Source organism: Microcebus murinus, chromosome 7, assembly GCF_040939455.1.
Source record: "Microcebus murinus isolate Inina chromosome 7, M.murinus_Inina_mat1.0, whole genome shotgun sequence".
In the NCBI taxonomy this organism is placed as follows: Eukaryota; Metazoa; Chordata; class Mammalia; order Primates; family Cheirogaleidae; genus Microcebus; species Microcebus murinus.
This window is the reverse complement of record NC_134110.1, coordinates 77,621,750-77,693,838: the sequence shown is the minus strand read 5'-3', so window position 1 is coordinate 77,693,838 and position 72,089 is coordinate 77,621,750. Positions and strand designations below refer to the sequence as shown.

Here is a 72,089-nt window from a genome sequence, read left to right as displayed (position 1 = left end):
ATGCTGCTGGTGGCTCTCTAATTCAGGGGTCCCAGGGGTGGCCTCACTCCCACAGCTCCACTAGGCATTGCCCTGGTAGGGACTTTCTGTAATGGCTCCATCCCAGAGGTGGGTTTCTTCCTGGGCCTGAAAGCTATTTGAGATATCCTTTGAAATATACATGGAAGCCACCATGACCCCATACCCTGCATACTCTATGCACCTGCAGAATTAACACCATGTGGAAGCCACCAAGGCTTACTGTTTGTGCCTTCCAGAGTGGCAGCATTAGCCACACCTGGGGCTGCTTGAGCCATGGCTGGAGACACCAGGGCAGCCAGGATGTAGGGAGCAGCATCCTGAGGTGGCCCTGGATAGCAAGCCTGTGGAGAGTGCCCTTGGCATGTTTCCCAAAATCATTCTGCCCTCCTAGGTCTCTGGATCTTTTTCTTACTATCCTGACACAGAGTACCTGATTCCCTTTTATCCACACTAATCTCTTTAGCAAGCAGTTTCTGGGCCACACCTTTGGCACTCTCTCCCAAATACATTTTTTTGCTCTTAACATGATCAGACTACATATTTTCCAAATGTTTCTGTGCTGCTTCCCTTTTAATTGTAAATTCAGTCTTTAAATTATTCCTTTGCTCCCAAATCTAAGGACAAGTTGCCAAAAGTAACCACATAGTTCCTTTAATATTTTGCTTAGAAATTTCTTCTTCCAGACACCCTATTCATAGCCCTTAATTTCTGTCTTCCATAAAGCTCTAAAGCATGGACACAATGCCCTGAAGTTGCTTGTAACTATATAACAAGGATATATTTTACTCCAGTTCCCAATAAGTTCCTCATTTCCATCTGAGATCTCATCAGAATGGCCTTTACTGCCTGTATTTCTATCAGCATTCTGGTCAAGACTACTTAATTAAGCTTCAAGACATTCCAGCTCATCTTCTGAGCCCTCACCAGAATCATCCATAATCCTTCATTTACAGTAATACATGCTTTTTCTAGTCTGCTCCTTCAAACTCTTCCAACCATCATTCATTACCCAGTTCCACAGCCACTTTCACATTTTTGGGTGTCATTATGGCAATACCTCATTCCTTGGTACCATTTTTTTTGTCTTAGTCTGTTTTGTGTTGCTATAACAGAATACTTGAGATTGGGTAATTTATAAAGAAAATAGGTTTACTTAGCTCACAGTACTATAAGCTGGGAAGTTCAAGGGCATGGTGCTGGCTTTTGGTGAGGGCTTTGGTACTGCATGATAACATGGCAGAAGGTCAAAGGGGAAATGGGTATGTTTGAAAAAGGGGAAAACATGAGAAACATCCTCACTTTATAACCATCTGCTCTTGCAGGAATTAATCCATTCCTGTGAAAACTAATCCAGCCTCATATGAGCAAGGACTCACTCACTAACACAAGAATGACACCAAGCTACCTACCCACAAGCTCAGACCCAAAGGCCTCCCATTAGACCCCACCCTTAAAGATTCCACCTCTTAGCAATGCCACACTCAGAATTAAAGTTCCAACATGAGTTTTGGTGAGAACACTTAAACCATAGCAACCCCACCCTCTCCTGGCCTATGAAGTAATGAATTAATGGCCTATGAAGAAATTCTCTTTAATCTTATGATGATTTACTTCTATGCAATGAGTCATTTTTCTCTTTTTGTTTTCAAAATTCTCTCTTTGTCTTTAACTTTTGAGAATTTGGTTATAATGTAACTCAGTGAAGATCTCTTTATGGTTAATCTATTTGGGGTTCTTTAGGCTTCCTGGATCTGGGTGTTCATTTTCCTTTCCAGATATGGAATTTTTCTGTCATTATTTATTTAAATAAGCTTTCCTCCTGTTTCTTTTTCTCTGCTCTTTCTGGAATTTCAGTAATTGTATATTGGTTCACTTGATGATGTCCCTTAAGTTCCATAGGCTTTCTTTAATTTTTAAAATTCTTTTCTATTTTTATTTTTCTGAATAGATAATTTCAAATGATGTGCCTTCAAGCTCACTGATTCTTTCTTTTGTTGATTGAATTTGCTGTTGAAGTTCTGCATGGAGTTTTTCAGTACAGTCATTGTGTTTTTCAGCTCTAGAATTTCTGTTTGATTCATTTCTTGTGGTTTCTCTTTGTTGAACTTCTCATTTTTCTCATATGTTGTTTTTCTTATTTCATTTAACTGTTTCTCTGTATTTTCACTGAGCTTCTTTAAGATAATTATTTTGAATTTTTTGTTAGTCAATTTATAGACCTCCATTTTCTTAGGGTCATTTACTGGTAATTTATTTTGTTTCTTTAGTGCTGTCATGTTTCCTTGATTATTCATGATCCTCAGGGAGTTGCATTGGTATATGCACTTTTAAAGGAGTAGGCACCTTTACAGACTGACTTTGACAGGGAAAGCCCTTTACCAGTAAGCTCATCCAGAGAAAGAAATAGCCAAATCTTTAGCATATGTTTCCTATTTTTTTCTGATTTGAAAACAAAATTGTATCAGTTCTTCAGTATTCATACCCTCTATTATTTTTAAGCAGCGAAGTTAGGTAATTTAAAATCAGGTGTTGTCATCAACCTTTTCTATAAAGGGGAAGATAGTAAATATTTTCAGCTTTTTAGATTGTATGATCTCTGTTGAAAATCCTCAACTCTGCTGTTTTATTACCAAAACAATCATAGATAACATGTAAATGAATGGACATGGCTGTGTTCCAATAAAACTTTATTTATTAATACTAATAGTCTAATTTCATATAGTTTTCTGATGTCACAAAATATTATTCTTTTTTTGATTTTTAAAAATCATTTTAAAATGTAAATGTTCTTCCCCACTTTGTGGGCCCAACAAAAAGAGACAGCTGGCTAGATTTGGTTCACAGGCTTTAGTTTGCCAATTTTTGGTTTAAATAATAATAAAAAGAGGATTCAATTTCCCTGTATAGTTAATCAAATCAATTCATCCTAATCATTCTTATATCAGTGAATTGCTGTGTCAGGGAAAGGATATTTATTTGAATTTTCTCAGTGGTTTTCTTTACTGCTATTCGATGGTAGGGCATTATTTCATTTAGGGTGCCTGAGTAAGAAACAGTGGCAAGGAAAACATGAGGAAAAGAAACAATTTTTTGAAGTACCGTCTGTCCACTCTACAACTTGGTGATCTGAAATCAGTTCAAGATTATGTCAGTGTCGAATCTATCTAAGACTTCAGGAAAGGAAATACTAAGACTAATGAAAAGCAAGTATTTCTGCCTAAAAACACAAAACATATTTTATGTTTGAAAACTGGTATGTTTATCCTGGTATATTCATAATCAGAGATAAGAACAAACCTCAGGTACTTATACAAGCTCTGCAGAAAATATAGATGTCATGCCTACTTTCTGTGAAGAAACGATAAACAAACTTAATGGAGAAGATACATAAGTGCTGCTAAGGGAGAGGAAAAAAAATGGTGGAGGGACACATTTCCACAGGTAAAGAGACAAGAAGATGATGCTTAACTGGCTTAACTGATGCAGAAAGAAAGGAGCTGACTTTCTCCTTGGCTGTGTATTGCATTAGTATCATTAGAAATGAGTGGGTTAATAAAATGTGGCATATGTATACCATGGAATACTACTCAACTACAAAAACAATGGTGACTAGCATCTCTTATATTATGCCCGATAGAGATTGAGCCCATTCTTCAAAGTGAGGTATCAAAATAATGGAAAACAAACACCACATGTACTCACCATCAAATTGGTACTAATTGATCAACACTAAGGTGCTCACATGGTAGTAATATTCACTGGGTGCTGGTCAGGTGGGGAGGGTTGGGGAGCAGTAAAGCGACAAGTGATGGAAGTGGAGCACACTGTATGGGGCAAAGACACGCTTGTAGCCCTGGCTTGGACGAGGAAAACGCATTACATGTAACCGAAATGTGTGTACCTCCATACTATCCTGAATTAAAAAAAAAAAAGAAATACTTATTAAAATGCTGAAGTACCACCAGAGCATGACTATAAAATAATTTCCCATATTTCATGAGACATTGTATGAAATGGAAATTCAGGATAAGAATATAATCTCTTCATTCATTTATTCATAGATTTTTTTTGTGGCTGGAGAGGAATGAATGAGAGAGTAAGAAAGTTAAAATCATAATTATTTATTTCATCATTGGGACCCCTAATTTTTTTTTGTCAATTAGAAATGTGTTTTCAGTCCTACTCACTCACTGGAACTCCCAAGGAGCACATGTTTCTCTCAGTTTGGAGAAGGAAACTTTTCATTCTAAAATATCCATGTGCCTGTCAATACAGGAGTGGATTAATAAAATGTGGTATATGTATACCATGAAGTTCTACTCAGCCACAAAAAACAATGGTGAACTAGCACCTCTTATATTATCCTGGATGGAGCTAGAGGCCATTCTACTAAGTGAAATATCACCAGAATGGAAAAACAAGCACCACATGTACTCACCATCCAATTGGTACTAACTGATCAACACTTGAGTGCACATGTGGTAGTAACATTCATCAGGTGTTGGGCAGGTGGGAGGGGGAGGAGGGGATGGGTATATTCATACCTAATGGATGTGGTGCGCACTGTCTGGGGGATGGACATGCTTGTAGCTCTGACGTAGGCAGGGCAAAGGCAATATATGTAACCTAAACATTTTGTGGCCCCGTAATATTCTGAAATGAAAAAAAAAATCTCTTCTGAGAATTTAATTTCAATAATTTTCCTGGTTCCAGTGGGGACACATGTTTGAGTTAGATAATTTGTCATTCTGCTGCTAAGTCAATGAAGAATTTGTCCACTGGAATGATAGGACCATGTTCTAGTGAGGACCTTGTAAACATTCTCATGAGAAACATACATTTTGTGTGAAAAACCAGCAGACAGCCCCTTGAAACATTTCTTTGGTCTCATGGAAAGATTGCCATTATTCCAATCTCCACAAATCAGAGAAGGGCAAGCTGTACCAAACATTTCTTCTCATGTGAGCTCAATCTTTTGTTGTGATTTTACTCAGTAGGAGGTAAGACATGAAAACATGGAGAGATACAAGTTATTTTGGAACATCCAGCAGAGTCTGAGATGCTGTTTGCCAAGTACAAGGTTTATATTTTATTTCTGAATGTTTACTTGTTTCTTGTATATAAAGCCTCCAACCTTTAATGTTGAATTTGGAAGTCATGTAAACAGTTCAGATTTCTCCTCTGCCATTTCAGATGTTCACTTCTGAAGAATTACTGAGGGTGTATTTCCTGTGTGCATCGTAGGGGTTTCTGTCTCATCTTCCTTCTCCTTGAACTAGAATATTAATGACCTCCTGTTCTTGTCTTTTTGACCAAGTCCTACATCCTTTTCAGGAGAGTCTTTGTGGGCCACATGACATTAACACTATTGTGCACAAACTTTGACAGGAGTCAAAGAAGAAAGATCTCCCTTCATGGAAAGTATCCTGTTTGGTGCCCAAAATGACACATGCTGGTCCACAGTGATGCAAACATACTGGTTTGTGTCAGCTCTGTTTTTACTAGATCTGAAACACTGGGAAATTCACCAAATCTCTTTCAATTTTTTCACCTGGACAATGAGGTTAATTGAACTACATTGAAGTCAGGATAGGGTTGATTTTGCTCTAGTAACAAACATGTCCAAAATTTCAGTTGTATAAAAGAACAAAGGTTTTCACATGTCCATCATGGGATTGGCAGGGGATCTTGGATCACTTAAGGACTCAGACTCAGTGCTTTGCCAAACGCTGTCCAAAGCAACCAATGTATGCTACCAGTATTCAGTTGCAAACCTCCTCCTAAGACTTCAAGTTCATTTAGTACATCATATGCTTCCAATTTATTTCCAGTAAGGATTAACTGAATGTTTTCCCACTGAAAAACACAGATTGCCATCCTAGAGGCCTCCAATTAACAGTTTCCTCACCAGCCACTGCTTGGTTCCTAAACCAATGCCATATATTTTAGTTTGGTGTAGCACCCTATATCTATGTATACTAATTTCTATATCCATTGGGTTAGTATGGATTCTAGCAAATAACGTCCATGGAAATTAATGGCTTAAAATAGCAAAAGGCATTTCTCACTGAGGACACGTTCCATCAAGTGTTAGTTGGGTGTTTACTCATCTCATCCCTCAAGGATCCAAGCTAAACAAAGTGTAGCCACCATGCCAAACACGGTTGGCTGCTGTACCAAACAGTAAAGGAAACTGTAGAGGGTCTCATATCAGCAGGTAAATATACAGCCTGGGAGCATCATATGTCCCTTTACTCAGAACTCAATGGCAAAAAAAGTCACATATCCCTGCTAAAGGGACTTTGTTCCCAGACAGGAGCAACTTGCAAAAATTTTATAAAGAGGGCTGATGACTATTACAAGCTAGATAAACTTTGTGTCCTTTTCAGTCATTAAAATACACAATAATGTTCTTACTGTGATTCAAAGAAATCTTTGAGTGACAATCCTGGGCATAATGCAATCATTATGCATGCATAAAACAGTTTAACGTTTACAGAAATATCCCCAGATCTGTAAAGGCTGTGCAAAATTCAGCGCCTATAAATGAATATCTAACAACAACTATAATAGAAAGTATACAAACTCTGTTTGCATTTAGTTTACACCTCCCTAGCTACTCACTCCCTTTTTTCCAGGGTTTCTCTGGGACATACGTAGTCAATTCCAGTAAGGACTGAACTCAGGGTTGGAAAAGAGCACAGGACTCTTAATTGGTTCTCAGCCAGTGTATTGACTACACTGACAGCAGTGAATTGTCAGCAGCTGATTTTCCACTTACCTCTGGTTCCCAGCAGTTCTGGGGGAATTGCTGAGGAAGCAGTCATGAACAGAGGCATTCTTGTTTGGAGATGATGTATGGTATTTTAAGCACACCGATTGATGTTCAACCTGGAACCACTGTAGCTTGACTGTGCAGAAATTTCTAAGCCTATACATTGATGCAAAAGATGGTTAGTACAATAGGCAGCCAGGAATACTCTCCAGTTTTGTCATCAATTTGTCATTGACTTGTAGGGAGTATGAGGAATGTCAAATTCTGTGGTCAAATATGCAAATGATTAGAGTTATTAGACTTCAGATAAAAAAGGAAAAATTTTTCCCAACCTGTAGCCCACGGCCTACAGGCAGAGTAACCAGATAATCACTTTCAACAGGACAAAGGACAGCTTCATAATATAGGGAGAGGAGTGACTAGGCTGATGGAGGAGTGACCCCATGTGTCCCCATGACTACTAGATGTGACCTTTTTTGTGGGGTCTGCTTAGACAATCTAACAAGTTCCTGACTTTTAAGATCATATCTTGCAGAAGTTTAATCTTCTAAACTTGAAATTTTTTGCAGTCATCTTTGACAGCCTGGCTTTGCAGCCTTTCAGCCATTGGACCTTAGGCAATGATTTAACCTTTCTGTGTCTCAGTTTCCTCATATAGGAACACATGACGACATGCAAAGCACTTAGTCCATAGTAAGCACCTAAACCATGTTAGCTTGAGGGTTCAGAACTTATCAGTTTCTGAGCGATACAATTGTATGCACAGCAATATCATTTTTAAGTTGTGACTGACAGAAAGATTCTCAAAGTAGTTAATCAATTTAAAGATGTTCTTGGAACAGATAATATGTAAGCATTTTCCCCTACTCTTCCAGAGCTTTCTGCAAAGGTTTGACTTTCAAAAGTCTTGGTATACTTCTGTGCTCTGAAACTCAGAAGGTTTGTTCATTAAGATCTGAGTTCAGAATTCTCTGTATCTTGGTGTCTTCTGAAACATGGAAGTCGTGTTTCAAATACTTGTTTCAACCTCTTCTTCTCAACCTTCTTTGGGAGGAAAAAATTTTCCATTACTGAAGAATTTCTTTCAACATGAACACAACTATTCACAAAAAAAGCCTTCAAATTGATGCAGAATGTTATCTTAGATCACTTTCCAGCACTTATAAAGCCGTTCCATTATTATATTGGACATAGCTCTCATTCCAAAGTGTATTCAGTTGTTCTATACCCTGGAAAATACCCACATAATTCTAGGGAGAAAAGATAAGGCTGGAAAGAAGAGCAATTTGAAGTTAAAATCAAATAAATTATTTTATTTAGAATTTGGAAAAGATATATGAGAATTCTATGTAGGGTTGGTATATGGGATATAGACTTGGCAGCTGTGATCACAGTGGCATGAACAAGATGGAAGTTGTTTTCCTTGCACGTTCACGTCTAAGCCACATAGTAGTCTCCTTCCATAAAGTCAGGAGGGGCCCCAGTCCCCTTCATCTCCCTGCTCCTCCATCCCTAGGATATTGCCCTCTTTCCCCATGGTATACAATGGTTCATCCCCGAGTCCGAGTTCTGGAGAGCAGGAAAGGGGTAAAACAGAAAGGGAGGTCAGTCACTCCCTTACTTTTAATGGGACAACCCCTTTAGGTAACCTGAGCTACTCTTCCTCTCACACATCTTATTAGCCAGAATTCTCAGAGTGGTTAAGTAATCACACATGGCTACACAGGAGCCAACGAATGTCTTCAGTGTTGGTAGCCATGTACCCAACCAAAAATCAGTGTCAACGGTAGGAGAGAAAATGGGAAGAATAAACATCAGAAGAGAACAAATAGCCTCTGCCTCAGTAGGGGACAGAATTCCAGGTGGTAGCTCTATACACATCTGAGACCTGCACTATTTTTATAAATTATCCTAGGCTTGCAGATATATATGTATTTTGAATTAGGTAGATGAAAGTTATTCCTGATGTTCAGTGCAATTTTCATCTGAGGAATTACCTAATCTGTCTGTGCCTGAATCCCCACAATTGCAAAGTGGGAGCAACAAAATCAGCTCAAAAGTATTTGTTGGCTTGATGAATCTTAGATCAGAGGTTAAAAATCAATGAAACATTTTTAAAAACCAGCTCAGTGTTATTCTAAAAAAAAAAGTTGAGTTTTTTTCATGGATTATTATTGCCAGTGATTAAAACGTGAAAGTTTTATTTTCCAACAACTGTAACCCTTAGAGAGAGGTGGCTATTTTATATTTTTAAGTCAGATTTCAGATTTAAGAGGACTATTTATTTCTCAAACTCAGGTGATCCCTCTCAAGCTAAAATGACCATGTTGTATCACAGTTTATATGGGGGAGGTAAAAGAAATTTTGCTAGGAAAGTTGGGACTGGTTTAAAAAATGATAATGAAAGTGGAGCCAGAAAATCTTAAAGCCTTGACACCAGAACTAAATGGATAAGCAACCTTGAAATCTCCCTTCCTTCATTCAACATGTATTTATTGAACATCTAGACTAGAAACTGAATATGCAAGAATAATAAAGACAGGCAAGATCCAGTTCTCAACATTTTTGCATGCTTCTGGGGAGACAGGCAATAAACAAGCAAAGAAAACATGTAATAACATAGTGGTAAATGATAGAAAATAAATAGTATATTCTGATGGCGAATAACAGGGCATCTGCTTTATAATGTGGTCAGGTAAAGAGTTTCTGAATGGGTGACATTTAAGCAGAGACCAGAGGGAGAAACACCAGACACCAGACATGGAAAGAGAAGGGTGCAGGGAATTCCAGACAGAGAGAACAGAGCTCTGGGGCACAGGATATGTGGGCACGTTCAGCATAAATAGCAAGGTTAATAATAAAAATGAACATACTTATTTGCAGGACGGTTTGAAAAGTGTCATGGTTTAGAACCATTACTTAGGCTTCCTCATGTTCATTGTTGCTTCCATCATTTTTTATTAATTAAATAATATAAATTAAAAACCAAACAATACAAGGTTGGGCTCGGTGGCTCACACCTGTAATCCTAGCACTCTGGGAGGCTGAGGCAGAAGGATTGCTTGAGCCCAGGAGTTTGAGGTTGCTGTGAGCTAGGCTGACGCCACGGCACTCACTCTAGCCTGGGCAACAAAGCGAGACACTGTCTCAAAAGAAAAAACAAACAAACAAAAAAACAATACAAAGCATTAAAGTTTGATGACCAAGAGAGAATATATACAAGCAGAAGCCCCCTAGAATAAAGTCTTTCAGAAATATATGGAACTAATTACCGAAATGCAAAGAGCAAAAAATACTGGAACGTGATTAGTGTTAAGTGTATTTAGGAAATCCTGGACGTGGCCAGTTTTTAATTGAGTGCTCCCAAAACAGATCCCACTTTAATTTTGTGGACACACTGTCTCTCCCATATTTAGCTGGAGACGTGTTTACTTTATAATTGGAAGAGTCATCCGTTCCCAGTGTTGCTGGATGTAAAGCAGCTTTGTTTTCTCCACCCCGAGTACAGGGCTCTTTTCCAACTCGAATCCCCAAGGAGCCACGTGAATCTGTATCTGGAAATCCCATCACACCGAGCACATTGCTGTGGCCTCAGCCCTTCCGCGCTTTCAATGCATCCCCTTACCGAACAGATGCTTCAGATACGGTTTGGAACCTTCACCCTCCCTTTTGTGGGCTGACCCGAGCCTCAAATATTGAGGAAAGCATGTTGAAAATTATATCAAGAGGGTTTGCATTCTCGAACTGACTCAATAACTTCCCAAATTGCCAAATCACCTTTCACCCTGAAACTCTTGAAAGGAAAGCCTATAAGATTTGGTGATTACATTTGTTTTTTTTTTTTTTTTTTTAAGATGTTCCATTAATAGCTCTTTCGTGCCCTTTAATGATGATCTGCCAAAGACCTGCATACAGTTTGGAATAGAACACCTGGGCTCGGAGGCTACAGCCCACAGGTAAGCACTTGGCGTATTCATGCATGCCGGCTGTGTACAGCTCCGTGCGCGGTGAACTTCATGGTGTCAGAACATGATGAAAAGTGACAAGGCCTGGCAATGGCCTTGGCAGAGAAACTCTTCTCGGAAAAAGTTGCCTGTCTTTTCCTAATGAGGAATTCCCTAAAAGTGAAGCTGAAAGTTTCCTGTGTTGGAAAGGGTAATACAATAAGCTTTGGAGAAAATTGGACAAATGCAGAGGTTTATACAAAGCAAATGTGACTTTTGGCTAGAATGAGATATCTCTAGGAAACATGGTGGCCGTGTCATATCAGATTGACTGATGTGAAACATGTGGGCTAGGTGAGGAATGGTGCCAAAAATTTCCTAGAGTACTTACGGAGGGGCACAGCTCAACTGCTTGTCTCCCAGCCGGTTCCTGCAGATACACTTGTGAGGTATATACTCGCAGGCAGAGTGCTTCACCAAGCACGGCTGTTTTCCTGTCTTCCTTTGCTCATGGCTATGTTTAGCTCTTAATCAGGAAGAGGCTGAATATCTTTGAGAAAATCTAATAGATTTATTTGTATGTCCCTATTAGCAGGGGCTGGAGTCATAGATAAGGTGACCACAAATTACGTAATTAATTTTCCACCAACTTTTTCCATAGACTTCCAAATCTATTTTATGTCCTAGATTTATTCACCTCCCCTGCCATTCTGTTTTTAGATCTTCTGTCTAATCATCACGACATAGTAGCAGGAGCACTAAACTTGGAATCAGAAAACTAGCTGTGTGTGATTTGGGGCATGTTGCTTCACTTTCAACAGCCATAATATTCTATTCTATAAAATGAGAATTATAACACGTGCCTCCCTCTCAAGGATGTGATGAGCATCAAGTGGATATGTTTTTGAAAGCATTTTTTTTTTTAATTTTAAAGGGGTCAACAACTGTTGCCTCTAATTTATTCGTCTTATTTTGACTTGGGGGAAGAGGGTTGGTTCTAAACGGTGAATTTCTTGGATGATAGTAGAGATTTAGAAATGAAACACCAAAGGCATCATTGTTTCAAATTTCTCTAATTGGTGGGACAAGATAGATATTTAGGAGGGTATCCTATATGTCTTGGATGTGCATATCACCTGATTTTGTTAAAATGCAGATTCTGATTCAGTAGATTTGGGTGGGTCCTGAGATTTCTACATTTCTAAAAGCTCCCAGGTGATGTCCATACTGCTGATCCATGGACTCCAAATTGAGTTGCAATGGATGGAGGAGATTGGGATAAAGGAAAGAGGTAACACAGGTGAAGAGAGTGATGAAGACTGAGGCTTCCTGTCTGTTGTTCCTTCATTTTGATACCATGCTGGTGAAGTGACTACATATAAGAGTAGCTTTGTAAGAATTCGTGCTAATACTACACCTGGCCATGGTTATTTGGTCTTAATTCAGCATCTTTCTTGAGGAGTAAATTTAGTGCAAGAGATACACAGAAGAAATTGTGACTTAACTCAGAACATGCCAACCCTGCCCATGATTTGCTACATATGTGGTAGGAAACTAGGAACATTCAGTTTGGAAAAGAAGTAGTCTGTGTTCTGCCAACTGGGAAGTGATCCAACAATGACAAAAATCATTAGCTTCTGTGACCTTAGCTGTATTTAAAGGGTATTCCCTGGGGTCCCCTAGTATAACATGCCTTGATTGGACATCGTGAACTGGCATTCTTATCATTCACATTTAGAACCAAATGACTTCCTTCTGGCATTTTCACAGCGATTTGGTAGTCTGCCATGATATTATGTATTGTTCAGGATAATTTCCCATGTAACTGGGTCCATTTTCCTGATTTATAGCTGTTTGTAAAAGTTGGCTCTAAAAAGGGGTAGAAAAGTCAAGAAGAAAATAACTCTATAATAAACTACTGCAAACAAAGAGCAGATTGGTGAAATTCTTGAAATCCTGTTATAATTCTAGAAAGGTATAGGATTATGATATACAGTTCTTGGTGACTCAGTTCTAATGTGCAACTGTTACTCATTTTTGTTTTTTTGTTTTTTGGGTTTTTTTTTTTTAGATACAGTGGTGTCTTGGATATTTATTAGCTATCAAAATAACCACCCCTGAAAATGTGCTGTTGTGACTTGTAACAAAGCTACACAGGCATAAATTTTGTCCAGGTACAATTATCTAAGATTTGCTGCTTACCAAATCACTCCACTTGGATTACCAGAATCTTGATTAAAATGATCTATAGAGGAACATACAGTGAAATATCTAATCACAACAATAACTAATGGGATCCTTTAGCTCAATATTTTATATTAAAATGAGAAAATCAGAAAAGAACTTACTTTGGTGAGTTAATCTCAACTACATAGTGAGAACTCTACCCTGGTTCTATCTTTTGCTTATTATAGAGTATAAAAAATCATTACCGTGGAAATTATAAGCAAACAGAAATACTTAATCGTTTGGTTCTTACATTAATTTCCTATGTCCTTTAAAAGGAATTCTTGAGGCTCTTAGCTGAGTGTAATGTGCCACCTATATCCACTCTGGTAGTTGTTGTTGGTGCCCAAACCTGTTTCATGTTCAACATCAGCCTTTATTACCTTCCACGTATAGGATTTTTAAACAGAGCGAATTCTTAGTCTCTCAGTTTGTAATTGCTTAAAAAGTCTAGTGCAGAGTCTTCATCAGGTATATTTCTATAGTTTTTGTTTTTCTTTATTCTTAACTGCACTGAACTTAAAGGGGTGCCCTAGGCCTCCAAACTGCAGTTGGAGGCCAACATTTGTTTGCTGCTGGGAACGGCCACCACCTGCCTGTGCTTCATCTGAATCCAGGGGACTTTGCTGCCACTCTGAATGTGGTGAAAAGAGCAACTTCCAAATTGGTTACAAGTTGAAATAGGCCTCTTTGATTCTGCTGCAATATAAAAGACTCTGGATAAACCCATTCAGCCTCTCTCTTGACTTACATATGAAATGCCGCTTTCATTTCAAGAGGAAAAAGGTTGATTTTGATTTAGTTCTCTTCTTACTAGAGATCATCTGGAGTTAATAAACATTTTATATGATGTCTGTAGAATAAACAATCTGGACAACAAAAATCTTTTTTTATAAAAATAAAACTAGTTTTCTGATACGTAAGTAATTAATATTCATTTAAGGGAAAATTTAAAATACAGAAAATTATTTTGAAGTCCTCCCCAAATCCTATCAACCCAGGGATAATCATAGTTAACATTTGTTTTGTGAACACTCTCTATACATATTACTTTTTTCATATTCTTGGGCAAGTTATTCATTCTTTCACTGTGTCTTTCCCTCATCTATAAAATGAGAATACAAATAGTACCTATTTATCGCCTAAGATTGTTTTGAGATTTAGATGAGTTAAATCTAAATCTCATTTAAAACATGTAACTTAGTACCTGACAATAGTTAATAAAAAGTCATTAATATTTTAAGCACTACATGTACATATTTACAACTAGTAGGTATATTATTTACAAAAATGGAATAAAACTATACATGTTACCTTGTAACTTTACTCAGTAATATGTTGATGTCATGTTTCTACATTAGTAAATATAGACCTACATCATTATTTTAAATTGTGGCATAATATTCTATTATACAAATGTAGTCAGTTAAAATTTATGGATTTTCCTTGATCTTCCTGTTGCATATTTGCATATTTCCTTAAACTAAGTTCCTCAAAAGAGGAATAGTAAGTCAAGCAATACAAAATCTTTGAGTATAAGTGTTTTTAATACCTCAGCTTAAGAAAGTGACTAAATAAGGCAATTTAATAGCCATTTGATAGGCAAATGAAAGAAACATGGTGTTTGGCTGTATATGTTAGTGGTTATGAGGACTGGCTTTGTGGAAGTTTACTTGATTCAAATTCAAGAACCACTACTTACTAGTTGTGGTAAGTCATTGTGTGACCTTGAACAAGTTCTTAATCACTCCGTGCCTCTATTGCCCTATCTGTAAAATGGGAATTTTCTTTAAAGGTCCTACTTTCTAGGGTATAGTGAAAACTAAATAGAATTATGCAAACAATGCTCTAAGAATAGTCCCTAGCTTATAGTAAAAGCTCAATAAATATTACTTAACATTATTTTTACATAGGCAAAGTGAAATAAAACAGAGAATAATTGTCTACTGAAATTGAATTTTATGTAACTTAGAAGTGATATAAATATTCACAACTTTCCCCCAAAGAACTATTAAAATACATTAGAAATATATGCTGATATAGAACCACCACAGGAAGTTCTTTAATTAGCTGTGCAAGAGAGGACGAAAACATCTGAACTTGACAGCCTTAAGTGCTACTACTTGCCAGAGTATTGTGAATTCTGTCAAGTTATTTGCACTTAATTGCTTTATATCCTAAGGCACTAGCACAAAGAGATCTTTCCTTTGCTCTACCTAATGTTTGGTAATAGACAGAGAAGAGAATAATATAATGATGTATCACCTATCGTGATTTTTAAAATTCGTTGTGAGAAATGCGTGGTTAGGTTATGCCGCTGTGTGAACATCACAGAGCATGCTTACAAGGACCTAGATGGTACCGCCTACTGCACACCTGGGCTGCATGGTGGAGCCTATTGCTCCAATGAAACATGTTACTGTAGTGAATACAGCAGGCAAGTGTAACCCAACGGTAAGTATTTGTGTTTCTAAAAATATCTACACACAGAAAAGTTACAAATACTGCATAAAAGCACTGGATAGAGCAGCTTACGGAACCACCTTCCTATATGTGGTTCGGTGCGGTTCAAAATGTTGTTATGAGGTGCAGGACTGTATTTTTAAAACCTTGAAAAGTACCAGCTTATTCCATATTGCTCTATAAAGTGATTTATTTCATCGCCAGACTTTACCCTATTAATAAGATGTAGTGTTACCAAGGAATGCAGTTCAGGTAAGATGTAGATGTAGATTTTATTTAAATTCATTTAAAAAATACAAAATATATTTTGATATTTGGTTCAGCCTTCTTTGGACTCTCTCAGTTAATGTCTTTCATTAATCATGTTGACTATTAAAAAAAAAGAAAAGGCAGAATTCGACCGTTATGCATACGTGGCTTTACCAGATAAACATCATTTGGTACAAACAGGAAAGACCCATGCGGAATGGCTTAGGGTTTCTACTTTACCAAAAAATGCCAGATGTCTTTTAACACAGGAAGATTTTCTCATGGACTTTTTATAGCCCTGACCTTGCTGAACATGTTTGGTCACAGTTGGCGAGACTGCCAGCAAAGCAAGTAAGAGACAATTGTGAGCATAAAGTCCCTGGCTCATCTCAGGCTGGGGGTAAGGGCCGGGCTGCGTACCAGGTGTGGTGGCTCCACGCTGCAGTCCCAGTTGCAATCCTAAGGGGAATGTTGATTTAAGTTGTCTTACAGATATTCAGGCTGGGTGGGGTCTAAAATGTTGTCAATAATTACCGCATAGAAATAATGTGGGGTTTTTTTTCACTATATTCAGATCGTTTTGACTGAAAATAGCCAAAGGTGCTTTAATTTAGACATTTGCTGACTGTAGAATAATCTGACTAAAAGTGATCTCACCTGTCTACCTGTTGAATCTGCGAAACGGCTACCAATCAGCAGGAAAGCTATGCGGATCCCTGACAGTTCCACAGGAATTCTTGATTCAATGAGCTACAAAGACAGTTCCCCCAAACACGCAGAGCTGAAAGGAATTTCCTTCTGTGCTTTTCTTACTATCCTCTGTGTCCTCCCACCCAGATGTTTTTGCATTCACATCAACACTTCAAATATCTAAACCCAACACGAATGAGTTAAGATAAGTACAGAGTGTGTGTTTGGAAATGGTCTCAGAACTGCTCTCATCTATCCTCCTTGTTCAGCAGGACATAAATCTTAATTATATTACCAACTCATAGGCTCGCCCATCTGTCTTTCATGATTTCTAAATGAGAAAATCCCTGGCTTTCCTGTGGAATCGTTTTAGGCATAATCTCTGGGTTATGCATGTGACTTACCGGAGAAACAGAGAAGCAGACAGATTTCCTGTTTACAGTTTAACATTCCAGACCTAACTGTTTCACAAGGAAAGAAGGGAAAGTTAACTGTGACAACCTGTCATAATGGCATGCCATTGTTCTTCGTTGTCTGTGAAATTTCAAGGAAAAGAATTTACCTTGACTAACATTTGGAAAAGTTACCTGTTTGTTTTCCAACTCAGCTTAGAAGGGCCCTCTGTGTGCAGGATACCGTGGGGCCAGAATTGGTAAAATGGCACTCATTCCTGCATTCATCTATTCAGCAAACATTTACAAAGCCTCTTCTACAAATCAAACAATGTGGGATGGTATTTTTTTTTAATTTAAAAATTTTAAATTTCTTCAACTGAGCTCTTGTTCTAGGATTAGAGATCTAAATAAACTGTTATGTTGTGGTGCTAGCATAGAAGAGGGTGATAGCATAGAAGAGTTATTAAATGCATCTCCTTCAACTCAGGTCAGAGAAGTCAGCATGGAATTTTTGTCTCTTGAAGGATGGTTAAGAATCTATTGGATTGGAATAAGGGTGGGAATATGAAGGGAAAAAATATAAAATGCATTTCTCTGTCCACATAGAACCTTCTGGAAGTGTTGAAAAGCAGGCAGCTATTAAATAGAAAAGTTCATGAACATAGTAAGATTGCAATATTAAATAGACAGTTACATTAGATACAACAATATAAAATTTGGAACTAATTGGAGTTTCAAAGACCACCCAGGTTAGCCCCTCCTTTTCAAGAGAGATAAACTGGGGCTATGCAAAGGTGCATGAGCTACAGCAGGTCTCCTGGGTGGGTGTAATAGAACTAGGATCTAAGCCTGTGACTTCAGATGCTGAACAATACTCTATTTAACAGCCTCTTACCTAATCTGTTCCCCTTTTTTAGTGAAACAAATCAAGACTGTGTAATATATTTGACTTTATCCACTCTATTTTTTTCTGATAAATTCAGGAACCTGATAAACAGAAAAGCCTCTATAATAATTATCTGAAGCTCTCTTGCACAAAAAAAGCCCTGCCCTAAAAACCTATATGTTGAATCTAAGGACCCATATTTATGTGTGCTTAGAAACATAGACATAATAATGACAACAATATCTTGGTAATAATAATGCTTTACACTTTACAAAGTGCTTTCACATGCATCATATTTTTTTTCCTTCCACACTAACTGTGTAGGTTGCCTATTATGGCCCCATTGTACAAATAGGAAATTGCCAAGTTAGAGTTTGTGACTTAATGTCATACACGAAATAAATGACAAAGCCAGGGCTCAAATCTACGTTTCCTCACTACACTTGTGGTGTTCTTCCTTTTATACTGCCATTGCCTCTGTAACACATGGTATGTGCTACAGATGCCCTGTACCTTCCCATATCAGCCTGGTCTTTAATTAATACTTGCTGTGACCTAGCACTTTCCTGGAAACTTTCATGGATACAAAGCAGTTTAGGTAGTTGTGGTCCCACCTTCAACAGCATATGGTCAAGCTGAGGGAAATAGAACTAAAACAAACGAAATAGGGCATAATATAAGATAGGTTTTAATAAAAATCTAAATTCATGCTGGCTTTAAGGGCAGTAAACATTCTCTAGACCCCAAATTACATTAGGAAATAAAAGTCTACTAATGATTTATTTGGAAACTCCCAAACTGAACTCTGTTTTCAATTTATGCTACATTATTTAATTTATTTAATGCAATTTACATGCATTAATGATGCATTAATAATTTGAAAAACATGTAATTATAGAAGGTCAAGAATAATAGTACTATCATGCCAAATGTCAGGTTGTGCAAAAAAATATGTTTATTTTTAATTACAACAAGAGAATGATACTATTTGGTTTTCTTAATGGATATGATACAGCTTTGTCACAGATCTGGTTTTTAAAACCCTTTCACTGTAGAAGCATCGGTGTTTGGTGCCACTAGGATATTCACTCTGTACCACCAGGCCAATTAAAACGATTTCACAACAGTTAAATCTCGAAGATACTGCTTAAATCTTGCAGATACTGCCAAAATTCCAACCCAGATAACAGACCTGAAAACTTAACATTCCATAACCAATTTTTTTCTTTAATAGATTGCAAAATGTGGGAAATGCTATTTTAAAAAATTAGTTTCATACTACATTTTTTGAGTAATTTAAACTTACTTTCTAAATTCTACTGAAAGATGATTGATATTTTGCAAAGGTTTAGTATTATTTTATAACTTTGTTTTTCTTGTTGATTCACATTTTGCTATTTTTAAACTTTAAACTTTTTTCCATATGCGTTGTCATGAATAATAACCAATTGTGTTGCCTCCTGTGGAAATACCAAAGATAAGAGGTAAACAGTTACTTCCCTAACAAAGGACTTTATTACATCTGAATTGCTTTTAAGGTAGTATTTTTACTATCTCCTATTATTTAATTTCAAGTTAGGAACCTTTGGTATGCATGATTTTGGTGACTTTTCACTCTATTTTAATTGATAACAACATGATAATGGACTACATTAAATTTCTAACTTTGGAAGACTTTGGCACAGTGGTTCTTAAACTGGCCACATGATGGAATCATCCCTGAAGTTAAAAAAAAAAAATAGTGTTAAAGAGAGTAATTGGGAGGTCATTTGGCTGAGACATATCTAGTGCACTGGGTTCCTACTTAAGCAAACCAAAACACAACTCAGTGTAAACAGTAAAATGCAACTTAAGCTTAACCAATCAGAACTGCCAACTAACCTCTAACTAAAGAATCTACTAATCAGAAACCACTAACTAACCTCTTATTAGAAACTTTATCAATCAGAAACTGTCAGCTAACCTAGACCTAGAGACTTTCCACTTTAACCAATCAAATATTTTCTTTGTCTTCCAGAAGCATCTTATGAAAGTTTTGCCCTAGTGCTTCCTTGGTGGAGCCCAAACCACTTGTGGTTTGGTGCTGCCCGATTTAGGAATTGCTGTTTGCTTAAATAAAATCTTGATATGCCTAAGTTTAACAATAGTGATGCAAGGGTCTCACCTATCATCCACGGGTTATAATTCAATGGGTCTGGGGTGCACCCTTTTTTTTTTTTTTTTTTTGAGACAGAGTCTCATTTGTTGCCCAGGCTAGAGTGAGTGCCGTGGCATCAGCCTAGCTCACAGCAACCTCAAACTCCTGGCCTCAAGCAATCCTCCTGCCTCAGCCTCCCGAGTAGCTGGGACTACAGGCATGTGCCACCATGCCCAGCTAATTTTTTCTATATATATTAGTTGGCCAATTAATTTCTTTCTATTTATAGTAGAGACGAGGTCTCGCTCTTGCTCAGGCTGGTTTCGAACTCCTGACCTTGAGCAATCCGCCCGTCTCAGCCTCCCAGAGAGCTAGGATTACAGGCGTGAGCCACCGCGCCCGGCTGGGGTGCACTCTTGTTACTCATGTATTTAAAAACTTCCAGGTGATTCTAATGTGCATCCATGCTTAGAGAGGTGCAACCTGAATGAGAAGAAATCATCCTAAAAACTAAACAGAAGTGACTTTTTAAGAAATTATAAAGTTAATCTTTAGTCAAACATTAGAAATGTTATGGCCAGCATGAAACTAATACTCTCATTAATAAAATCCAAGTACTGTGCCATTTCTAGGTGGTGGTGTGCTAATAAGTATTCAAAATCAGCACCTTAAGAAACAAAACTCTGTTTGCTTGTTTTTGTCCATTTCCCTGGTAAAATTGCTCCCATCATAGCTGATTTCAAGCTATTAATGAATTCAGCTGTGAATCCAGATCATTAACAACTGGCTTGCCAAATTTCTGAAAATTTAAAATTAGCTCTTAAGAACCAATTTTAGCCAGCTCCAGTGCACCACAGCTTCTAAGAGAATTAAATCTGGTATGCTAATCACTATCTGATTAACATCAGTTATTTTTACTTTTGAGATAAAGTGTATTTATTTAGGCCTTATTTAGGTTAAAATAGATAATCATCATTCTCCATTTAAAAAAATTTTATTTTTTTTTTCTACTACATGTGTATATTGTATAGTGGTGAAGTCTGGACTTTTAGTATACCCATCATCTTGATAGCTTATATTGTAACCAGTAGGTAATATTTCATTGTTCACCCCCTTCCACCCTTCTCTACCCCTCCAGTTTCCAATGTTCATTGTACCACTCTGTGTGTCATTGCATAGACTATAGCTTAGCTCCTGCTTATAATGAAAACATGCAGCATTTATTATTCTGTTCCTGAATTATGTCACTTAAGATAATGACCTCCAGTTCTATCCATGTTGCTTCAAAAGACATGATTTCATTCTTTCTTATGGCTAATACTCCATGGAATGTATACCACATTTTCTTTATCCACTCATTTGTTGATGGGCACTTAGGTTGATTCCATATCTTTGCAATTGTGAATTGAGCTGTGATAAACATATGAGTATGGATATCTTTTAGATATAATGATTTCTTTTCCTATGGGTAGATACCTAATAGTAGGATTGCAGGATTGAATGGTAGACTTACTTTTAGTTTATTAGGAAATCTCCATACTGATTTCCATAGTGATTGTACTAATTTACATTCCCAACCAACAATGTATAAGTGCTGCATTTCACTGCATCCATGATAACATGTCTTGTTTTTTTGACTTTGACATTTTAATAATGACCATTCTAATTGGGGTAAGATGGTAATCTCATTGTGGTTTTAATTTGCATTTCTCTAATGATTAGTGATGTTAAGCATTTTTTCATATGCTTAATGGCCATTTGTAAATCTTTTATTGAAAATGCCAGCACATTTCCTTAGTCTACGTTGTATTGGGTTAATTGGTTTTTCCTTGTTGACTTGTTGGAGTTCCTTGTACATTCTGGATATTAGTCCCCTGTTGGATGTATAGTTTGTGAATATTTTCTTCCATTCTGTATATTGTCTGTTCACTATGTTGATAATTTCTTTTGCTCTGCAGAAGCTTTGAAGTTTAATTAAGTTCTATCTGTTTATTTTGGGATTTTGCCTATTCTTTTGAGGTGTTAGTCATGAATTCTGTACCTAGACCAATGTCCAGAAGAGTTTTCCCTAGGTTTTCTTCTAGTATTTTTATAGGTTCAGGTCCTATATTTAAGTATTTAATCCATCTTGAGTTGATTTTTATATATGCTCAGAGATTGGGATCCAATTTCATTCTTCAGCATATAGCTATCAAATTTTTTCAGCACCATTTATTGAAAAGGGTGTCCTTTCCCAGTGTATGTTCTTGTCAACTTTTTCAAATATCAATTGGCTATAGGTATATAACTTTATTTCTAGGTTATCTATTTTGTTCCATTGATCTATTTTTATAACAGTACCATATTGTTTTGGTTACTACAGTCTTGTAGTATAATTAGAAGTCAGGCAATAAGATGCCTCCAGCTTCGTTCTTTTTGCTCAAGATTGCTTTTACCACCTTTATTAAATGCATTTTTAGTTATTTTTCTCCTGCTATTATAAATGGGATTTCCCTCTTAATTTGATTCTTGGCTAGATCATTGTTGGTATATAGAAATGCGACTGATTTCTGTATGTTGATTTTGTATCCTGAAACTTTATTGAGTTCATTTATCAAATCTAAGTGTTTTGGGGTGGAGTCTTTGGTGTTTTCTAGCTATAAGATCATATTGGAAAACAGAGAAAACTTGACTTCTTCTCTTCCAATTTGGATGCCTTTTATTTTTTTCTCTTGCCTGATTGTTCTAGTGAGGCCTTCCAGTACTATGTTGAATAAAAGTGATGACAGTGGTCATTCTTGTCTTTTTTGTTATTAGGAGGAATGTTTCAACTTTCCCCCATTAAGTATGATGTTGGCTATGGGTTTGTGTATATGGTCTTTATTATTTTAAGGTATATTCCTTCCATGCTTAGTTTGTTAAGGATTTTTATCATGAAGGGATATTAAATTTTATTGAATGCCTTTTCTGCATCTATTGAGATGATCATATAGTTTTTGTCCTTAGCTCTTTTTATGTGATGTATCACATTTATTGATTTGCTTACATTGAATCATCCTTGCATCCCTGGTATACCCACTTGATCATGGTATATTATCTTTTTAATGTGCTCTGCATTCAATTTGCTAGCACTTTCTTGAGGATTTTTGTGTGTATGTTCATTAGGGTTATTGGTCTATAGTTTTCTTTTTTGGTTGTGTCTTTGCCTGGTTTTCATATCAGTGTGATACTGTCTCATAGCATGAATTAAGGAGAATTCTCTCTTCCTTGATTTTTCCAGAACAGTTTCAGGATTGGTATTATTTCTTCTTTGTACATTTGTTAGAATTTGGCTGTGAGTCCAGCTTTTTTTATTTAGCAAGGTTCAATCTTGCTACTTGTTATAGATCTGCTCAGGAGTTCTATTTCTCTCTGGTTTAATCTTAAAGGGTTTTATGTTTCTAAGAAGTATCTATTTCCTCTAGAATTTCTAGTTTGTGAGTGTATAGTTGTTCATAATAGTCTCTGATGATCTCTTTTATTTCTGTGGTATCAGTTGTAATGTCTCCATTTTCATTTCTGATTTTGTTTATTTAGGGTCTTCCCTCTTCTTGGTTAGTCTAACCAGAGGTTTATCAATTTGGTTTATCTTTTTGAAGATCCAACTTTTCATTTCATAGATTCTTTTTTTTTTTTTTTAGTCTCTGTTTCATTTAGTTGTGCTCTGATATTTGTTATTTCTTTTCTTCTGCTAAGTTTGGGTTTGGTTTGTTCGTGTTTTTCTAGTTCCTTGAGGTGTGACATTAGGTTGCTAAGTTGTGATCTTTCTACTTTTTTGATGTAGGCATTTAATGCTATAAACTTCCTTCTTAGTACTGCTTTTGCTGTATAACACATATTTGGGTATGTTGTATTTCCATTTTCATTTATTTCGAAAAAATTTTTAATTTTCATCTTTATTTGTAGAGCCAATGATTGTTCAGGTGCGTGTTATTTAATTTCCATGTATTTCCATTGCTTCTAAAGTTCCACTTTGTGTTGATTTCTAGTATTATTCCATTGTGATCTGAGAAGGTACTTTATATAATTTTGATTTTTAAAAAATTATTAAGACTTATCTTATAGCCTAATATGTGATTTATCTTTGAGAATGTTCCATGTTCTGGTGGAAAACAAATGTATATTCTGTAGTTGTTGGGTAGAATGTTCTATAAATATCTGTTAAGTCCATTTGGTCTAAAGTTTAATTTAAGTCCAGTGTTTCTTTGATGATATTCTGTCTTGATGATTTGTCTAGTGCTATGAGTGGGGTGTTGAAGTCTCCCATTATTATTATATTACTGTGTCTCTCTTTCTTTAAGTTGACTTGAATTCCAGCCAAGCCAATTTTAGGCCCCAGTGGTTACAACAGTGGGCTGAGTGTGCCTGTCTTCAGGCCCCAGAGCAGCTTATGCAAGAACCAGTGTTAGTGGGTACTAGAGAGCCAATTCTTGGTTCTCCAGGTGGCTTGCTCAAAAGGTAATAGTGGAAAGAATAGGCTGGGTGTGTGGGCAGGTGCTCAGGCCCCTGGGCAGCTGGAGTGTTGGAGGTGATGGCCATAGTCATGATGGAGCAAGCCACTGAGATCAAAAAGGTTGCCATTGCTGGTAGCTGCAGTGGGTTGGGCAGCTAGTTTGTGGTTCTATGGCAGCCCATAGCAGGGCTATCAGTATGGTCCTAGACATGCTTAGGAGAGTTTGATCTTCCCTGTGCCTCCATGACTGGGTGGTAGCTGTAGCCACGTCATCCCAAACTGAGCCCAAGAATGGGGCACAGCCCAATGTTAAACTCTTAAAATGATACCAGCTATGGGCCTGAAACTAGAAAAGACAGGGCCCCACTCAGGTAAGGAGCATGGACAAGAAGCTGTGGGGATGGTGGTCCACTCATATCTTAGTCTCACAGCAGGCCATTGCAAGGTTATGGGAATCATCCTAGGTATGCATATGAATGCCTGGTTTCCATGTCCCTACTTGGCCAGGTGGCAGCTGCTGTCACGTCAGCCTACATTTGGCCCTAGGGCAGAGCACAACCCAATATTAAACTCTCAAATTGTGCCGCAAGCCTGTGAGCAGGGAGGGTGAAGCACCTCTTAGGCAAGTGGCATGGACAAGAAGCTGTTGGGAGTGTGAAGCCTTGGGGATTTCCTGCTTACTATTTCCTTACATCCAGAAACTTCTGACTCTCAGCCAGTAAATCCCCAGCTGGGAAAGCTGCCTCAAATCCTCTCCTTACTTTAAGTGCTTCCCATCATTTCTCTAGTGAATCTTAGCTTTCTGCCCTACACAATCTGCTCAAAATGTGAGTAGATACTTACTATTCTGATGCCTCTTTGGGGAGGCACATACTACCTGTGTCTAGTCAGCTATCTTGATCTCTCCCTTCTTTTCTTTATCAATTAGCTATGGTCTATCAATTTTGTTAATCTTTTCAAAGAACTAATTTTCATTTCATCCATCCTTTGTATTATTATTTTTGTTTCAATTTCATTTAGTTCTGCTCTGATCTTTGCTATTTCCTTTCTTCTGCTTGCTTTGGGTTTGGTTTGTTCTTGTTTTTCTGGTTTCTTGAGGTGTGATGTTAGCTTGTTAAGTTTTTATCTTTATGACTTTTTGATGTAGACATTTAGTGCTATAATCTTCCCTCTTAGTACTTCTTTTGCTGTATCCTAGAGATTTTATTAAGTTGTGTAAATATTATCATTTCATTTTGAAAAAATTTTAAATTTCCATCTTGATTTCATCGCTGATCTAAAAGCATTGAGGAGCAAGTTGTTTAATTTCTGTGTATTATATCACTTTGAGAGTTCTTCTTGTAGTCGATTTGCAGTTTTATTCCACTGTGGTCTAAAAAGGTACTTGATATGATTTCTTTTTGTAAAATTTATTGTGACTGTTTTTCTGGCTGCACATGTGGTCTATTTTGGAAATTGTTCCATGTGCTGATGAGAAGAAGGTATATTATGAAATTTTGGGGTAGAATGTTCTGTAAATATCTGTTAGATCCATTTTTTTCTAGAGTTCAGTTTAAGGCTAAAGTTTTCTCATTGATTTTCTCCATTGATAATCCATATAGTGCTGACACATAGACATATAGACATTACACTTTGCTTTGTTTTTATTCTTCCCTCTCTACAGTCAGTTGAAAATCTTTTACAAATCTAGCAACATGTACTATCTGCTGAAGCAATTTATTTAATTTATTTTTTATTTCAGCATATTATGGGGGTACAAACATTAAGATTACATACATTGCCCTTGTCTCCTCTCCCCTCTTGAGTCAGAGCTTCAAGCATGTCCATCCCTCAGATGGTTTGCATCACACTCACTACGTTCGTATGTAAATACCCAGTCCCCCTCCCCCCTCCCACCTGTCCAATACCCAATGAATGTTTTTTTTTTTGAACTGGAACTGATTCACTTTAGTGGAGAATGATATTGGACACCAAGATCCTAGTGTTACGTATGCTCATTCCTACTGAGGTGTCTTTGCTCCTAAACTTTTCTGGCAGATAGAGCTAAGAAATACATGCTTGTTATACACATGTGCATACACATAAATACATGTAAACATCACATGCATATATGGATGCAGGCAGGCATGTATACTTATATATACATATGCACATATTTATCCATGGTTTAGAAACTATGAATTTACATCAGTTTCATTCCATTCCCACATGGTTCTTTCTTGCCTTCCCTCGTTCTATCTTTGTACGTTCCTTTGCCCACACTGAACACTCTGGCTCCCATCAACATCAACCCGTTTTCTCATTTGGTTAGTCATGTAATCCATCTGAAGTACTCTCATTATTACTTGGGCACTGTGGTTCTCTCTTCCTGCCTGTCAAAAATTACTGACCCTGGTAATTCTATGACTAGTTATTTACTCAAAAGAAAGGAACTTATATGCCTACAAAAAGTCTTGTATGAGAATGTTTATAGCAGCTTTATTCATAATAGCCCCAAACTGGAAACAGCCCAATTGTCCTAACAGAAGAATGGGTAAGTAAAATGTGATATATTCATACAATAGAATGGAACTTGGCAATAAAAAGGAACAAAGTACTGCTACATGCAACAATATGAATGTATCTCAAAAACATGCTGCATTAAAAAAGGCAAACAGAAAAGAATATATAATGTATATGTCCACTTATAAGTATAATGTATAAGTCCATTTATATGAATAGGCAAAACTAATCTATGATGATAGAAACCAAATCACTACTTGCTTTTCGTGGGAGTAAAACAGGGCAGGACATTGGGAAGGGGTATAAAAACTTTCTGGAATTAAGAAATATTTTTTATCTTGATTGTGTTGTGAGTTATACAGGTACATGCATTTGTCACAATGTATTGAACTCTAGCCTTAATATCTGTGCATTTTGCTGTCTATAAATTATTCCTCAATTTTTTAAAACATTGGCTGGAGTAGAATAGAGACTGCCTCATTTAGCTGAGATTATAACTCTTCAATTTAAAATAGCTCCTTCACCTGAATTTTCTCATTTGTGGTTTGAGTGTACTACCATGGTCAATACATTTACTTCCTTTTACTAACCTATTATTTCCTTTTTATTATCATTTCAAGTATACAAAATACAACATAGGTTAGCATTTCACAGTTAATTAAATGACATTATCAACTGTTTAGGTTTGTTCAATATGTATGCTTTAATAGAGTAATGACATACATGCAAATTACAAATAACACTGAATTTAAATAACACTGAATTTAAAATTAATCCTCAGCATAAGCTTTTGCCTATCTGACATATTTAAATGCAAGCAAAACAAACAAACATCTGTATTCAGGTTGGGCCAATAGAAGCAACTGATTTCCAACATTAAATGATCAAAGCCCCTTCAATGAGAAAATGATTTTCTCAGACCTTCTCATAGATTCTGGTGCAGACCACGCCCTTCATCATACATTCCTTAAAAAAGAGAGAGATTAATTATCTCCAACTCAAACCAGAGAACGTCAGATTTGTAATAAAAATAAAAATTTAAAATAAACGTATCAGATTAATTTAGAAAGGAATAAAATATCAGTATGTCAGTCTCCAGTACTTCACAATATGACCACTGAGATAGGAATAATAGTTTAAAAGTTGATCTATATTACTGTAAAGGACTTTTATAAGGGCTAGTTATTATGCATAATTTGCACACAATTTAAATCTACTAAAACATTGCTTTTCAAAACTATCTGCACATTGGCATTATCTGGGGAACATTTTAATATACTGGTGGCTCCTCCTTCCCTAAGAGACTTGCATTCAATTGACTGTGTTGGGACCTCCATACTGGTATTTACTCCCCATGTAAATCTATTTTGCAAAAAGGGCTAAGAACCACTGTACAAAAGAAAAAAACATTACATGAATCTATTTATAGTCCATGTATGTGTTAATTAGTAAACCCAGAGCCTCAACCTTAAAAAAAAATCCTTAGAGATGATTACATATAATCTTTGTGAACATTCTTATCTGTTGACTAAAAGAGGTCTCCAATGATCTCAGCTTGCATTTTTGACATGGTTTAGTCTGAGTTATCATGGCGTCTTGAAAGCAAAATGGTTAGATATCTGCAAATATCTGCAATTGAGCCTTTTAGAGTGTATTTTGCTTTTAAAATTTAGACTTGCTTTTTTCTTTGTGGGTCCAAACTAGTGAGATTTATCTACATTTTCTTTAACTTTTCTACCATTTTTAGGTATTTCTTATTTCTAAATGACAAATTGGCTTTTTTATTTCCAAAATCTTGGGCCATTATTTAAAATACTTGGAGATAAATCTTTTATGGTTTAAATATCACTCAAGTGTTCAGTTTGACTCTCTTCTTAGCCATTTTTATCTATTTCTATTCCAAAGAACAAAGAGAATATTGAAAATAATATAAGAAAATTCTTTATATTAGCATTATTTCTCTATTTAGAAGTAAAAATACTCTTACCACTACCATTTTCCCATTCACCAACTTCCTTTTTATGGTTGTCTCTTTGCCATCCCATTTCTGTACTTGACTCAATGAGCCTCTCTCCAGGGTCACAGTGCTCTACAAAGACAAGTTCATGTAATTGACTTGCCTAGACTTCAGCTGTTTAAAGAAGCAGTTCATTCAGTATTGAAGCATTTTCATAACAGATGTCTCATGAGGCACATTCATGTTCAACTAGCAGAAATAATCCTCTCTCTCAAGCAGTCGACTGTGCCAACTTAAAAGAAAAACATTAAAGATTACCTTGGTTTTCCTGTTGTCAGCGGTGGTTTCTTCAAATTCCTGGCCTAGCTTGAAGGAGATCTCTGTATTTTTAAAGGTGCTTTCAGTTCGTATAGTTATAATATCCCCTTTCTTGCTGATGATCACCCTGGGTTTGGCCAAATTTCCCAGTTTTCTGGTGGCTAACCCCACACCTGAAGATCAAGATAGTGTTAGAATTATATTGACAAAAAGAGTGTCCCTGGAGAGACTATGGTGGACATATTGATGTTCAGTGGTGACTTAGGTGTATGGGTGGCAGGTAGTATCACTTACTACTAAGGGACTCTTTACCCAGTGGAAATACACGCCCAGAACTCAAACATTTTAGGTTTTGTTATTACAAAAGTAATAGCAAAGATTTTCAAGGGGAAAGTGTTCGGCCAAAATAGTGTGAGTCATCCATTTTTACCACATCCAATTCTGCTCCCCCTTGGAAATCACTAATTTTAGATTTGTGTGAATCATTCCAAATATTTTAGCTGGTATATACAAATACTATGGTTATATACAAGAATATGACATATACATACTGTCTCATGATATGTTTTGCTCAGTAATATATATTATGCATTCGGAGAAGAATTCCCTTCATATATTTGATAGAATCTCATTTCTGATATTTTGTGGCTCCTATGTCTAGCTGCTAGGAAAAACTATCCATCTACCTGTGAGAGCTGTACAATTACAAATGATCATATGTAAATAGGATGATTTTTTTAAAGCTGTTCTACATTTAAAAAACAGAAAACTAGACTCAGGTTTTATTACTATTACTATCGAGACTATAAAAATACATAGAAAAGAACAAATTTTAAATAAGAAATATATGAACAATAAACTAGTTTCCTAAGGCTCCAGATGGAAGTCCCAATGCTTGGACTTACTTTTCCCTATTTAAAAAAAAACCAAAATCTTTTTTATACACACACACACACACACAAAATAAGAAGTTAAGAGTTATAGTTAATAAACTGATATTTCTTTTAATTCTGGTTAATATTTTGTTATTTTATATGATTGAGGACAATGTTTTTCAAACTAAATCATAATATCTGAGGTTAAGCCTGAGAATCTATATTTACCAAACCCCAGGGTGTCCTTATGCACTGTAAAATTTGAAAACAACAGAATTAGAGCATCCCTTATTGAGACTTTCCTTTATTTTGCTGCTTCTTCAGCTGTAAAGTCTTTAAATCTATAGTATGGTTCTATCCCCATAAGTTCTCATAGTTCGCCAGCCAACGATGACACAACTTTGCTCATTTTAACTGAAATAGAACCTTTTATACAAGCTTCTGAACAGTTAAGTACAGCTATAGGCACTTTGACCAGCATCGCAACCTGAGGTCACTGGCATCACTCTCTATTAACAGCTCTGGAAATTTCCAAAGACTCTTCACATCTATCGTATTCATATCTATGGAACATTCTCTAGAAATAGCATAAAATAAAGTTGTAACTAATGACTGGGTTTTCCATTTCTATTTACTGCTCCAACTCCAGGAACGTCTGATGTTAATGAAATTGAGTTTGAATTCATTGCCATAATCCTAGTTTTGTTTTCCTCTCTGTAACTTCCCTAGGTTATGAACATCCTATTTTAGGTAGCATTTTTGTCTTTCAAACTCTCTGTCTCTACATGACTATGTAATAAAGGATGACCTAAGAATAGAGAGAGAAAACTTATAGTTTAGCTAAGAATGAAATTTTAAATTGAGGTTTTCTAGTATCTGAAGTATATTCAACTTCTTATTTTATGAGTGCTTTAGTTGCTATAAAACTAACTCTCAGGAAAGCCAGAGAATGGGTCGACTAAGTTTATAAAATTTCTCTCCTATGGATCTGTGACCATAACTCTTTTGATATGAAACTGCCTTTGAAATCAGTGGGAGCTCTATGCATTTAAGTAGCTCTCATTTAAGTTAAAATCTATTAAAATTGCCACAAATAAAATGCAAATAAATTATTTGAATGATACAACAAAAGATTACTCCCTGAAGAGTTTTGTGCTGCAGCCTCTGAAAACGTTTGCAGTCTCTTGTTAAGGATATTAGAAGAAAATGTCATGTAGTTTTCTCAGTCAGAACAACACAGAGCATTTCTTACCCAGAGCTTTCATGTAATCATCAAAGTTCTCGCTAGAGACAAGTTTCCAGGTGCCCAGGAATCTGTTGCTCATTGTGACAGGTGAGAGCTCAGCACAGTTCTAGATGGGATTCAGGAGACTCAGACGAGATGCTGAGGCTGCAGAAGATTCTTTTCAAAGATATCCAAAGCACATGACTCTCACAGAGATCCAATGGGGAAAGGCAGTGTCACTACTGGACAAGAAACGGCTCTTCAATCGCCCATCCAGTGGGATAAAACAAAACCCCATATAATGTTTCCTTTGTGTCCAAAACTTTTTATAAAAATGAATGAGCATGCTATTTGAAGCTTCAACATTTTTTTTTTTTTTGGTCTAGCCTACATTTATAAGAGTGCTTAGGTCCTTAATGCTCTGGAAAACACTCCATGAATTATATGATCATGAATGAGTGTATGTGTGTGTGTTTAGGCATCTTGGTGACTTTCAATCCTGAGTCTGCACAATTAAGAATTCTTATTGAAAAGGAAGAAAGAGAGAAATATGTCTATGAGTATTGTGATAACAGTCTCAAATATGTTGTGGGAGAGAAATGCAGGGAGCAGTGTGAGGAAGTATTCATAGGTAAGGGAGGCTTGGCATAGTTCACATATCCCCGGCAGGCAGAGTAGGCAGACAACGAGGTCAGTCTATTACAGTAGAGCACAGAAATTGTATTCATGTGATAGGACAAGAAACAGCACTGTAACATGCTCTTTAACCACAGCAAAAATTGTCATCTAAAAATAAACCTTAAATCTGAACCAAACAGGTTCTTAGTTACTATAACAACTTTGTGTTTAAGTCATTTAAAATACATCCACAGTTTTATAAAGACAGGATTTTCTGGCAGGGTGCAGTGGCTCATGTCTGTAATCCTGGCACTTTGGGAGGCCTAGGCAGGAGGATTGGTTGAGGCCAGAAGTTTGAGACCACGCTGAGCAAGAGCGAGACCACATCTCTACAAAAAATAGAACAATTAGTTGGGCATGGTGATATGCTGCAGTCCCAGCTACTCGGGAGACTAAGGCAAGAGGATCACTTGAGCCCAGGAATTTGAGGTTGCTGTGAGCTGTGATGACGCCACTGCACTCTAGCCTGGGTGATGGAGCAAGAGCCTGGCCCCCAAAAAAGAGAGAATTTTCTATAAAAATAATACTAATGCATGGTGAGAGCTCACTATGGGCCAGTCACTGAGCTAAGTGCTTAATACAGTGATCTCATTTAATCCTATCACTAACTTCAAGAGTTACATGTCATTATTATACCCACTTACCAATAAGAAAAGATGGAGCTCAGGGAGGTTAGGTAACTTGCTCCCAAAACTCTAGTAGAGAGGCAGAACTTGAACCCAACACTGTCTCCAGTGCCCAGACTCTGGACATTATCTCATGCTGCTCCTGCTATACCATACAGGGGCAGAGGGGACAAAGAGCAGGTGATACTGATAACATCATGACTGGCTAGAGATACTCATTCTTTTCTCAAAGATCAAGAGAAGTAAAAAATCAAGAGATCCAGGCTACTACAGAGCCCAGTGTTTAACCAGGGAGACCAAAGGCAAATATTCTCAGAACCTGAATGCTGCTCTTGGGAATGCCTGATTGCTTCTCTATATAACACGTCATGTAAATGTTGCCTTACATATTGTCTACAAGTTACATACAATGATATATTTAGAAAAGAAATACATCCTATACATATTAAAAAGATCATAAAACAATATTATAAAGTGCTTCATGCCAGTAAAAGTTCTTTAAAATAAAAAGCTTTAAAAGATATTTATAAATTTCCTTAGAAAATGCAATATATCAAAAATGATGAATCCTGAATACTCCCAAATCTATTAGAATTCAATCCATAATTAAGATCTATCCCACAAATATGTCCTAGACTCATAGTCTTCTTCACTAATGAATTCTTACAAATATTTAAAAAAAAATAACACCAGTCTTACACAGAATCTTCCAGAGAATAAAAATATACTATTAATAGTTTCCAACTTGCTTCTGCCAAGGTCTTTGCACTTGCTCTTTCCTTAACCACTTCCATGTGGTTAGTTTTTAAATCTCAGCTCAATCACCCTCTTCTACCTTTGGAGCAACATATTTTAGATTTGAATTCAATCATCCATCTTCTTCTGGTACGATGCATATCATTTTTTTAAGATACTGAAATTTTTATGAATTTGGGGTATTATTTGATAAATATGTGTCACCCACTGAAGTCTTGATTTCATGTGAGTAGGGACAAAGTGTGATTTTGCTCATGTAATATCCCAAAGGCATAACACCATGCACGCACACAGTAGGTGATGAATAAACATTTGCTCACTAGCTGAATGAGTGAAGAAAATATGAAATTTTCTACTTACAAGGGTTTTGTTTGCATTAAACCAGATAATACATATCATATTTATTATTATTATTTTTATTCAAAAGTGCTAACTTTTAACCATAACACTTTCCCCTGAGAAGAACAAACACAAAATCAAAGCTCATGATGATGCCATTTTCAGAAGAGATGGAAGTAGTTTGTGCCTTTTTCTTTTCTCTTTCTGATCTGAATGAGTGATCCTATCTGCCTCATAGGCAGGCTTCATGGATTGAGTCTGACCCAGACTCTGCCTAGTCAACATTTGATAGATGCGATGTCAGCATTCAATTTCTTCTTCCCTCTTTCCAACAGTCTCCGGTTTCCTTTTGGGGATCCACGTAATTTTGTGGAAGCTGACCTTACTGCCTCCCACTTGGGGATAGAACAGACGATCCCAGCTAAGCCAACCATTACATCCCATTCTCTTGATTACAGCAACAGAGTCAAGGGTATAGGCGTGTGAACTGAGCAGGCCTTACAGCGATTACAGGGGTTTTCTGGAAATGCTAAAACAAAGTTTTTCTCTCTGACATAAAATAAGAAAATATATAGCCCCAGGAGCTGAGAGCAGCCATCTGGGGACTAGGAATGGAGCCAGCTTCAGGATGAAGCTAACACGAAGAGATAGAAAGAACCCATATCTTTCTGATATCCTTGAGGCATTGAATCAAGCCTCACCTAAAACATACTTATCTTTGGAGTTTTCAGTTATGTGAGCTGATAAATTTTCTTTACTGCATTATTTACTTTCAATCTAGGTATAACTTGAATATTTTCCTTCCAATAAAGGGACTGTACTGCCAGAAAGAGCCACTGGGTTGCTCTCTGTTATAGGAATGATAACCATTCCTTTTCACAAGATCATGGGAAAAGCAGCAGCAGGGTTTTATGTTGGGAAGGCACTTTCAAAATACAGCAGAAAAGAGAATACCTTTGGCTATTATTCTAGGGGTTTCAGTCTGGGGTTCTTCTCAAAATCCCTCTTGTCATAGAATGTTAGACTTTTTTCATGAGATAATACATATTATGAAAGCATCTAAAATTAGTGCTTATGATCAATAGTATTTTCATCCTAAACTTCTCTTTCTCTTCTCCCTCCCCTGCCTTCTCTTCCTTCCCTGTTATACTCTGGAGTCACGAAAAGCGCAAAGGCTTTGGAATCATACTAAGCATGGAAATTAGTTGTTAACACCCATTCCTTTATTTGGCCATCCTGTTAGTCAGCAGTAAAAGCGGTTGATTGTTTTCATGTTCAGGATGACATGATCTTAATACAACCCTAGGAAAGTACACATGAAAAGATCCCAAGATTCGTTGTATATTATCTCACAAGCATGAAGGCAATTATTTAAAATATATTTCTTGAACTGTGATAGTACCGAATATAACATTGTGAATGAAATAGCAGCAGTTCCTGCCTTCAAGAGACTTTTACTCTAGTTAGGAAGATAGACATTACACAAACATTCAGAGACATATGATATCCAGTTATTATTTTTTTATGATTTGCAGATGGAGACGGTGAGAATGCCATTAAAGAGCCAGCTGACCACTACTACATAGGAAGACGCCTTATGGAATTTCTTAGACACCACCATGAAACTGATGATCTGATTCATCCCCAGAATTCCAGCCATTAGGGCATCAGGTTGGCTCCAGGCAGCTATTTGACATAAGGTGACAATGGCACTTCAGGCCTGCTATCCCCCTTCCATGTTTCAAATAAGTGTTTTTCTCTAAGTTTAACAATGCCAGGGTTAAAATTGCTTTCTTAATGCAAACCATTTCTTGTAACTTTTTCAGCTACCAGTGGATAGTTGGTCCTTTGGTTACTATGGGAACAGTTGCATTTATGCTGCCCCAAAGGTAGTTCAAAGCTTTTCTTTTATTGAATGGCAGTAAAGAGATGGAAAAAGTAGTTGGTGATTTCTCTAAACATTGCAATTAGCATTGTTTTTTGCTAGAATCTAACACACCTGGCCTCTTTTCCAAAGGTTAGTCTAGGATTTCACATCATCATTCCTAATAAAACACCTGAGAATTGAAGTTACTCACTGGGGAGGGAATAAAAGAAGGATTTCAGCATTTCAATTTCTTTCTCTGGCCGTTATAGAATATACTGAGCTTTCACAGTTTTTCTACTCCATTTGCATTTCCTCTTAGAGGGAAAAGTGATATTAACACTTTCCAAGTGATTTTAATACTTTCCAAATACATCCAAATAGGTTGTACTTTCAGGCTTTGGCACAAATAGCTGTAGGAGACACTTCCTAGGACTCAGCCATCTGCTCCGTACTGCTGGTAGGAGGAAAAAAAATCCCCTAAAAAATAATTTACTTGCATAGTGGAAAATGTGTATATATGTGTCTAGCTTGATTTTATAAGGAACAAAATAAACTAAAAAATTCATGATTTTCTAATCATGTGTTACCCAGGTAGCTTACTGTGTTTCCTACTTATTTCTGTGATTGTGTCTTACAAAATTTTTTCAACTATTGAGATGGTATAAAGGCTTTGAGAGAAAGAATAATTTACATATGAACTTTTTATGTATAGAGAGAGATCAGACTAGGTAAAGTTCGATCAGAAAATCAATGAAATTCATGTTTAAACTGTGTTTTATTTATGCCAATCCATCCCTTATTCCTTCAAACAATTAAAAACTAGTTTTGAAGTGAAATTATAGCTTATAACATGCTCATGACTGAAGATAGAATGTAAATATGAAATCTCTTAGATTTCACACTGACTCAGAGTAACACTAGTTGCTGCAGTAAACGCCAAGATTTCGGTGGCTTAACTGAGAAATTAATTTCTTGCTCTATGTCCAGTCTATGTGGGGGCTCCTGGTCTGTGGGTAGCATGTTTCCAAGAGGCGACTCAGAGGCCTTGGATAATTCATCTTGTGCCCATCCCACCCCCTGGCGTTTCAGAGTCCTCTCCTCCAAGCAGGCAGGCACAGGTCGCTTTGACTCACAAGTGGCATATGTCACTTCCACTCAGATTTCAATGCAATAAAAAATAGTCATAAGGTGCCATGGTGGGGGGTGGGTGGGGGTGGAATGGGCAGGGTAGTGCTTGGCTAGCAGACTCTTCCCAGCAACACCACCGTACTATGGAAGGACAACCCCTGATTTCTGGTGCATAATTAACCATCTCTGTCACAGTAGCATTCCAATCCTGGTTCATAGAATCCTAATATTCTTTATATTCTTTCTTACTTTTTTGTTTTGAGACAGAGTCTTACTCTATCACCCTGGGTAGAGTACAGCAGCAGCATCGTAGCTCGCTGCAACTTCAAACTCCTAGGCTCGAGTGATCCTCCTGCCTCAGCCTCCCAAGTGGCTAGGACTACAGGTATGCACCAACACACCTGGCTAACTTTTTCTATTTTTGGTAGAGATGGGGTCTCACTCTTGCTCAGGCTGGTCTCAAACAATAAATACCTGACCTCAAACAACCCTCCCACCTTGGCTTCCCAGAGAGCTAGGATTACAGGCATGAGCCACCGTGCCTGGCCACTGACATTATTTCTTAACGTAAAATGATGTTATAGTGAATTTGGAGTAAGTTCTCATCTAACTTTACCACTTACTAGATGCATAGCATCTGGATTGCAGTTTTATCATTTGTAAAATATTAATTGTTTTGAATATCAAGAAAGATAACTTTTGTGAAATTGCTTTGTAACCTATATATTTATTTCAGCATATTATGGGGGTATAGATTTTAAGGTTTCAATAAATGCCCTTTCCCCCCTCCCCCCACAAGTCTGAGTTTCCAGCATGACCATCCCCCAGATGGTGCACATCTCACTCATTATGTATGTATATACCTGCCTCCCCGCCCCCCTCCCCCCTGCCCAATACCCCATTACTGTAGTACCTATGTGTCCACTTAGGTGCTGCTCAGTTAATACCAATTTGCTGGTGAGTATATGTGGTGCTTGTTTTTCCATTCTTGGGATACTTCACTTAGTAGTATGGGTTCTAGCTCTAACCAGGAAAATATAAGATGTGCTATATCACTGTTGTTTCTTAGAGCTGAATAGTACTCCATGGTATACCTATACCACATTTTATTAATCCATTCTTGGATTGATGGACACTTGGGCTGTTTCCACAGCCTTGCAATTATGAATTGTGCTGCTATAAACATTTGAGTGTAGGTGTCTTTTTTATAGAGTATCACTGGATCTTTTGGGTAGATGCCCAGTAATGGGATTGCTGGATCAAATGGTAGGTCCACTTGTATCACTTTAAGGTATCTCCATCTTGCTTTCCAAGAGGTTGAACTAGTTTGCAGTCCCACCAGCAGTGTAGGAGTGCTCCCTCCTCTCTCTCCGCATCCATGCCAGCATTTATTGTTTGGAGATTTTTTGATAAAGGCCATTCTCACTGGAGTTAAGTGATATCTCATTTTGGTTTTGATTTGCATTTCCCTGATGATTAGAGATGTTGAGCATTTTTTATATGTTTGTTGGCCATTCTTCTGTCTTCTTTAGAAAAGTTTCTGTTCAAGTCCTTTGCCCACTTTTTAATAGGGTTATTTGATTTTTTTCTTGCTGATTTTCGTGAGTTCTAAGTAGATTCTAGTTATCAGCCCCTTATCAGATGCGTAGGATGCAAAAATTTTCTCCCATTCTGTAGGCTGTCTGTTTACTTTCATGACTGTTTCTTTGGCTGTGCAGAAGCTTTTTAGTTTCATCATGTCCCATTTATTTATTTTTGTTGCTGCTGTGATTGCCTTTGGGGACTTCTTCATAAACTTTTTGCCTAGGCAGATGTCTAGGAGAGTGTTTCCAACATTTTCCTCTAGAATTCTAATAGTTTCCTAACTTAGGTTTAAGTCTGTTATCCAGCGTGAGTTGATTTTTGTGAGAGTGAAAGGTATGGGTCCTGCTTTAGCCTTCTACAGGTGGCTATCCAGTTTTCCCAGCACCATTTATTGAAAAGGGATTCTTTTCCCCAGCGTATGTTTTTGTCTGCTTTGTCAAAGATGAGATGGCTATATGAGGATGGTTTTATATCAGGATTCTCACATCTGTTCCACTGGTAAATATTCCTATTTTGTGCCAATACCATATTGATTTGATTACTACAGCTTTGTAGTATAGTTTGATATCTGGCATATTAATGGCTCCCATTTTGTTTTTGTTGCCTAGAATTGCTCTTGATATTCGGGGTCTTCTTTGGTTCCATACGAAGCGTAAAATTATTTTTTCTATATCTGTGAAGAATGCTGATGGGATTTTAATAGGTATTGCATTGAATCTGTAGATCAGTTTGGGTAGTATAGACATTTTGATGATATTGAGTCTACCGATCCAGGAGCATGGTATGGATTTCCATCTGTTTACATCCTCTGCTATTTCCTTCCTTAGTGTTTCATAGTTCTCCCTGTAGAGGTTTTTTACGTCCTTGGTTAAGTATATTCCTAGGTACTTTAATTTCTTTGTTGCTATTGTGAAGGGAAGTGAGGCTTTGATTTGGTTCTCAATTAGATTGTTGTTGGCGTATATGAATGCCTCTGATTTCTGTGTATTGATTTTGTATCCTGAGACTTTACTAAATTCATTGACCAGTTCCAGAAGTTTCTTGGTTGAATCTTTGGGGTTTTCTAGATACAATATCATATCATCAGCACACAGTGAAAGTTTGATCTCTTCTGCCCCTATTTGGATACCTTTGATTCCATTTTCCTGTCTGATTGCTGTAGCCAAGACTTCCAGCACTATGTTGAACAGAAGTGGAGATAGTGGGCAGCCTTGTCTGGTTCCAGTTCTAAGTGGGAATGATTTCAATTTTTCCCCATTCAGTATGATGTTGGCTATGGGTCTGTCATATATGGCTTGTATCATTTTTAGGTATGTCCCTTCTATGCCTATTTTCTTAAGTGTTCGTATCATGAAAGGGTGTTGAATTTTGTCAAAAGCTTTTTCTGCATCTATTGAAAGAATCATGTGGTCTTTGTTTTTGCTTCTGTTTATGTGGTGAATTGCATTTATAGATTTACGTATGTTGAACCATCCCTGCATCCCTGGGATGAAGCCCACTTGGTCGTGGTGGATTATTTTTTTGATAAGTGTCTGGATTCGGTTAGCTAAGATTTTGTTGAAAATTTTTGCATCTGTATTCATTAGGGATATTGGTCTGTAGTTTTCTTTTTTTGTTGCATCCTTTCCTGGTTTTGGTATCAGAGTAATATTCGCTTCATAAAAGGTGTCGGGGAGGTTTCCGTTCTTCTCGATGTTGTGGAATAGTTTCTGCAAGATAGGTACTAGTTCTTCTTTGTAAGTGTGGTAAAATTCGGGTGTGAAGCCATCTGGACTGGGACTTTTCTTTTTAGGGAGATTTTTAATTGCTGTTTCTATTTCTGCTCTTGAGATTGGTCTGTTCAGGAAATCTATTTCTTCCTGGTTGAGCCTAAAAGGCTGTGTGTTTCTGGAAATTTGTCCATTTCCTCTACATTTTCTAGTTTGTGTGCATAAAGATTTTTGTAGTATTCATAAATTGTACCTTGTATCTCTTTGGGATCAGTTGTGATATCTCCTTTTTTGTTCCTGATGGAGCTTATTAGAGATTTCTCTTTTTTGCTTTTCATTAGCTTAGCCAATGGTGTGTCAATTTTGTTTATATTTTCAAAGAACCAACTTTTTGTTTTATTAATCCCCTAAATAGCTTCCCTGTTTTCAATTTCATTTAGTTCTGATTTGATCTTGTTGATTTCACTTCTTATGCTGGGTTTGGGGGTGGTCTGTTCTTCTTCTTTCCAGCTCTTTGAGTCGATTCATTAGATTGTCTATCTGTGATCTTTTTGACTTTTGGTTATAGGCATTTATGGAGATAAACTTTCCTCTCAGAACTGCTTTAGCTGTGTCCCAGAGGAGTTGATAACTTGTCCCTCCATTGTCATTTTGTTCATAGAATTATTTATCTCCATCTTGATTTCTTCATTTATGAAGTAATCATTTAGTAGGAGGTTGTTTAATTTCCATGTTTTTGTGTAGAAGTGTGAGTTTCTGTTAGTGTTAATTTCTACTTTTATTCCACTGTGATCTGAGAAGATACATGATAGGATTTCTATTTTTTTTAATTTCTTGAGATTTTCTTTGTGTCCTAGGATATGGTCAATCTTAGAGAATGTCCCATGAGCTGATGAGAAGAAGGTATATTCAGTGGATTTGGGGTAGAATGTCCTGTAAATGTCAGTCAGACCCAATTGTTCTAGAGTTTTGTTTAAGTCCATTATTTCTTTATTAATTTTCTGTTTGGAGGATCTGTCTTGTGCCGTCAGTGGGGTGTTGAAATCTCCGGTGATTATGGATTTGCTACTAATCCATTTGCTCAGATCCAATAAGGTTTGCTTTATGAATATGGGTGCACCTAAGTCGGGTGCATATATATTTAAAGTTGTTATCTCTTCTTGTTGAACTGTGCCCTTCACCATTTTATAATGACCCTCTTTGTCTTTTACTACTTTTGTTGGTTTAAAAACTAAATCATCTGAAATTAGAACTGCCATGCCAGCCTTCTTTTGGCTTCCACTTGCTTGGAATACTGATCTCCACCCTTTTACTTTTAGTCTATATGCATCCTTGCAGGTTAGATGTGTTTCCTGAAGACAGCATATACTTGGCCTCTATTTTCTTATCCATTCAGCCAGCCTATGTCTCTTGAGTGGAGAGTTTAAGCCATTCACATTTATTGAGAGAACTGATAGGTAAGGTAGATTACTGTTCATTCTGTTGGGTTGGATGTTGTTGCTATGATTTCTGTCTTGAGCCATTGTAATATCTGGCCTTTAATATCTTTAGGTTTTGGTTGTTTTTATATTCGTGGGTTATTATTATTATATTCCGTGCGTAACGCTGTTTTAAGTACTTCTTGTAGGGCTGGTCTTGTCTTGGTGAATTCTCTGAGCCTTTGCTTGTCTGAGAATGTCTTTATTTCTCCTTCATATATGAAGCTTAGTTTTGCAGGGAATAATATTCTAGGCTGGGCATTGTTTTGTTTCAAAAGAGTGAGAATGGGGCCCCAGTCTCTCCTTGCTTGTAAATTCTCATTACAGAAGTCTGGTGTTATTTGAATTGGCTTTCCCTTGTATGTTACTTGCTTCTTTCATCTTACAGCTCTTAGAAGGGCCTCCTTAGTTGGTATTTTGGTCAGTCTGATGACTGCATGTCGTGATGTCTTCCTGTTTGCATTGAATCTCCCAGGGGTCCTCTGAGCTTCTTGAACTTGTATATCAAGATTTTTAGCAAGGCCTGGGAAATTTTCCTCTATTATATCTTCAAATAGCTTGTCCAACCCTTCAGTGTTGTCTTCTTCCCCTTTTGGTAACCCTATGACCCTCACATTAGGTTTCTTCATGTATTCCCACATCTCTCGTAGGCTTTGCTCTTTTATTTCTCTGCTCTATTTCTGTGACTGATTTATTTAATTGGAAGGTGTTGTCTTCAATCTCTGAGTTTCTTTCTTCTGTTTTATCTACCCTATTCTTGAGACTTTCCACTGTATTTTGTAGTTCCCTGAATTTATTCTTAATTTCCAGGAGTTCGGTTAAACTTTTCTTCATTGTGTCCGATTTCTTTAGTGAACTTTTGTTCCAGGTCCTGGAGGCTTTTTGTGGTTTCTTTGTGTTGGTTATTGAGTTGTTCTTGCAGGTCGTTGAATTTTCTTATGATCCACATTCAAAATTCCTCTTCTGTCATTTTGGTTGCCTGATTTTGGTTGGTGTCTGTTTCTAGGGGGCTGTTGCTCCTCTTTGGGGGTGTGTTTTCCATTTGGTTCTTCATATTTCGGGAGTTCCTTTGCTGATTTCTTCCCATGTCAATCAGTTGTTGTTTCTTTCCTTTAGGTTTTCGTTTGAGTAATCACATGCCTTGTTTAGTTTCTGAGCCGGTAGGTGGTGTCTGTGGGTGAGATTTGACCTGCATAATGAGTCAGTAGGTGCCGTGAAAAGGGTGTGCAGGATGCCCTCCCTGTCAGTAGGTGGTGCTTGCTTGGAGGAACAGGCTATGCTGTTGTTATGTGTCCTGTTATCAGCTCTTGTTCCTGTAGAGAGGCACTCTAGTGCCTTAGGTGGTCGGTGGGGTCCTGGGACTTCCAGGTGTGTCCTTTTCTCCCCTTCATTGAGGGCTGGTCTAGGAGAGAGTCTGGATGGAGCTGGGTTGGGTAAGCCTGCCTTCAGGCACCACTAATGTCATTGGCAGGGGTCAAAGTTCTGTTCTCTGCTTCTAGGTAAAGCTGTCAGGGAGGGGCTGGAATGGCCCCGCTCAGCCAGAAAGTCTGTGTGTGGGTTGGGGCTGTCTGACACCTGCAGTCTGGAGCGGGGCTGGCTTCTTTCCATCCTCCCCAACTCCACAGCTACTCATGGGGCTCTGCCAGCAGGCCAGACCACACGCCACCAGGCCTCCCCTGAATGTGATGCTGGTGGGGAGGTTCCCTGCGCAGGAAAGCCACCTGGGCTAGGTGCATGGCCTCCCTTTGCGGGGAGGGTTGCCCTCTAGGATGCTGATCTGGCCCTGAAGGCACACACACCTCAGTAGGCTGTTCACGTATATCCCTTCTGTTTCCCGGGCAATGCGAGACCTTGGTGGGTGCATGGGATCTGGTCTGCAGGTCTGACCTCTGGGCCCCAGATTTCAAACTATATCCCCACCAGGGAGAGGAGTGCCAGTCCCAATTCACCCACGGGGAGCCCTACCCTTCCCGCTGGTCTCCGGGCTCCTCTGGTAATCTCAGCTTCCAGTTCTTCTCCGCAACCTCCTCCTGTGGAGTCTCCTGTGGTCTCAGGTACCCCTTTTTCCAAACCTCGTCCTATGTATGCTCGTCTTCTTGCTTCTTTTTTCTAATTTCTGCTAGAATCTGTCCTTTCTGCAGAGACACTCTGTCTGGCAATGTTTCTTGTCCGCCATCTTAATTTTCCCATGAAATGTCTTCTTTTTAATAAGCTCTATTGAAATCCGAACTCTGTTTTGCAAAGCAAACCAGAATCCATTTTTCCTATTCCTTTTCCACAAAGCCCATTTCTAATTCTTTGCTTCAAGATCCTCCTCTAAGCTTACCTCTGCCTAGACACTCAAGCTGAGGCCTTTTCTGCTCCCTGTTTGAGGTCACATGCTCGCCAATGACATTGCTCCTGCTCTCTGCATTCTCATTGCCCTGTAATCTGGGAAGGGGATCTGGGGAAAAGGAGAACACTTGCAGGATTGCCTGCATCGATCCTTTTTGTAAGGTCTCATTTATCGACACCACAGCCCTGAGAAGTAGCTAAGTCTCTATTTTACAAAGGAGAAAAGTAAAGTGATTAAGCAGCTCACGTTGCTGCCAATGGCAGAAGCAGGGTTCAAGTTTACCTCTGACTGGTCCTTAAACCCTGTTCCACTTCACTGCATGTGTTTCTGGGGCAACAGACGAGTCCCCTTCTATCAGTGGTGGTTAAACTGGTAGTTAAATGGTCCCTCACCACCTTCCTGGCAAAAGGACACAGGGCCAGGACACCAAACTCCAAAATGAATAGATTATATTTTTCCTCTAAATGTTCAAGATAGATATCATAAGAGTGTATAATTTGGGGGTTAGGTTATGTCCTGATACTTTATCCTAATGTTTCGTCTAATTTGGGTTACTATCTTTGGGATAAATCAGTTGTCGTTTTATAGCCAGTGAAGAAAAGCATGTTCATTTATGGTTATTGCATTTTTGTGCATGAAGAATGAAAATTTAATACGATTGAGAAGGTTTAAAACAAATTATTTTAATTTGACTTCTGCAAGGCAAGCAGGGTTACATTTTGTACACTTAAGTCCTTTAGGAAGGGGAAGGACAGGTCCTGACAAGAACAATATCCTTACTTTGGTTCTTGTTGTATTATAATTTAATATGGTTAAGCTTCTCTGTGTGCAGCAGCTATGTGGCTAGCACCAAACCAGTCATTTCCAGTACATAGCTAAATGCCCAGCTGTCTTCATAGTTCAATGTGACAGGACCTAGGTCCTTTCCTTGGCAAGGGATTCAGTTCATACCCTAACCCCATGCTTGAGTCCTTTTGTTTATTACCCTTCAATTTCACCCTTACTAAGGTAACCAGGACCCCAGTTTGCCTAGCACAGTCCCGGTTTATGCCTGCTGTCCAGGTGTAACTCTTAACTCTAGTTCCTCTTTTCACTTTTAAATTGTCACCCAGTTTGGATGACAAATTGTTGCAGAACCCCAAGTTTAGGTTCATATACCTGATGTGCAGCTAAAGCCAAACTGTGACACTGGTGCTTGGAGCTAGACAGAGGTTTGTTTGATTTGACCAAAGCAAGAAGCCGGGAGAGTAAATCTCTCAGATCCATCTTACTAGAGAAATGAAGCAGGGAGCTTTTATGTGGCTAGGGAATAAGGGGGTGGTGGTGGAATTTTAGGGAACCAAAGGTGGAAGTCTGTATTGTTCTTCATCTCAGATAACGCTTTGAGTAACCAGACTTATGGGCATCAGGAGTTAGTTGTAACTTTTTAAAGGACATTCATTCTTTCTGTAAAATAAACTCATAGGTTTTCCTTGCAACCCTGGAGTTATATCCTCTTGCTTGACAAATAAATAGTACGACAGCAGTTAATAAATATTATGAAAACAAGGGGTGTTGGGTAGGAAGCAAGCAATTAATGTGTGTCAACAAATAAGGACCTAGTCAAATTTTGTATTATTTTTGTCATTAAAAAATGCTGGGGTACTCAAATCTCAAGGGACCCAGCTATAAAATTACATGGGCACTCCATTCCAGTGCATATTAAACATGATTCTCATGACTTAAGTTAACCACTACTATCTATGTTTCGATTTAAGGCACAACATGATTATTCACATCATTCCTCCTCTTTCTATTTTCCTCCTTCCAGTGCTACATGGACTCTCAGTCTTCAGGCTTTACCCTTTAATTTTACCTCCATTACTCTATCTTGCCTTAAGCCCTGACAGCACTCATTCCTAGAAATAGCATTTAGTGAAACAATTAAGGGAATTTATGTAGCTCTAACAATTGTATCCCTACTAGACATTTAGAAATTCAGGACTGGCATTTAATAAAATGTCATTCTGCAAAGGCTAAGCTGTAAGCAGTGGTGACAGATGCACCAGCCTGATTATTTTAAATGGATTTATGGAGAAGTGAGGTGATAATTGTTTTAAATCCTCTTTTACAATAACTCCACCATACTGTATAATATGCAGGCTCTGTTGTTTGCTATCTTTCTATCTTCTATCTATTTATTTATGTATCTATCTTCTTCATCATCAACATCATCATTATCATCATCATCATCCACTCTATGTATCTGTCTGCTGTAAGCAGGGCCAGACTTCTGGGAAGCAATGTTGGTTTTTGGAATCTGTGCTGCCCACATTAGGTTCCAGTGATAGAATATATTTTCCTTTGAGGTCATATAAACTTCCACATGGCTTTCATAGAATGCCTGAACCTAAATGGAATGGATCTATTGGCAGGAGCTCATGGACTCGCAGTCAGATGGGCAGAGACAGAAGGGGCTTTGGTGCTGTTACAATCACACCACAGGCAAATAGCTTCTCACCTTACCAATTAATCAGACTCTCCTTAACCCTTATTATCAAACAGCTTCGAAACTGCACTTAATTTGATGCTTTTATTGAGCAAATTTATAATGAGACATTTTGGAAAACTCACTGGCCCTAAGGTATGTCTTCTTCAAGTATCAGCTCCCTGTCAGTGAACAAGTTTTCACCGATGTGGATCTTTTCTTCACACCTTTTCATAGATTTTGGTGCTGACAATATTATTCATGATGCATTCCTAAAAGCGAAGGGAGATCTATTAGAGTTGGTAGACAACAGGCTAAAATTACCCTGTCCCTCTGTCCCTAGACCCAATTTCAGTTCAAGGTACAAAAACAAATGAGTAACTAGAAAGGCATGTATCAAACAGGAGCATATAAACATTTCAATTTAGATAAAACTTACCACTACCATTTTTCCATCTGCAATTTTTCTTTTGATTGTTGTCTCTTTGCCAAGCCATTTTTGGACCTGAATCATTGAGCCATTGTCTATTGTTACGATGCTCTATAAATGCATAAAGAAATCAGTTAGAAGTAGCAATCCACTACATTCTAACTTTCATAAGACTAGACATCTACTTTCTATTTTGAAATTTTTTTTCTTTAAAATCTTCGCTTTGGTTCTTGTCCTAATTTAATACTGTCAAGCTAGAAGAAATCTCAAGAGATTAGTCAATTAGCAGTCTCTCCCAGACAAATAATACTTAAGCTATTTGTGCTTAATTGTTCCTTCTCTATGCTCTTTCATATAATGACAAAGAAAGATCAGGGGGAAAAGGTGAAAACAATTTGAGGTTTTTAGCCCTGTTGTTAACCGTAGGAATAGTTACCAAAAGGATTAAGTTCAGAGATGCGCAGATATTGACAGAACGAGCCCAGACTGACTTGGTAATAAGTCAAATTACATAGAGTAAACCATGCCTAACCACCTTCTAGTTTTTTCCTGAAGATTTACTTCTGACCTTCACTTTCCGGTTGTCTGCTGTGGTTTCGTCAAATTCTTCCCCCAGCTTGAAGGAGATCTCAGTGTTCTTGAAAGAACTTTCCATTCTGATGGTCACCTTTTCCCCTTTGGCGCTAATACTGACAGTCGGCTTCACTGACCCTGCGGCGTTACGAACTGCAGCATCCACGCCTGGAAGACAGGAAACCAACACACCTTACTAAGACATTTAAAAAGAAATGTTAAAAATCATTTTGGAAAAGCAATTTTCAAAGAGCGCATACTTCTCCTATTGAATTTTTGGATTGCATGCAGTAACTTCTTTTGGGCTCTCTGTGATATCTGGATTGAGCCAGATCCTCCCAATCAATCACAAGGTATATCTAGTAATTATATTTGACATTTGGAAAAACTGAATCCACTCTCTGAGGCTATTGTGCTTCATCTGAAATGTGTATTTCTAGGGGCTTTCATATAGTGGTTACTGATCAAACGCTTGCACTTTAGCTCAGGGAGTGCTGGGGCAATGGTGCAGGAGTTTAGCTTATAGCCTATCAGGTTGGGGGTTTTCCGTTGTCGAACTTGACTCCTGCAGTGGCCAGAGGAGCTGACTCTTTCAGATTGCGAAACTGGTGTTACTCATCTCACTGCAGACACACGGATCGCAAAGAAGGGTGAGCTGGTTAAAACCTGGGTTCCAGCTTGGCCCACCTGCCAGCTCAGGGGCATGTAGACCTTCTCTGTCAGTTTGCTCCATAGTAAAATTCGGTACTATAGTACTTACCTCACAGATGTACTGGAAGATTAAATAAAAGAACTAGCCTGGCGCTGGCACATAGTAGGTACTCAGCTGTTATTCCTCCTTGTACCATGGCTAACCCCAGCTAACAGTGGAGGCAAGTGCCATTCTGGCCTTAAGTCCCAAATTTATTGTATGCCTCTCAATTTTAATTCAAAACAAGTGAGTCTATAAATCCATGAAGAGAGAGGAAAACTTGTTTCTTATTAATGCCCGAAAAAGTTAATACTAACTACAAAAGACAAATAAATATTACATTTATAAGCATATTGAGTTCTTATTATAAGGGATTAAACATTGCTGTTTTGTTGCCAAGATGGAGTAAACATTAATTAATAGTTGTAGGAGATAGTTGCAGTAGAGTTAAAAAAAAAAAGCTAAGCAAAAATTAAGAAAATCTTAGCTTTTTTATTATAATGGAGTTTTCTCTTAATTACATATGAAAATATATTAAATAATTACTGTTCTTCTAGTATTAGTAAAGAGTAGTTTTGGCCAGGTGCGGTGGCTCACTCCTGTAATCCTAGCACTCTGGGAGGCTGAGGCGAGAGGATTGCTCGAGGTCGAGAGTTCAAAACTAGCCAGAGTAAGAGAGAGACCCCATCTCTACTATAAATAGAAATAAATTAATTGGCCAACTAATATATATAGAAAAAATTAGCCAGGCATGGTGGCGCATGCCTGTAGTCCCAGCTACTCGGGAGGCTGAGGCAGAAGGATTGCTTGAGCCCAGGAGTTTGAGGTTGCTGTGAGCTAGGCTGACGCCACAGCACTCACTCTAGCCTGGGCAACAAAGTGAGACTCTGTCTCAAAAAAAAAAAAAAAAAGAGTAGTTTTAGCTGTTATACACCCAAGTCATTTTAATTTGTGTTTAACTGTTCAACTTGAGTCAAAGATAAAGGATAGGTAGCATTTATACTTCTGAGTAATAACCAATGGTGAGACAGTCAATCAGTAAAAATATTCTCTTTGTCCCATTAAAATTTGGAATTCTTCAAAATGATGTTTTTAAAATATCTCTCATATGTATGAGAACTCTAAAAATTATCCAACTAAAATTTTTGTTTGTTGCTACCACTCTTGAAGTTATAACTGAAAGCAAGCCTTAAAACCAATTTAACTGATAAATTTAACTATAGTGATTACTGTCTATAAATTTGAAGCTGGGAAAAGCTATTCAATGAGATGACCAAGCTAAAGAGAAACTCTATCCAGAGGTTAAGATGAAGTATTTTCAAAAAGTATAAATATATGGGTTATGACTGGAGTCAAGTCTTCTAAAAAGAGATAATTATTACAGTAATTTAAAAAGGCAAGAGTAGATGCATAAACTATGTTATTATCATATGAATATACTGCAGGATTCCATAAGAAAGAGAAATTATAGGAAAATTCATTGTAAAGTACAAACCCAGCCACATCACAAAATGCTTTGCCAGTTTTCAAATCCTGTAATGGTATTTCTCACCCAGTTCTTTCATGTACTCCTCAAAGTTTTCACTGGAGACCAGCTTCCAGGTTCCCAAGAAGGGCTCAACCATCATGGAAAGCTTGCTGAGGAAGAGGCAGGCAGAATGGAGAACCAAAGGAAAGTGAGCATTCCAGTGCTGCTAGTAACTTCATTTAAAGAGCATCTTCATCACATGACTCTTCCTAAATGGCCAATGGGCAGCAGCAGCAAGACTGAAGATTCTAGGCACCAGCATTTGACTCATTTTATTTACCTCCAAATTAAGAAATAGAAAATTAATATGTGAAGTTAAATCCAGGACAACGATTATACCTTCTAGCAAAGAAATTTACATGCAAGAGTCACCTGATAAATATTACTTGTAGACAGGAGACAATTTTCATTGGAGATTAGCCTTTTGAACAATGGATACTGTATCAACCCTGAAGGAATACCCCAACAGATGTCTGATGATCCCCTGGCGAGGGTGTGTATTCCCACGCAACCCTAAGAAATCCTTGCTTTGTCCACCTCAGCTGTTTTTTTTTGTTTGGATAAGTCACAGTGCCTGAATGCCCTCTTCATTAAAATAATATCTTCCCCTCCCTCCCTTGTAGGGTTGATGGACTGATATTAGTTAATGTAACTGAAATGCCTACAGTTGCTTGGAGTAAGGCGTAGGGTGTTATTAGTATTGTCATTGTTTTTAATCAAGGGTAATTGAGGACTTGGGAAGAAAGGTGATGAGTGAATAGTGGTATGTGATGTAAGTCTTAAAAAGGAAGCAAAGCTATTGCCTGAAAAATGCATCTTTCAGGATTACAAAGTAATTTTGATGTTAAAAGACACCATTTAAAATTATCAGGAGAAATTTTGAGAAGTTTTATGGAGAAAAAAATGACGTTTGACATCTGTATTCTAAAGGAAAGACAAAGGCAGCAAATAGTTTCAGTTTCTGTGCAATTACTTCTGTAATCATCTTCTGCCACCCCAGTAAAGAGAGTGGACTTTGCAAGTACTGAGGGTACTAAGAAGGATTAGATGCAGGGGCTGTGAGTTTAAATTACAGCTTTGAACTCAATTTGTTTTAAAGATGCTAGAAAGTTAGAGTGTCAGGGGCCAGAAGAAGAATATTCGTGCTTTTATCTGCTTTGTATGAAATATTTCTTCAATTCAGAGAAATATTTTATTCAAAGAATCTATTTGTGGACAAAACAAATAAGCAGTTGATGTTTTGTCACCACAAAATAATAAGTGGGATAAAGAATTGCTTTTGATGAAAACATATGAAGAAGAAATTCATAATGTGGTACCTTTATAGGTAGAACAGTTACTAAAATATCTGGAGAGAAAAATAAGGTAAGCAAAAACTTTAAAGTCAATTTCAGGAAGCTGAGTCCCATGCTCAAAATAAGTACTTCACCAGTTGAAAGTGCATTCAGAGGTGATGTTCAAATACAGAGCAAGTTATTAGAACTTGCTTTACTGGTTCTAGATGTGTATGCACTCTCTGCTTGAAAGATAGCAAATATGCACACCTATGCATTTTGGCCAGTGGGGTACTGTGACAAAGGTCTCCCATCCTTGTTCCAATTCTCCTGCCATAGATTGATTCAGAAATCAATCTTGAGGTTCATATTAAAACTCAGTTGGCCCAGGAGACAAAAGGTAAAGTCAAATTTCTGACTTCAAATTCCTCAACTCTAGGAGAGAGCCAAAGGGAGAGACAGTCCCTGTTCTTCCTCTGCACATTTTGCTTTCTTACATATTTACCACTCTTACATATTTCCCTTGCTCTACCCATTGTGTTACCAACTCAAAGACAGAGCCAAAATAGAGAATGGCACAGCAGAAAGGTGGAAGGAACTGAAGGCCACTTTATTTCTAGAATTTTGATTATGTTAGTTAATAAATTCCATTATTATTTAAACAATTTTGTGTGTGAGTTTTTGTTATTTGCAGAATAAGCCTTCCTCATTGATATGCCTTTGTAAATAGCTTCACCGAATGGCTCACTGGGACGTCACAGCAACCAATTGTATAGATCACGTGCCGTTGGCCTCGTGTGCACCGCCTTTCCAGATCAAACTCAAGCATCTCTCCCTCTGTGAAACTTGTTCAGGACTGGGTGATCCCTAACTGTGTGACATAATTATACTTTTAACAGAAGTATAGTAGAAAACTTATTTCATTGTATTGCAACTAGTTATTTCCCAGCTGTCTCCTGAGCTATTCTATGCATCCATCAAAGAAAGAAAAATTTCTTACTTGCCTCTGTATCCCTAAGACAGTGCCTGGCATTTTGTAAGTGTTCAATAAATGTCTTATGAATGAGTGACAAAAGAAATAAATAGCATTTCTTTATTTTTAACTAGCAGTTCTTCTCAGTAATGTTCTTTATCTCTCAAACAGAGACTAAACACAGGGTTTTAATACATTATCCTCTCCTGACCTGCTCTTATGACAGGCTTTTCACTGTGGTCATTATCACATGGTAGAGGGATTCTCAGACTCCCTTCATCTTTCTTGGTGTCTCATTACTTCTGTACAAGTCTCCCTTCCCAACTAAGAAAGTTCTTTGCTATTTATTCTGCTGCTACCACTAGCCTTTGGCTCCTTTGTTTGATTATTAAAAAGCAAGCACCATTTCATCAAGTAAAAAATTTTTAAATTAGAATATTCCTAACTTTTAATGATATTTAAGAAACTAGAATATTATAATTTGTTATAGTTACACATCTTGTTTTCATGACAGTTTCAATGCTTATTTCTCTGCTATCTCATTTTTATGTGCTCCTTCAACATCTCATTTTTTATATTGACTATTGCTCTTCTGTAGGACACAGATCTCTTAGGTTCTGTTTACTTTTCTTCAATTTTTTTTCTTTATATTCCTCAAATTCAATAATTTCTATTATCCTATTTTCAAGTTCACAGATTCTTTTTTCTTTCTGTTCAAAAAGACCTTCGAATTCCACTAGTGAATTTTTCATTTCAGTTATTATACTTTTTAACTCTAGAATTTCTCCTGGTTTCTTTTTAGGCTTTCCATTTCTTTATTGATATTTCCATTTTGTTCATCCCTTATCTTCTTTACTTTCTCCAGATTCTCCCTCAATTCTCTGAGCATCTATAAGAAAGTTGTTTTAAAGTCTTTGTCTAATCAGTTATTATTTAGTCTTTATCAGAAACAGTTTCTGCTATTTAATTTTTTCCCTTGAAGGGCCAAACTTTCCCATTTCTTTGTGTGACTTGTGTTTTTTTTTCTTGAAAACTGGATATTTGAATCTAATATTGTAGAAACTCTGGTAATCATATTCTCTTCTTTCCCCCAGGTTTACTATTTTTTGTTTTTGTTTTTATTTTGTTTTGTTTAATTTTTTATTATTACAGGCCATCTATGTGCCAAAGATCAGCCTGAGGAATAAGCTCAAGGTCTTCTGAGCCTGTGCATTCCATAGGTCTGCACAGTGATTTTCCCCTATATGTGTGGTTGCTTTAAATGTCCTAGTCTTTGCTATCTGGCTCACAAAAGGGAAATAGGGAGAAACGAAGTGGGACGAGAAGAGCTGACTTTTTAAATACCTTGAAAATTACTTCAGCCCAGGGGAAGGAACATGCAGCTATGAGGGATATGTATTTGTATGCAATAAAGGCTGCTGGCCTGTGTCTGCACCTCTGTGATGAGAAGCAGCAATCATCAGGCAAAGGACAGACCTACAATATTTAGAAAACAGGGTCCATATTGCCCATCCTAGATCCTACAAGCTGCATGCATGCTGCTCCAGGAACATGTGCGTAGCTGCCAACCATGGGGCTTGGGGTGAGGGATGGGCATCTTCAACTGTATTAAGAGGTGAAATTGACCAAAATTCAATTCAATTTATCATTCAACACTTCCCCTGGGTATTCCAAGGATTCAATAGAGTTCAGAGTTTTGAAACGGATATATCAGACAGATTCTGCCAGTGTAATTGTTGTGTAGGTGGGGAGACATATTCCAGAGCTTCCTCCTCTGCTATCTTCCCAGAATCCTCTCAAAATTGATCTCATCTCATTTTATGAATCAAATTACCACTTGGACTCTGATGGCTTCCAGATCTATATTCCAGCCAGAGTAGCTCTCTTGATTTTCACATTCCTATATCTATTTCCTTCTTGGTTTTGTGATCTTAAACTCTGAGCTTTAGTTTCCTCTGAAAACAGGAATGCTAAATCCTCCTCATCAAATTATATAAAGCATGCAAAGTGTCTGGTACTATAGTTTTTGCTTAATAAATATTAGTTTACCAAGAATTGTCCTAATCAACCTGTATAAATCTTGTCTATTTAGGTTCTCCAAACCTCTAAAGAGCCCAAAGTGAGAATTTTATTCTATGTTTTTGTGAAGAAGATAATATGGTCAAGAACCTAGCCCACCTCTCTTGTCCTCTATCATGGTATTATGTATAGGAAAGATAATCAGAAGAATGAGTATCTCTGGACTTATTTTTAAAAAGAATATCACAAACAGAATTATATGAACTATGGCATATACTTTAACAGATTTTGTCTTGCTATAAAATGTGAACATGTGATTTAGAAATTTCAATCTATTAATATGTACATGGAACTCAAGTGATCTATAGAGGTGCTTCATAGATTCCACAAAAGGCAGGATACACACATACACACAACATACACAGGCGCACACACATGCACACACACACTACCTGAGAAACCTCATCATTTTTTTGTGTTTTATGTATTGGGATTCTATGGAGATTTTGTTGAATAAAAAGTTCCACTGGGGCCGGGCGCGGTGGCTCAAGCCTGTAATCCTAGCACTCTGGGAGGCCGAGGCGGGTGGATTCCTCGAGGTCAGGAGTTCGAAACCAGCCTGAGCAAGAGCAAGACCCCGTCTCTACTATAAATAGAAAGAAATTAATTGGCCAACTAATATATATATATATAAAAAATATTAGCCGGGCATGGTAGTGCATGCCTGTAGTCCCAGCTACTCGAGAGGCTGAGGCAGAAGGATTGCTTGAGCCCAGAAGTTTGAGGTTGCTGTGAGCTAGGCTGACGCCACGGCACTCACTCTAGCCTGGGCAACAAGCGAGACTCTGTCTCAAAAAAAAAAAAAAAAAAAAAAAAAAGTTCCACTGGGAAGAAAAATAAAAGTTTGGAATACACTACAATAAAATTCAAATCTTTTTTATTTGAATCTTTACTCATATATTGCACTTTTTTTCTACAATGAATATTATGGAATTATTTGCAGTGAATTCTTGAGTAATTTCAGAGATAGCATGGTTTTCCAATAATTCTGCAGACTAAAAGTTGTAAACTAGAAGCTTTCTCTACAACATACATTGTACAGTAGTACTTCCCCACATTCAGGGTTTTGCTTTCTGGGGTTTCAGTTACCTGAAGTACAGTAGAAATATTTTGAGAGAGAGCAAGACAACATTTACAAAACTTTTATTATAGCATATTGTTATAATTATTCTATTCTAATACCATGTTTACCCGAAAATAAGACAGGGTCTTATATGTATTTTTCCTCAACAAGACACCCTATGGCTTATTTTCAGGGGATGTGTTTTTTTTTTTTAAGTACCTACAACAATCTACATTTATTCAAATATAGTTAAGTCCGTCTTCCTCTGGAACATCATCATAAGTCTCCAAACCCTGAATTCCATCCTGAATTTCTTGCAACTCTATTTCCTTTAGAACCATCAGCCCCAATCTCTCATGTCGAGCAATAGAGCTCTCATGGGGTGGATGGGAAGGGCTGCTTGTCTCCTTTACTGCTCAGCAATGAAATGCATGGGTTGTGCAGATATGCTGAGCAGCCACGCCCATCACTAGGTCTTACTTTCTGTGTAGGGCTTATATTGTGCAAATGCTTAGAAATACTGCTAGGGCTTATTTTATGGGTAGGTCTTATTGTTGGAGAAACACGGTATTAGTTATTGTTGTTAATCTGTTACAGTGCCTAATTTATAAATACACGTTTTCAGGTATATATGTATAGGAAAAACACAAAGTATAGAGGGTTTAGTACTATCTAGAGTTTCAGGTATTTACTGGGGCTCTTGTAACATATCCCCCAGGCATAAGGGGCACTACTGTATGTACTTCTCTCTTGCAATGCTCTGAGATAGGGCAGATATTATTAAATGCGAGCACCTGGGCCAGCTGGCTGTGGACAATTTCACTATATTCAAAATGACCTTAAGTCTATGAAAGATACTTTCTTAACTATAGATATGCTAAAGAAGGATTTACTATTCATTAATGGTACATACTTATTATCTCCTACTTATAAAAGTGAAAGATTCATAGATATTAATTTTTTACTTTGAATTATAATGAAATATTTTATTACTTATATCAGAAACAAAACAATAATGCAAATTTTCTATTTCATTCATTCAATAATGAATAAGAAACTATCCAGCACAATGAATACATCATTATATCACCTTTTAAATCCAAAAAGTTTTATTTAACCAATACAACCATATTGAATAAAATCAGCATGTGATAAAATCAATTGCTTGCTTAATAGTGGAAAATAACAATCTCTTTTTGAACAATACATCCAAGAGTATGTCATAGAGTTTGATGCAAACTTCAGTCCAGGTCAATGTCCTGCGGCTTATGCTCTCTCATAAACTCTGGTGGAAGTGACACCTTTCATGACACATTCCTAGACACGCCAAAAAAAAAAAAAAAAAATCTTGGTCAATCACTGGGACTAAACGATTGGTTTATTTGTTGTATCTCTCAGTGTTGGGAAGGAAACAATATTAATTCAAAAGACATTTGTTCTGAGCTCCTATATATAGATCTCATATTGTAATAAATTGGAGAGATACAAAGACCAGGAAGATACAAGTCTTCCCCTCAAAGAAGCTTGCAAAGTACAGGACGAAAGAGAAACAGAGGTATATACTATGGTGTGGAGGAGGCACCGCTGGAGACAGCCTCAGGGTGCCTAAGAGGGAGTAGGAATACTTCCTGGGAGACAGCATACCTGGGCTGAGCTCGAAAGCATGAAGGACAATTGCCAGAATGGAACCATAATCCCAATAAAATAACCTTTTTGTTCTGCAAAATCAAGGTAAGTATCTGATTCCTTATGTGGCACAAAGATCATCAAAAGACTTAGCAGTAGTATCTGGAACTGAGTAGCATAAGATACTCACCACCACCAGTTTATCACCCTCTCGTTTTCTCTTTATGGTAGTTGATTTACCGTCCCATTTCTGCACATGTACCAAAACACCCCCATCTAAGGTTATGGTGCTCTGCAGGCATAACAAAAAGTGATTACTATTTGCATATGATGGCAGAAAATAAAATAAAAAATACAGTGCCTTTGTTCAAAGGAATATTTTGAGGTCATTAATAATTTTAAATGTCAAGAATAAACTGCTACAAGAAAAAAATGAATGTCAAAAACAACAGCATAACAACTTACATATACATTATGTCCAGAATGTTTTATATAAATTGCTTTTGAAAAAATACTGTGAAGCAACATAAATAATAAATTTACATGGAGATGGTAGTCGTGATTTTTCTTCCTTTTTTCTTCTAGTCTTTTAAAAACATTCTCTCACATTGTAATATTACCCTAATTAAATTCAAATACTCTATGTATTATATGATACATAATTATGTTAATTCTAACAATAAAAGTCATATTAAGAACAACTTAATAAAAAGGTGGACATTCACCAACTATATGTATTGAAGGCAACATGGTTTAGATGTGGGAGTTCAGGGCTCTTTGGTCTATAATAGAATAGTTTTCTTTTTATAGTACAATATCTTCTTGCAGGCAGTGACAATTTAGAAACTAGGCATTTACTCTGTGCCAATTCCTTATTTCTCACCTTGACTTTCCTATCATCTGCGGTGACTTCGTCAAATTCCTGGCCGAGTTTGAAGGAAATCTCAGTATTTTTGAAGGTACTTTCTGACTTAATGGTGATCACATCCCCACTCACACTGACAATCATGTTGGGTTTGGCCATCCCAGCCACTTTCCTGGTGGCAAAGCCCACTCCTACAGTTAGGAAAAGAAAAAGTGTCAGGTTTACATTTTCTCTCGCATCTTTATCTAAGTCAGCAAACCATGGTGTGTGCATGCACACGGGTTCACATACATGTGTAAAAGAGGAGAAAGATACCAGTGAGTTTCTTAAAGGTTTCATTTAAATAGCTCCTACAGGTAAGTAAATGCAGGCTAATACAGGAAAACTCTGAGGCCCAATAGGTGTAGGTCTATTCTTGTTTATTTTGGTTTTGGTTTTTTATTTTTCTTAAGAGACAGGGTCTCGCTCTGTCGCCCAGGCTGGAGTGCAGTAGCATGATCGTAGCTCACTGCAGCCGTGAACTCCCGGGCCCCAGCCATCCTCCTGAATGTATTAATAGCTCCATGCTTTACACTTCCCCTTCTCTCATCCGGATACAACTCCTCAGGAGACCCATTGTTAATTTTCATCAAGAATATGTATAAAGGTTAAGTCGTTTTGGAATATATATTTAAAAAACTGTCAGCCACTGTCATTTTCTCTATTAATGAAATACTTGTGGCAACTTGACCATTCCTTCTTAAATATTCAAGATTATGTTTAAAAATCCACAAAGACAGAAATTTGAAGACTTTGAGGGCCCAATATAGAGTTATTCAGTTAAAAGATAATCTATCTTGAAAATATAAAAATCATATTTCCTGGCATTTGCTGCCAAGGCTAGTTCTCTCAGCTTGTTTTCTAAATTACTCCACAATGAAATGAGGGTTTTTAATTAATTTCTCCAAAAATCAAAGTGTTTTCTATGTTTATATAATTAGGAATGGTGATACCATTCCTAATAATTTATAAGAAATATTAAAAAGGGACGAAGCATTGGTTGTGAATACTTCAAAATTTAAGAAATCACTATTTCTTAGTTTAGAAGCTAATACTTTGATTCCCAATCAGCTAAGTTGTGAATTCCTCTTATTTAAAAAGGGGAATATATTTTTCTTGTGTAAGATATGGGATGAACAATTTATAACCTCATACAGTGGTAACTTGCTACCACTGCACATGTTATACAGAATTTATGACAGTCATAGATGTGTTGTAGTTTTTTAACACACGCATATAAATTTAAGGTATTTCTTTGATTAAAGGTGACCAAAGGTTAGAAATACAGGGGAAATATTGTGCAAAATAAGTAATTCTGGGGCTCTGATTTAGCTCCCTGTCTCAAAAGTGGCCACAAGTGGGAAGATAATATGTTGCTTCATCAAGTCCTGGCTCTGTTACAAAATACAACATTAAATATGTAGAGTGAGTCAGCATAGTGAATGGATGCAACATCAAGTGTAATTCTAGAATGCTGACCTTAGGAAAAATCATACTCTCCACTTGCTTGATTCTGTCTTTATTTGACTAATGAAGGCAATACCTATCCTCTCATCCTCAATTAGAGTAGCTAATTTCATTCAGGAGGTATCTTATCATCTATAATTATCATTAGTCCTTTATAATATAAAAGTAAAGTGTTATTAGAAAATAAATATTAAAAGTGAAAAATATGTCTAAAAGTCAATAGCCAAATAGCCCCAAATCCCGGCATTTCTATAACAGTGCATTTAATTAGTTTATTGAATCACAACTAGATGGTAGCCTAGAAAGTTAGGTCTCTCTCATGGCTAAAGTCCCTAATTTCCCCCCTCAATCTATAAACAAGAAAAATAGTAGTTACAGACAAGCAAAAACTATACTGTATAATTTAGGGGAGGGTTAAGTCTTTTGAGATTTAGGGATTAAATCCTAGACTCTAATAAAGATATTGTGTAAAATTCCTCCCAAGTTTGCTAACCCTGGATCCAACTGTGTCATGTACAGGGGTCAGGGGCTGGGGGAGGACTCTCTGATTTATGTCCATTGCTTTACTTCCATAATCATCTGGGACACATTCACACGACAACATGCTGGCAACATCAACAGAGTCTAAAAAATTAAAAGCCTCCATTATCGAAGAGGAGGTATGTTACATATGTACTCAATAATTCTATAACATCCCATGTCATTTCTAGTCAAAGAAGCATTTAAGCCCTTTGAGAAACATATTTTCTGAAATTAAGATTTTTGCCTGTCATAAAATAACTGCACATGTTAACCGATTGACACTGAGACAAGAAAATAATTGGCTAACATACATTTACTGCAAAGTTAATGCATTCGGATGGAAAATATAGTGCCTTCATTTTCAAATGGAAATTATTGCACTCTAGGAAATAAACACAGTTTTCTTTCCAAGTTATTACTTATTTTATATGCAAAAGAAGATGTAAGAAAAACAGGCAAAAAGCCAAGTAAACCAAAGACACTCAAGTAATGAAAATCTTGTCATTTCTATAGACTATAAAAATTCCATTTAGATCCTTTCTTATACTGGTTCACCTTTAGGAATCATTAGTTGTAGCTTTGGTTCAGAATGTTTCTTGAAACTAATGATTCGCATTTGCTACTTGCACACCCTCTATAGAGAAAGCAGTATTTTTGCGTCTGACCAGAGCTGCTAGAGAGAAAACACATCGATAAAACACTGTCCCCCCAGAGAAAATGTTACAAATCCAGTAATTCCACAATGCATTTCCTTACCTACTTCTTTCATGTAATCATCAAAGTTTTCACTGGAGACAAGTTTCCAGGTACCTACAAAAGCGTCACACATTTTGTGAGTTTTCTAGGATTATTCTTCAAGGTGAGAAAGAAGCAGCAGCTTTTAGGTAGGTGCTGTAACCCTCTTGAGTCCAGATAACGTCCTTTTAAAGATGCTCAGAACATGTGATCTTAGGAATAACCAATTGGGAATGATATCCGATCATTTCCTTCATTACCAGCCTCTGCATTTTTCCCTCTGAGTCATGTTTTTAATAGAAATTTCTCAACTTTGGTTCTCCCTGGCGAGTGGTCATTGGACTTAGAGTACAAATTATTTTTAAGCACTAACAGGATATTTTAAACGTTCCTGTTTTGACCATTTAATGCTGAGTGCATTGAATTCCACTCTATTATTTCCATACTTATTTATCCCAATACAGAGAGGGGAAATTACCTTGGGATGAACTTTGGCTCCCTTTTCTTGGGTTTTTATTAAAATTGCAATTATATGGTTCCTTTTTAATTGAGCTACATAAGAACCACCTTGTAGATTCCTAAGTAATTGCAAAGTCTCCTTGGGATGGTACTGTCTCAGGAATTATCTGGCAATTAAAATAAAATAAATATTGACATTTTAAAGTACTCCAGATTTCTAATTTCAAATGTTTTGTATGACTAAAAAAGTATATTCGATTCATCCATCAGGAATCTGGACTATAGATTTAATTAAAATTATAATTTAATTTCACTCTTTCCACCCCCCAAATGGCAGCATAGTGTTTATTTCTATAGACCTCTTAAAAAATAGGTCCCATTCCAAAATAGTCTCCCCACACTGATAAAATTCATTCAGTTCCTTAGCTATATTATAAGCTCTGAATGTACCAGATTTAAATGGTGCTGCTTTACTTGAATGATCAGAAATGGTGTGGTCACAATCTATCAAAGTCAGTTTCCTTCTTTTACATAGGAACTAATCTGTGAGATTTGTTTTCTAAAGTAATCATGGTTTTCAATCCTTCCACCCCATACCAGAATGATAGAAAATGTTCACATGTGCAACAAATTCCCATGAACATATCCAGATTTAGGAAAGAAGAAATTAAAATATTGCAGTGTGATGAATCGCCACACTGAGTATCCCACTGAGCATATCCCCATATCTGCTGAGCACATGATTGATTCACAAGCCCACTATGGGTTGTTGCTTACATAGACTACAATCCAGGATGGGCTTGCATTAGGTTGAATAAGATCGTTCAGATGGAAAGTAAATAAAAATGACTAAATGTAATAGAGGGATAATTTTGATAATGTTTTAGATTAATGGTTTGCTTTTTAAAATATATGTTGATGCTTTACTTATAGTAACAAATTGCTTCAGATTTGCAAATGATTATAACATTTGAATATATGTTATCTGTGTTGTAACACCGTGATTTAAACATGTTTTACAGATGTACTATCCAATACTATACTTTCTAGACATATCTGGCTCTTAAAACACTTGAAATATGGCTAGTGTGACTGTGAAAGTGAATTTTAAATTTTACTTGATTTTATTTAAAATGTAAGAAATCATCCTCAATTCAGTTACTGGAAAATTTTTAAATATGTTTGGAAAAACTTGGATATGTCAATCTACTTTTTCAACAGTAAATTTTATGAAATCCAAATGGTAGTCAACTATTTCATAAGAAAATTTATTAGAGTCTGAATTGAGATGAACTGTCAGTATAAAATGCACATCATATTTTGAAGGCAATATAAAGATGTATAATATATTGTTAAAATTTTTACATTGATCATATGTTGAATTGACATTTGAAATATGTTGGGATAAATAAAATATATTACTAAAGTTAATTTATCTTCTTTCCTTTTTTACATTCTTAACATGGCTACTAGAAAATTTTAGATGACATTAGTGGCTCACATTATATTTCTGTTGAGCAGTGCTGTTTTAGAGTTGCACAGTGATGCCAAGTTTCGTTTGTTTATTTAATATATGAGTCAGGCACTGGGCGAACCACTGGGGATTCAACAGTGAGCAAGCTGCCCCCGGCACTTGTTTGCTCTCATAGAGCTTACATTCCAGTACTGGAGAGGAGAACATAGAAGAAGACAAATAAATAAACCACCAGCACTCCTGTAAAAAAAAAAATCTTCAAGAATATTTCTGTGGGCTGGTGGCATTACCTTCCTATGTCAGCATATTTAGTGCCTGATCGTTGTTGGAGAAATGGCATAGTCGAGATCTTCTAGAAACAACCACTGGCTCTTTTAATGATCTCACATAAATAGGAATGGTAGTAACCCCTAATAAAGGGCCTTGGTAACTTAAATATTAATAGCAATGGAAGAATTAAGATATGAGAGAGTAGTTGACTCCACATGAAGAAATTTCATGTTATCATTTGTGGAGAGTAACAAAATAGGCTTGGCAGAGTTTCTTATCTCAAGGGATGTTGTCCTTAAAAACAGCTCAGTTTATGTTCCAGACACATGGACCATCCTATGGAATACTGATATCCTTACTATGCATAAGTCCTCTAAGGTATGTCTTGTGTAAGGTAGAAAACTCTTTCTAGACAATAAGCTGTCCAGAAATTTAATGCAGGGGCTCATACCTCATCCTCTGAAGTATAAACAGGAACACAAGCAACTCCTCAGTTCCCCCAGAAATTATCTTCCTCTCAGTGCCTAACGCTTAATCTTGCCGACATGGATAAAATGGAATGTCATCTCGACTAATCATTATCGTCTTTCTCCACAATGTTGATGGAGTGCCATGTGAATGAGGTAGCACAAAATAAAGAGACTCACACTAAAAAGAAAACTCAAGATTCCATGGCCTTGGGCTCAATGCTCTTTGAAGGATATCTTCCCTACACATTAATGAAAAGAATTTGAGTTTAACCAAAAGTTTAGTGGTCATCCTTTCTTGAAAACTAGTGGAAATTGTACTATTCATATTTTTAAACACAGTTTCATTGTATAAAGTTCACACTGGCAAATAATTTTCAAAAGTCTTTTTTCCAAGCCTGCTATGTCCAAGGCACTGTATTATGTGGGGTATAGGAATATAATAACAAGTAAAACGTGATTTCTGTCTCTCTTTTATGATCCAATTTCCCTTTCTAGTTACCCACCTGGGCCAAGGTAAAATACAAAACCTTTTTAAAGTGTTTCGTTTTGATTGTCATCTTGATATGGGTACTTATTTTGTATAAGAGGCACTTGCTGCTCTTCTAAATTTTTTTTACACTTTTATTGTCTTTTATTATCATATCACATACACAAGATACATTCATCCCCTCCCCAATCTCCCCTCATTCCTGACTCTCCTTCTCCACCCTGAACTTCATCCCATCCATGACTAAAGTTCCTAGCATCTTGCTCATTCACCAAACATTTGGATTAATGACTTAATTAACAAAAGACATGAGATATGAGTTTAGGCTACATAATCATGCTTAATGCTTGTGTATGTGTTTAAAACCAAGAAAGCCATGGGTTCCTATCTGAGTTTTAGAACGATGAATACAGTGGCCCTAGGAAGAGTGGATTATAAAGGAAACAGGGAGAAGATGCCAATCTCCTTACAAGGCAAGTGAAGAGATGATGAGGGGCTGAGGAAGGGGAATGGCAGTGAGACAACGGACAGCAGTGGAAGAATCTGGAAAAGGGTACAGAAAGGGTACAGGAGCTACTTCCTTTCTGGAGGAGCCTGGTACCCAGAAACAAAGTACATGGGAGATAATCTGCCTTTGATTATGGGAAGAATTCCCACAGAGGTGACTGTGTTTTTACTCGCAAATACTCAAACCCGGAATTAAAATGCACACGCCAGGTCAGGTTTCCTCAGAGCCGTGGGAAGGGGTCTCAGTGGCCAGAGCTTCGCTTTGCTTTGGGGATGTGGAGGTTGGGGACACGGCCCCGGACCCTCAGTGCTGACAGGGCACAGGAGCTCTCTGGTTCGGGCCCTCTGCCTTGCACTTTGCTCTCCTATGGACAGCGTCCATGGAATGTGTCCCTCTGACCTTCGCCTGTGTTTGTTTCTTTCAGAGGAAATTAGGGTATTTTTTCTGGCCATTTTTAAGCTGAAGAGGAAACGTACCCACTCTCTGGATAATGAGGAGCAGAGACAAAGGCCTGATGAGAGGGAGTGCTTCCACGGCATGTATGCAGTAGGTTAAGGAGGGTTCATGCCAAGGCTCCACTTTTACTGGAGGCAAAGTTCCTTTCTTAAAGCAATACTATTACCAATGTTTTGGGGCTTATTAGAGTTTTAAGACAAAACTTAGGAAATTTAGGCCTATTATATTTGGTTTTCCTCTCCCCACAGATCAGTGGGAATGTTTAATATGAGAATTGCTTTATATTTCCCATCCTAGGTTAAAGAGACAAAGTAAAGGCAATCCCATGTAAGTCTGCTTGTCATTCATTGCACATATGTTCACAGTGAGCCATCATTGACTCTTGACTTTTTGAATTCAAATGGTGGCAGTTCTGGAAAGCATGACTAAGCAAGCCACGGGCTGTGCATCAGTTAAAGGGTAGTGGCTAATTATAGACTTGTGCTGTGCCTCCAAGCTTGTTGCCTAACTCCTTCACTGGCTCCCTTACTCATTAAAGGACTCCTCTTCTGTAGTGTAGTGGGTGCAAGTAGGAACCAACAGAAAAGCTGTCAAAGCACTTTCTAAGTGTAAAGAGTGTCCTGCTTTGTCTTTGTATAATAATACAACAAGCATCAGTATGGACTGGCTATAGCCAAAATGAAAAACCCAATAGGAAAAGCAGAAAGGAATGTACAAAAACACAGGTGTGATATCATGTTACCAAGAAAATATCCAGGGGGATAGATACACAGAAACACACACATATGCACACACACACATCAAGTTTGTTTTCTTCTTTTCCCAGATTCTTTCCTCTTCTAATTCCCAGGTTTGAGCTCTTTGAGGATGGGGCTGTGTTTTATTCATCCTTGTGGACCCCAGGCTTAGCATTACATATGACACATGGTAGTGCATTGCTGAATTAGGAGAAACTCAATCAGGTTAATTTAGATGACATTAAGGTATAAATAGCAGATGGAAGTATTTATATTTTAAAAGAAGATCCTGATTAACCTCCCAACATTGTTTGTAACAGAGTCAAGGGAAAATTTGAGGTGTGGGGCAGGAAAACCAGTGTGGCCCCTGAAGACGTGAGAGTAGATAGACTGCTACTAGTTTGGGTAAGAAATCTTTTAAGTCCACAAAGACAGAGCGCACCTTGTCTCTTCCACACTTCCATCATCGCCTCGCCTTTACCAATCTCAACCCACTTATATTTTGTATGCTTTTTAAAATTGCGCACATGCTATGTAATATAAATAACACAAATAGAACTAAATGCAAAGACAGCATTCGGCCATATACTGACTACGCCCAATAAGAGTGCCAGTTACTGTGCTTGTTGCTCTGGTCTGAGAATAAATAAACAAGTGAGGGAAGGCATAAGAGGGGCCAACATGGGGTCAGAAGGATTGCACATAAAGACCCACAGGGCACAATGGGAGTGACAGGCTTCACATAGCCTTGGACAGAGTAGGGGGCATCAGCAAAGACTCCCCGAAGACCTGAATTCCAAAATAAGGGTGAAGGATGACTCAGGGTGTGCTGGCCAAAGTCGAGTGTGAGAAGAGCGTGAGAACAGCTTGTGGGAGCACCAAGAGGGAGTCTGGAAACATGAGGGAAGCTCTATGCCTGGCAAACAGAAAGGTGCTGAATGGCGGGAGTGAGAGAGTGAAGGCAGCACAGCATCAGGCAGTGGTCAGAGCAAGCAGGGCCTCACCAGCCAGGCTGAGCTGTGTGGTCTTAGCTTAAGAGCACTGCAAACTAGCTCAACCTCTGTGGAAAGCAATATGGAGATATCTCAAAGCGATACAAGTGGATCTACCATTTGATCCAGCAATCCCACTACTGGTCATCTACCCAAAAGATCAAATGACACTCTACAAAAAAAGACACCTGCACTCGAATGTTTACAGCAGCACAATTCACAATTACAAAGCTGTGGAAACAACCCAAGTGCCCATCAATCCATGAGTGGATTAATAAAATGTGGTATATGTATACCATGGAGCACTACTCAGCTCTAAGAAACAACGGTGATATAGCACATCTTATATTTTCCTGGTTAGAGCTGGAACCCATACTACTAAGTGAAGTATCCCAAGAATGGAAAAACAAGCACCACATATACTCACCAGCAAACTGGTATTAACTGAGTAGCACCTAAGTGGACACATAGGTACTACAGTAATAGGGTATTGGGCACGGGTGGGGGCGGGTATATACATACATAATGAGTGAGATGTGCACCATCTGGGGGATGGTCATGCTGGAAACTCAGACTTGTTGGGGGCTGGGGGGAAGGGCATTTATTGAAACCTTAAAATCTGTACCCCCATAATATGCCGAAATAAAAATAAATAAATAAACAAACAATGGTGATATAGCACCTCTTGTATATTCCTGGATAGAGCTGGAACCCAGTCTACTAAGTGAAGTATCTCGAGAATGGAAAAACAAGCACCACATGTACTCACCAGCAAATTGGTATTAACAGATCAACACCTAAGTGGACATATAGGAATAACATTTATCGGGTGTCAGGCAGGTGGGAGGGGGGAGGAGGGGATGGGTATATACAAACACAAACGAGTATGATGTGCAAAGTTTGGGGGATGGACATGCTTGAAGCTCTGACTCGAGGGGGGAGGGGGGACATAGGCAATATACATAACCTTAACACTTGTACCCCCATAATACTCTAAAAAAATAAATTAAAAAGCAATAGGGAATAGCAGAGGAATTTTAGTGAGGCAGTAACATGGTCGTATTTGAGTTTTCCAAGATTATTCTGGCTGAGGAGTGGAAAGTGGGGGTGGGAGGTGTGGATTGGTATAGAAATTTGAAAATAAAACTTACTAATAAATACCTATCCAGAAATTATTACTGAACATTTTGGTAAACATTCCCTAGACTTTTTGTATGTGTGTAATGTTTTCTAAATGACATAATAGTCCACATTGCTTTGGAACTGACTTTTTTCACTTAATATAATATTCAGAAAATGTATGAACATCTACTATATATCAAGCACTATTCTAGGTACTGGAATATGATCATATACTCTGAATATCACTCTGTGTCAATAATAAGTATACTGGTACCAGATCATTTTTAATGAATTCAAAGTATTCCACTGTATGGAATATATGCCATATTATAAACCATTTATAAAACCAATATTATACACTAAAACATTTTGTTCCAGGTTTTATATTTTTGCTAATGTAAAGAATACTGTACTATAGTGATCATCATTATACAAATATCAAACCAGGTATTTCCAATGATTTCCTTAGGCTACATTTTTGGCTATAAATTTAGGCTACAAATTTTGGGGTAAATAAACAGATATTTTAAGGCTTTAAAAATGTACTGCCAAATTTTTCTCCAAAATGTTTGTACCAATTGACAATCTTATTTCATATGAATACGTGTCATAAAAACATTCAGACATTTTAGAATTCAAAAAAATTTTTTAAATACTATAGGTTGAAAATATGTTATACACAGAGAGTGAAGTGGTCTAAACTGTTTATGAGAAAATGGGCCTAAGGTCAGACAATCAATCAGTAGTGGCAGAGCTGAAACTAATATCTAGGCTTTCTGAGTCCATTACTCTTTCCATTAATCTGTGACCCTTCTCCCAGAAAGCCTGGAACCTTTAAATTAAAAAGCAAAGCCATTTTCAATCACATCATAAACTTTAGAAGAGTGTAACATGGAACTGGGTTTAAGGCACTTGAGATTTTAGTTCAGTTCTTCTCAAGAGTCGTAATTCTTCCAGGATCCTATAGCACCTTGTGCATTAGGACCATATGTGATTATGATTCTGACCTCCGGACTGTGAACTCCTTGAAGGAGGAACTATACATCCAGAGGGTTTCTGGCAAACAGTAGGCACAGTTTCTGGTTCACATCAGACACATAGGAAAGAATGTTTGAGAGAGATAAGAAGAGAAATTAGGGAGGCAGAAAAAGAGAAAACGAAGGAGAAAAAATATAAAGAAAAGAGGGGAGAGGGAGGAAGGGAAAGAGAGAAAAAGCACACTTAGGATGAATACATGGGTCCCCTGCAGTTGTAGACAAAATACGAACCATGCACTAGAATGGAAATACCGGATAGTAGCAGATGCTACAATGGGCACTAACTGTGACTTGATGCTGACAAAGAGGCAGAACAGGAACAGTTCATCCAGGAACAATTTTGATTACAAGGAAACACAGAGTATTCTTTCTGGGAGGCACTTGTGCTATGAGACTTCCCCCAGTGAACTCTGATCGAGTAAGAAAGCACAAATGTCAGGCATCTGTGAACTGTATTTGCCATCTGGGTGTTAACTTCCCTCTTGACGAAAATCCTCTCTCACTGGGTGAAATGTGCATTCCTGTGCTTAGTCTGGAGCTTGCCAGGATTCTCTGTGTCTAGATGTTATTACTCCTGTTGCAAGATTCTTGATGCTGATTCTATGCTGTAAAGATGCTATCATTCTTTATAATTTTGACATTCTACTAAAACTTTTATTTAATTCATACTAACATACCTGTGACATTTTGTGGTTGCCTTATAAACCATGTTGTATGATGGAAAGATCCAGGAGTGCTGGAGTTAAGGTGTGTTGAAATTCTATTGTCACTATTCATTAGCTTGTGACCTTTGGCAAGCTAATTAATTTCCATGACACTCAGCTTTCTCATCTGTAAAATAGGAAAACTATATCTTATTGTTTAAATTAGCAATCTTAAATGTCAAGTATTTTGCATGTTGCCTAGGATATATTTGTATATGTTGCTTAGTATATACTTCACTCAACATATGGCAGCTAGAAATAATAGTAGTAGTGATAATAATAATATAATAACAATAATAATAATATAGTCCCCAAAGTCAAATCACATACTTGGGGAGGTGAGTCCTAAGGTGAGAAGAATTTTAAAACTTACTCTGATGCAGAATGGCCTTCCTCAGAGTCATCTTTTGTCTCAGACCTCTCAAAAGACTGAACTTTCTTCAGCAATAATTCTGTGGTGAAAGTATAGTCTTGAGACCAATTACAGCTGTAGAAATTCATAAAATTCAAAATGGGTTTTCTTAATATCCATAACTGAAAACAAAAACTTTTTTTTCCTTGAGAGACAATCCCATGTTAATACTGTCTTCCTGTTGTGGTAGAAAATATTTCTCCCCAAATGGGAATTTTTTAGTGTTTTAAAAAAAAAATCATATATACCTGATATAGAAATTCAAACTATGTCAATATAGAAGACAAGGTAATTATTTCACTCTCCAGTGATCATAACTTATAATAATTCTATGAATATCCTTTTTAGTCCTTTTCTTTACATATGTAAACTTATGCACATGGAATATGAATATGAATTTCATTAAAGACATTGAATAACATGTCAAGACCATGTACATACATACTCTTCTATAACCTTCATCTTCATTTAGTAATATACCTTCATCATTGTTTTAGTCCACCTTGTGTTGCTTTAAGAGAATGCGTGAGAATGGATAAATTATAAAGAAAAGGAGTTTTTTTAGCTTGTGCTTCTGCAGGCTGGGAAGCTCAAAGGCAGGATGCTGGCTTCTGGCAAGGGCTTTTGTGCTGCATCATAACATGGCAGAGAAGGTCAAAAAGAAAGTAGGTACATGTGAAGAGAGGAGAAACCTGAGAAGTGCCCCAGGTTTATAGCAACCCACTCTCACAGGGACTAATAAATTCCCTGGAGAACTAATCTGGTCTTGCCAGAGTGGGACCTTGCTAACTACCATAAGAACAGCACAAAGCCATTCACAAAGGACCTGCCCCAACCAGCCAAACACCTCCCCTAAGCCCTACCTCCCAACACTGCCATGTTGGGGATCAAATTTCAACGTGAGTTTTGGCGAAGACAAACAAACAATATCCCAGCCACAGCTGTCATCTTTTTGTGTCAATTACTATTTCTCTATTTTTTTTAAATTGCTACCAAGTAATCTATTTTTTGTGTGTATTTTGTGATTAAAATGTGTCACACTTTAATCAGTACCTCCACTTTTCATTGTTAAAATTTTTTTAGTGAACATTCTTGTACATATATATCTTTGTCTAGTTATATAAACATTTTGAGGTAGAATTGATGGACCAATGGTTATATAGGCTTAAATGTTGATATACATTACTGAATCGCCTTCCAAAAAGGCCATGCTCTTTAAACTCCCACCAGTAGTGAATGAGATGATCTATTTCCTCTTATCAAAACTGGCTTAAAATAGGGCTTATTTGTAATAAGATCTATTATTTTAAATAGTCAACATAGGCACAAATAAAGTAGATTAAACTTGAGTACTATACCAAGAGCCAGAAGATTACACAGGGCCTGATTCATCAGCCAATAGTACCTCAACACATATTTGGTGACAGACTATCTGGCTGTCTAGCCAAGATCATCAAGGGCCTAGCTTTGGAAAGGTAAAATAACTGAATGAGGAAATAAGTAACATTATATAAAAATGCTAGTATTCAAGGTCATCTGCTTAAAACAAAAAAGGGTATAAGTGAGGAATTTGAAGCAATTTGTCTTGAGAAGACTTAGGGCACATGGTTGGACCTCTTTGAATTCTAGTCAGAGAGAGATGGGGTATACAGCCTTCAACTGTGTATTTTCATCTACTTTCCAAACCTGAGGCATGAAAATGGCAGGAACTATGCTTGGGTCATAACTACTCTCTTGAGATCAATCAAGACCTCACAAAGTATGGTTTTTCCCCTTTATGCTTTCTCGGTGGTTGAGAATTTGCATAGTTCCCAATGGAGATGATTTTTTTCATTAGTAAGTATAGGAAACAGTTTTGAAATATTACATTTTTTCTGAGATAAAAAGACATTGTGATTTGAATTCTTTGAACGCTGACTCTCTTAAGTTTGTATCAGAGAGTGCTTGCATGCATTAAAGACTGTATTGTGTGAATAGGTTTATTAATCAGGGAATGAGTTTCTTTAACATGGACATAAACATAGAGCAAAAGCCAGCGTAAAATCTGATCTAACATTCAAGAAACTATAAATCGCATTTCCTGACATTATGATTTCCATGCCGAAGAGTGTGCCCTTGGGACTGTTTGCCCTTTCCATAACCCTCCCGTGGTTGTGTACACCATGAAGCTGCCTCTCGATCATTAGTGTTGTATAGTGCAAGGGATTCTATCAAGAATGATTTATTTTGCCTACATAAAGATATAAGGCATTCTTCAAAGGTATATCAATGAATAGTGATGCTAAAAACTTATCTGAACATCTCTATTAAAAATTGCTGCTAGTGTTAAATAATGATGAATGAAAATTTTCAGGTAGCAACAGTTTTATCTAATTCTAATAAAGTCAATCCCTTGATTATTTCTGAGTAGATTAACCATGCGTGTATGTGTGTGAAGAATCATGCATTACTTTGACATGTGCTGATTTTTTTTTCAAGGATTTCCTTTATCTCCTTTTGTTTCCCCTGGGGAAACCATTCAATATTTTGGCAAAATGTTTGTGAAAGTTGTAAGTTCATTAGTACATTGAAGCCTGTGCTTTTTCAAATCATCAGTGAAACTTAACTCTATATTTTTCATATTTGTATTGTTACTCCAAGATATTCCCTGGAATATATTTATATTCCTTAGATTTTAATAATTATTTATTTCTTAAATCCTCAAAGATAGGACTTCTGATTTAGGTTAAAAAATGTAACATGAAACATATTTTAAAATTTTGCTATGATAAGTCTTAGTTTTATAAAATATGTTTCTTGTCCTTTCCTGGTTTAATCAAAGAAAGGAATCAGAATCCTTTCAATAATACTAGCAGGCAAGACAATGAGCTTGAGCATTTCCAGTGATTCCAAAGTGGAATTGTGCTTCATCCAGGTTCCTCTGGTGTTTCGATTTCTGATTATCTTAAAATTTGGAAACAGTTATTCCAGCTCTGGCTCTTTACCCTAGTTGTCT

The 72,089-nt window shown here is 37.2% G+C and overlaps 3 protein-coding genes across 3 annotated transcripts; all 3 read right to left on the bottom strand.

Annotated features, from left to right (window-relative positions):
- Positions 1–27,143: 27,143 nt before the first annotated feature.
- On the bottom strand, positions 27,144–31,289 carry PMP2 (peripheral myelin protein 2). Its single transcript, XM_012740034.2, has 4 exons — positions 31,162–31,289; positions 29,035–29,207; positions 28,747–28,848; positions 27,144–27,725 (listed from the first exon to the last, which is right to left on the bottom strand). Exons 1-4 carry the CDS (start codon positions 31,232–31,234, stop codon positions 27,675–27,677), a joined length of 399 nt encoding a protein of 132 aa, XP_012595488.1. The 5' UTR covers positions 31,235–31,289; the 3' UTR covers positions 27,144–27,674.
- A 14,899-nt stretch (positions 31,290–46,188) lies between these two features.
- FABP9 (fatty acid binding protein 9) lies at positions 46,189–49,474 on the bottom strand. The gene is made up of 4 exons (XM_012740033.2): positions 49,348–49,474; positions 47,100–47,272; positions 46,541–46,642; positions 46,189–46,373 (listed from the first exon to the last, which is right to left on the bottom strand). Exons 1-4 carry the CDS (start codon positions 49,421–49,423, stop codon positions 46,323–46,325), a joined length of 402 nt encoding a protein of 133 aa, XP_012595487.1. The 5' UTR covers positions 49,424–49,474; the 3' UTR covers positions 46,189–46,322.
- Positions 49,475–55,800: 6,326 nt separating this feature from the next.
- FABP4 (fatty acid binding protein 4) lies at positions 55,801–60,159 on the bottom strand. The gene is made up of 4 exons (XM_012739988.3): positions 59,988–60,159; positions 57,222–57,394; positions 56,529–56,630; positions 55,801–56,029 (listed from the first exon to the last, which is right to left on the bottom strand). The coding sequence occupies exons 1-4, from the start codon at positions 60,058–60,060 to the stop codon at positions 55,979–55,981; spliced, it is 399 nt and encodes a 132-aa protein (XP_012595442.2). The 5' UTR covers positions 60,061–60,159; the 3' UTR covers positions 55,801–55,978.
- Positions 60,160–72,089: the final 11,930 nt, after the last annotated feature.

What these genes read in the sequence shown, in the direction of transcription:
- PMP2 (XM_012740034.2), bottom strand. Translation starts at nt 31,234, where the DNA reads ATGAGCAACAGATTCCTGGGCACCTGGAAACTTGTCTCTAGCGAGAAC. An exon ending in TGATTACATGAAAGCTCTGG is followed by an intron (nt 29,208 to 31,161) that starts GTAAGAAATGCT and finishes CTTGATCTTCAG; the next exon opens with GTGTGGGGTTAGCCACCAGA. An exon ending in TGAATGGGAAAATGGTAGTG is followed by an intron (nt 27,726 to 28,746) that starts GTAAGAGTATTT and finishes CTCTTTTTTAAG; the next exon opens with GAATGTATGATGAAGGGCGT.
- FABP4 (XM_012739988.3), bottom strand. Translation starts at nt 60,060, where the DNA reads ATGTGTGACGCTTTTGTAGGTACCTGGAAACTTGTCTCCAGTGAAAAC. An exon ending in TGATTACATGAAAGAAGTAG is followed by an intron (nt 57,395 to 59,987) that starts GTAAGGAAATGC and finishes TCCTAACTGTAG; the next exon opens with GAGTGGGCTTTGCCACCAGG. An exon ending in AGGGTGATAAACTGGTGGTG is followed by an intron (nt 56,030 to 56,528) that starts GTGAGTATCTTA and finishes TGGCGTGTCTAG; the next exon opens with GAATGTGTCATGAAAGGTGT.
- FABP9 (XM_012740033.2), bottom strand. Translation starts at nt 49,423, where the DNA reads ATGATGGTTGAGCCCTTCTTGGGAACCTGGAAGCTGGTCTCCAGTGAA. An exon ending in GGAGTACATGAAAGAACTGG is followed by an intron (nt 47,273 to 49,347) that starts GTGAGAAATACC and finishes CCTGTCTTCCAG; the next exon opens with GCGTGGATGCTGCAGTTCGT. An exon ending in CAGATGGAAAAATGGTAGTG is followed by an intron (nt 46,374 to 46,540) that starts GTAAGTTTTATC and finishes CTTCGCTTTTAG; the next exon opens with GAATGCATCATGAATAATAT.